This window comes from Cibotium barometz, chromosome 13 (genome assembly GCF_041138505.1).
Source record: "Cibotium barometz isolate CiBa-2024 chromosome 13, ASM4113850v1, whole genome shotgun sequence".
Classification (NCBI taxonomy): Eukaryota; Viridiplantae; Streptophyta; class Polypodiopsida; order Cyatheales; family Cibotiaceae; genus Cibotium; species Cibotium barometz.
Window position 1 is genome coordinate 55,253,076 of NC_141058.1, and position 72,089 is coordinate 55,325,164.

Consider the following 72,089-nt stretch of genomic DNA (forward strand, 5'->3'; position numbering starts at 1 on the left):
TTTCTTGAGAGATCGGAAGTCCACACAGATGTGGATCTTATTGGTCTTCTTCTTTGGTGAGATCACCATGGGAGAAAGCCATTTAGAGTGTTCCACTAAAGAGATGATTTGGGCGTCCTCCATCTTTTCCAACTCTACTTTGACAACCTCTACGTACTTTGGGTTGAGCTTGTAGGCCCGCCCATGCATGGGTCAAATGCCCTCCTAGAGAGGAATGGTGTGGACACCAATGGCAGTTGGAACACCTTTCAATTCTTTGTATGTCCATGCAAAGACATCCTTATAGGATTGGAAGAAGGCAGAAGCTTGATCGAGGAGGGTAGGATGGTCCCACAACCAAGAAGCTAAGAGGATGGGACAAGGCTCCTCAAAAGTGCCGAGATTGAATTCCTGGACAGGGTCCTAGCAAGATGGAAGGTTGACTGGCATATAGCACACCAGAGCCCCTCCTTGGCTTCGTGCTGGGTCTTCAAGTCTTCAATATCCCTTTTGAGCTAGAGCAAGGTACTTTCCTTGCTAGGAGGTTTTTGGCTCACTTTGAGTGCCTCAAGCTCTTGCTTCAGCTAAGCCACTGGGTCATCTGATTATGTCACTGTTGGATGTGCAAAGCTGACATCATGCTCAAACATGAGTCATGCATTTTCAAGTTGGGAGGCTAGCTCCTGGAATTCCAAGTATGTTGTTTGTGTGGGCCGACTCTCCCAAATCTTTTGTTGGGTGGACCTAGGTAAGGCTTGTGTCACCCACTGACACACCATGAAGTTGCTAGGATAAGTTGGTAAAAGCGGGCCACCAACACTGTGGTTCATGTCATGAGTTCCAACACTCTCTACCTTGGTAGTAGTTGGAGCTTCCTTAGCTCTTAGAGAGAATGTGGTACTCATAGAGTTACCAGGATAAAAGGTCTGGAGGAATGTGTCCTTCAGAGTGGTCCAGTCTATGAAGTGGTCAATTGGAAACTAACTAAACCACTTGTCTACAAAACCTTTGAGAGTGGATGGAAAGAGTACCAATAATACATCCTCCCTTTCAAGACCTTGGCTCTTACAAATGGACATGAACCATTGGATGTGGTCATCCACATCCTTAGTGGATGATCCTTTGAAGGTGGGAAGCATGACATTGACTCAGCTGAGCACCGTGGAAAGGGGTTCTATGTGCCGGGAGGATTGGCTAGACCAGGAGGGTTTGCTTGACCTCTTGCATTGCCAAGGGTGGGGTTACCAAGGTTAGCCACCATAGGAGGGGTGGAGGAGGTTCCTTGAGTGGCAAGTAACTGAACCTCTTCCAACTATAGCAACATATTGATAGAGGAACTTTGGATGGGCTCACCGAACTACCACACGAGAGTGTGTATTGGGCATGCAGAGAAGAGGAGGCAACATGGCAAGAGGACGCAATATGACATGGAAAGAGGACACAACAAAAAGAGGACACAATGCAAAGGAAAGGTTGAGCTATGAGGACTCCCAATTTTGAGAGTCCCACCGGGAGTGCCAAATTTTAGTGTACCTAGCAGGGCTGGCTACCTCGCACACTAGGTGGTGTCTCTTCTCTTGATAGTATGTCCAGAGTCCTTGACATTCATGGTGTAATGCACATGCAAACACCCTCTCCTCATACACACACACACACACACACACACACACACACACACACACACACACCCGCACATACACACATCCACACATGCACACTCTCTCTCCCCATACATCAAATGCACACATGTATATACAAACACCCTCTCTATCCACACACTTGCATATGCATGTTGGAGAGATACTACTGGCCAAGCACATAAATCCACACACACACACAAAGCAGTATAGTATAGTCATGAGAATACAAGGAGAGATACTACTGGCCAAGCACATAAATCCACACACAAAGTAGTTTAGTATAGTCATGAGAATACAAGGAGGGGCACACAAAGCAATGTTGTAGATTACGTGATAAGTGCCAAAAGTACAATATAAGATGAACCTTATAAATGAAATAAGGGTGGGTTCACACCTAGAGTGCATGGGAAAAAAACACCTTATGGAGGGTAAAAAGTGCCCCACTTGGTCCTACTGACCCATCACTGCCATGACATAGATGTCTACAAACCCCCTAGAGTGATGATGTAAACATGCATAGGGATATGGCAGATCAATCCCCAAAAGGCAGTAATCCCAAAGCTTTACGATGGCGGGAAAGCTTTAAAATTTTCCAAGGAAGTGCCTTCGTTGATGAACAAATATGCCAATTATCATGTGTACGCACAAGTTGATCTCCCTTACAAAGAGACTTCGTTGATGAACAAATATGCCGATTATCATGTGTAGGAACAAGTTGACCTCCCTAACAAAGAGTCTTTCCCTGACATAATGATAATGCACCTTAACGTGCTTAGTGTGAGCATGAAACACTGGGTTCCTCGTAAACAATTTCCAATGCACTCTCACTGTAAGTGAAAATGGTAGTGGAGGACGACTCCCAAATCAGCCATAAGGCATTTAAGCCAAACACACTCAACTATAGCTACAAAAACTACCCTAAAAGCTTTCTTGTACTCAACTTCACAGCTCAAAGTTTGGCCACTCTTGGCTACTTGCTGATGAGTGCTGAGCCATGCTATACATAATTTACCAAGACAAGAGAGGTAAAAGCCACTAGTGGATAGCCTAGTGTCATAGCATCCAGCCCAATCCAAATCTGTACATACATGTATCTGTGAATCACCCCCTTGGGAGATAGAATAATCTAAGGTAGCGAGTGCCCTCCTGTATGTAGCATGAAAAACCCACTTGATAGCATGGAGTCTACCAATGCCGGGAGCCTGGGCTATGCATAAACTTGCTCAGCTGAGAGACCCCAAACTAAATGTCTGTCTTCATGTTGCATAAATAAATCAAGCAACCAACAACCTATTGATATAATTTCTGGTCAAAAGGCTCCCTAGAATCTTGAATGCTAAGTCGGTCACCTATCTCAACTGGTGTAGACACATTCTTACAATTTTCAAGATCAAATCTTTTAAGTAGTCTTTGTATGTACTGTTGAAATTTGAGCATAATGATGAGCTATGGTGGATCATACACTAGAATCAACATGATTAACAAAGTGATTAAGAAATGATTAAGACGTAATTAGTGAATAATTAGCAAATAGATTAATGTAGGCATGGATACTCAAAAACCAGCAAATGCTCATTAGGGCTATGCCTCAATTTATAGAGTTTACATCAAGCATCTAATCCCATTGATTTCTCCATGATTTACTCCCAGAATATCTCCACCTTTTGCCTGATTCTCTCCACCTCTTCTCTTTTCCCTGATTATCTCCCAGAATATCTCCACACTCCTAAATTCTCTCATGCTACCCTTTATTCTCTCCCAGTAGATTCTTCTCACCTTTTCACAGGTTCTTTCACAATTACATCTCCTCTTTTACAGCCTCTATCCAACAGCTTGTTCCCACACACACCCTATTCACTTGTATTTTCAACACCTCCCCTCAAGTGAATACTCCTAGTACACCTAGACCCTATACCAAGTTTGCCTCCCCTTACTTGATAGTCCGCGACCAGTGTCTACTCCTCCCCTCAAGTTATCTCAGCACACCTGGACCCTGTATCAAGTTTCTTTCTTACTTGACAGTCCGCGACCAGTGCCTCAAGTCCCTAAACTCCATAGTCCTTGACACTCTCTCTCTCAATGTGTCCAAGGCTACTATAAGTGCCCGCGACTTTGACTAAAGTGCTCACACATACATCTACCACGTGGCCTACATCATCGGTGGCTCAGAGGTGGTTTTACTTTATTGGGGCAGGTTACATTGGGTTGTGGGGTCTCTCTCTCTCTCTCTCTCTCTCAGAGATTTTCACATGGCTCCTCACTCTTTGGAGCCTCACATCTTCTCTTGTCTTCAGTCTTCTTGTCGTGGCAGCTTCTCTCCACGCGTCCGTCTCTTCTTTCAGTCTTCTCGGGGCAGCTTCTCTTCTCGTGGCAGCTTCTCTTCTTGTGTCGATGTCTTCCTTCAGATCTTCTTCTCGGTGTGGATCCTCTTCTTGGAAAGAGATATTCTTCTTCTTTCATGGCTGGGGCCATGAGCTCGTCCGTCAGGTCATTTTGCTCCATGTGAGCAACATGTTTCAATGTTTTGCTGACAATTCCTTTGGGTTTTTGATGTTTATCTTTTGTCATTATGCAATGCAAACCCAAATTTATGCGGGAGGTCTTACCTCTTGCCTTATTCTGGACAAGGGCAGTGTTTGTTCCCATTTTTACACTGATGCAATGTGCCCAATACATAATTCGTATAGCATTCATTCTCATGCACATTCCAAATGCAACTCTGGCTGTGAATAATCTTGAATTTGAGTGAGATTTACAGGCATTAACCAAAGGTTAAATGCAAAATGATGATTTTCACAATTTTATCAGCACAATTTTACCAGAAATTACATTAAATCAAGGTTAACCAATTTGTACGGGATGGTTGGAGTATCAAACCAACTCCGATTTGAAATCTGAAGTTATAGGGATCTGTATCAGATACCTAATGGTTAATTTGAACCCTCAATTGCACCAAAGTACAGTGATTAGCATTGATTAATCATTGATTAGCAAATTAATGCTCTGGTTTGTGTGCAAAAAATAGAGTATGCGGGGAGCCCAGATCTGGTGCCTTCCACTTCAAATGAGCTCAAATGCTTTCAAAGGCATCAATAGCAATGAGTCTAGTAGAGGATTAAGCCAAGAAACATAAGATTTGACCAAATAATGAAAGCTTAATCTCTGTTTTACCAAAGTCACCTGCAGATTTGATGAAGAGCTTGGATCTCACTGTAGACTTGATGAAATTGATTTCTGTCTTCACCAGCTTGTAGAGCATGCTTGATTACCCCTTGGGCTAGGAGGAATTGAAGCAATTTGACTTGATGAAGTAGCAATGGCAAAATCTGCAGAGAAAAAAGGCGCCGGCAAAAATGACGATTTCTCCTGATTCCTTTGGCGGTTTGCTGCGCCGTTTCGATGAGCTGGTAGCCAGGGGTGTTGGCTAGCTTAAGCTAGAAGCTTGTGCCCTAATTTGATGTGTGCTAAGTGCTAGAGACCCTCCACTGGCTGGGGGTGAAGGGGAAGATGAAAAACTCACTAAAAATTGATTTTTTTGCTAATTACCTACTAATCCTAATTAATTCACTAATGGGCTCATAAATTTGATTGATTCTAGGCATGGCTCTGATACCATGTTGAAATTTGAGCATAATGATGAGCTATGGTGGATCATACACTAGAATCAACATGATTAACAAAGTGATTAAAAAATGATTAAGACGTAATTAGTGAATAATTAGCAAATAGATTAATGTAGGCATGGATACTCAAAAACCAGCAAATTCTCATTAGGGCTATGCCTCAATTTATAGAGTTTACATCAAGCATCTAATCCCATTGATTTCTCCATGATTTACTCCCAGAATATCTCCACCTTTTGCCTGATTCTCTCCACCTCTTCTCTTTTCCCTGATTATCTCCCAGAATATCTCCACACTCCTAAATTCTCTCATGCTACCCTTTATTCTCTCCCAGTAGATTCTTCTCACCTTTTCACAGGTTCTTTCACAATTACATCTCCTCTTTTACAGCCTCTATCCAACAGCTTGTTCCCACACACACCCTATTCACTTGTATTTTCAACATGTACATCTGTATGTACTTTGATTACATCATGACTATGCCATCATCACACTATAAAAACTAAATGCATCATGACTATGCTATCATCACGCTATAAAAACTGAATGCCCAAGAAAAAATGCAAGTAACCCAGATCCGACATCTCAAATGATGAGTGTAATTCAGTTTTGAAAGCTGAAATCTATTCCTCATCAGGGCTTGTGAGATGAGTAGCATGCCATCAACGTATAAGATGATGACCAACAAACTATCCTGAGTCCTCTTGACATAGAGGCTACTTTTAGAGTAGGAATATTGTAGAAACCATGTGTGCAACCAAGTATGCATGAATCTTTTCATACCAAGCCCTAGGAGCCTGCTTAAGGCCATGTAAGCCTTTCTTCAATTTGCATACTTTGCTTTCCTACCCCTTTTGTACAAAACCATGAGGCTAAGATACATATACCCCCTCATGCAAGTCACCATTCAAGAAAGCAGTTTTAATGTCCAACTGATGTGCATGCCATCCATGATGTGCTTACAATGCAATGATGAACTAAATGGTGGTCATACAAGACGTGAGTGCAAAAGTCTCATCATAATGAATGTCCTTTTGTGTGGCGGTCAATGCTACCATCTTCTTTTCACTTAAACTTGTAATTCCACTTCATACCAATGATCTTTTTGACATAAGGCAAATCTGCCAAATACCATGTGTCATTTTTTAGTATGGAGTCGTACTCATCCTACACACAACACGTCCAATGATCTTCCTATGTGCCAACAAGCTCCTCTTCATTGCACACTCTTCATTGCATTACAAAGTGCCCAGATGCATGATGAGAATTAGCATGCATTCTCCTTGGTAAGGGAGCCTCAACATGGCTATCCTATAAGGTTTGTAAAACAACCAACAAGGTACTACTTTAGCTTCATGCGTGGCTCTCCTTTCCTCTGCCACCCATTGCATCATCAACATCTGCCTGACCAATGAGCTCAACATCAAGCATGTTTGGTGATTTTTAGATGTTATGGGTTGATTTACAGCCATAGGCTGAGTGTCCAAATTCCCAACACATGATGGTAAATGTGTACCATACAAAGGAAGAAGAGTATCAAAGAGATCTTGTGAGCCTATATGTGGCTATTTTTTGCACTCAAGGATTATGATGAATTCTCCACAAAAAACACATCTCCGTTGCTAACCATAATCTTCTATGAGGCAGTATGGGAGATTGTACCCTTTGCTCTCTATACTATAGCCCGCCAAAATGCATTTCACTGTCTTATCATCAAGTCTTGTGTGATGTTGCTTAGGCATAAGAGCCTAAGCCAAGCTTCCAAAGACATGCATATGAACCACTAATGGCTTCCTATCGACATTGGATGTGGTCATTCAGGAGCCAAGGGATCATAGAAACAAGATACTTTTTAGGCAAAAATACGTGATATATTTAAGTGGTGCTACTAGTAATTAGCAGCATGGTTCCACATCCCTTTCCAACCACCTAGCTTTGTCAATCTCCACACTTTTACTCGCCATGTCTAGCAGCCTGCTTTCTGCCTGAACTGGGTTACATCCTCCTTCAAGCTCAAAGTGGATCCTAGGAACTCAACCCATTTTAAGGCAATCTAATTAATATCCCCAATCTCTTGACCTCTCTCATCCCTAATCTGTCCTATCACTTCCATAGTCCCTTTCTCCTTAGCTAACCCAAATAGGTACCTAGCTGGCTTCCTCTTGTTATTAAAAGATTTCCACCTATCCCCCTTCTCTCCTTCCTTAGCTAGCTTATCATCTTCTCTCTTCAAATGAACCCAGCACTTGATTTATTGACTAGCGTATGCCTCAAAAATACCTCCAACCTGTCTCTTCCCTTGTAAATGTTCCAACAGTTCACCCCAAACCTTCCTCTCATGTCTCTTCTCCTCAGCCCTTAGCTTACCAACTCTCCTGATAATACCTTGCAACTCATTATAGCAAATTTCCTCCAAGATCCCTCCCTATCCCCCTTATCTCTCAATCTACTAATGGCCTCTTCAGTAAGGGATGTGAATAGCTCATCTATAACATGTTATTCACCCTCAACTTCCTTGAAGAAAATTCTCTATGTTTATCTTCCCCCCAATCAGCCAAATGCCACCTAGCTTAGCAATCCAATCCCACATCTCCCCTCTAATCTTATGATTATGAGCTCCATATATATTGACTATCCACACTTCTCTTCATCTATTTGAATTGCCACAACTAAGATTTTGCTGTTAGGATGGTTAGCTATAATATAGGGTTTTAAGTCCTTCTTAACAATGGTCAAACCCCACTAAAGCTTGAGTTCACTAGCCCATACAAGACCATCCAATCCCTAAAACTCTCCTTTCTCCAACACTTCATACCAAATAAGTTATGTTCCTAAATTGCTTCATTACTGACATCCCCCAATCCTTCACTAACCCCTAAAAGGATGATGTTAAGGAAACCCTATGCTAACACATCATGTGAAATCGCCTATCCCTGCTGAGCTCGAGCTAGGCTCAAGAGCTCCACCATAGCCGCTCGTCAAATTACCGTCCTCCCGCACTCATTGTCACACTGAGGCGGTTGCTCTAATCCAACAGGTGATGCAAGCTCTCTCGTGAAGATTGTATGGGATCTCCACGAAAGAGGATCATGTTGGTTAGCCTAATCACTCAAGAGAGAGAGAGAGAGAGAGAGAGAGAGAGAGAGAGAGAGAGAGAGGAAGCAAGATGGAAGCAAGAGGGAGAACAAGTGATCACTCTCAAACCCTAACCCTAAGCACACCACACATGCTAGATTAGAGTTGCAAGAGAGAGGGAGAGAGAGAGAGAGAACACTCCACTTCTATTGCACAAATGGGAGAATGAGTTACAAACAAGAGAACTTGGCTTTTATAGTTCCAAGCCCTTTCCCACTAGGCTGCCCGAGAGTAAGTGACCCGAGACGCCCAAAACATAGTTACAAGGCTTTTCTCTATGGTTTGGCCAACTGACTAAGATTCTCTTATCTATCCTTTGAAGCTCAATATGTGGGAGCATCTTTAGGGCATTTCCCTCATCAAATGATGGGATTTATAATATATAGTGATGGCACCCATTACATAAGCGTGCTGACATAGTTATCATAGAACCAACATGTGGTTGACATACTCCCCTTCCTAAAGTCAATCACGTCCTCGTGATCGGTGAGGGGTTGTCAAGGCATGCGGGGAAGTGTTGCACTTGGTTGGTTCTCTGGTCTCTCCGAAAATGACAGGGTGTGGGGGAGTTAGTAATATGGAAAGAAGTTAGTGGAGTATTGGCGATTAAGTATCCAGCTAGTTTGATGGGCACTTATGAGTTTGCTTTTTTGTATGTGCCCTATAGTACTCTTTATTTTGTTTTTGGTGTTTTTCTTTCTTTCTTTTTTTGTCGCCTTTGTGGTGGACATTCTCATTAGAGGAGTTAGAGTACTTGAATGAGTAGACTAGCATGGAATACTTAATGACTAGTATCCAAATGGTAGGTAAAACAATGGGGTTAGTAAGCAAGTGGCAAGGGGGGATTCCGGAGGAACAAGGAGGCAACACACATGTAGACTGCTTAAGCTTTGAGATGTATCTTGATGGCGATGTACATGAAGCTCTAGAATCTTTGTCAAGACACCATGATGGATATCTTGGCTCTCGTGGAGATATCAGTTTGCAATGTTCTCTATGTTTCTTTCGTGCATTATCTTCTTTTGTCATTGGAGCTCTAGGATCCTGTGGTGATAGGAGTGGTAGTCGATGGCGAGGATCCAGACATGTGGAGCCAAAGAAAAAGTGGCATGAAGCATAGTTATTCGGGTGAAGCGGGGGTGATTGAGAAGATCCAGGTGATGGGTCGTACCATTGACCAGGCATGTGCCTACCATGGTCCCCCATCCAGAGATGTACCTGGATGGCTGTGTCGAGGATGAAGCTTTGTGCGGTGTGTGTACATAGGACAGAGCCCTATGAGAATTGCAGATGTGCATGGGCAAGGGAAACAGGTGTGCCAGTGGTCCTAATCACCTAGAGACTCTTTTTTTTTCTTTTTTTCTTTTTTTTTGGGTTATTAGTCAACACCCCTAAAGAGGTTTTTGTAGTAACTGAGTGGCCCATGTGGCTAGATTTGTGAGCTTACCTCTGAGTTTAGCTTTGAGTGGTCGGATAAGCATAGCCATTTGTAGCACTACTGCTTGGATTTGTAACAAAGTCGAGGGGTAGGGTGGATCTTCGTGAAGGAGGCTCCATGGGGGAAAAGGGGTAGGCAAATTGAGCTTTTGAGTGCCCATGGGTTGGGGTGTGGGCAAGTCCGTAGGATTTTGTCAAGGAGGGGACTTGCCGACCCGTTGGTCGCCAAATCATCTTTGTCGATTGGATAGGTACTGGCTTGGTTGGTGTGGGTTGGGCAAACTACGGAGGGTTTTGCCATGGGGGAGACAAATGGGGAGACAAATGATGGAGTTGCCATCTTGGAATCCTTGGGCTTCTAAGAGGCGCATGGGCACCCATCATTGCCGCGAGTGATGAAGGTCCGTGGTTGTTGAGGCTTTTGGCTTTTTTTGTCGACGAGGCTTTGAGTTATGATTTGGTTGTCGATGCGAAGGATATGCTTTTGATTGTGGCTTTAGGAGCCACATGTGTGTGTTGCCTTTGTGGAAGCCTTAAGCTTTGAGCATGCTGGTAGGCACCTAGCATTGTTGGCTGCGTTGTGCTTGGGGTTGCCTAACCTGTGGCTGTGGGACCTTTTATCATGGCTTCCTGGGGAGTTCCTATGGGAATGAGCACATGCAACATGCTTGGGTAGCCAGAGGCCAGTGTTGCCTTCATAGTAGTCTTGTGCTCGTTAATAACAGGGGATCGGGGATGAGCCAACATTGAAGCTGTGGTTTAGGGTTGGTTTTTGTTGGCTTAGTTGGTTTCTTGCACTTGGGTGGTGGAGATGCCATCCATAGTATCGTAGAAGCCTTAAGCTACAAGAAGGTTCTTGGGCACCCACCATTGATTGTCATGATAAAGATATGAGGTCGGAGTGCTTGCAGTTGGGTGGTCGAGGATGTAGAGTTGAGGAGAAATGTCGATGAGACACCCACCATTGATTCTCATGATAAAGATATGAGGTCGGAGTGCTTGCAGTTGGGTGGTCGAGGATGTAGAGTTGAGGAGAAATGTCGATGAGACAAGGCTTGATTTTCATTTCTGGATGGTGTCGACAGTGGCCAATTGACGAGCTTTGGTGAGGCATGGGGTGTGGTCACAAGGGAGACTGCTAGTGATGAGAATGGGGCTTGAGGGGAAAAGGAAGTTAGGGGTGAGAGTGTGTGTATGATTTCCTCTTGGGGACACAAGAGGACTGTGGCCTTTTTGCTATTGATTTCCATGGTGGCCGTTTCTTCGCGCCAATCCACTCTTTTCCAATGATAATCCGGCCTTGGAGTGCCCCCGCATCAATAACATGAAATTTGCACTCCAACTGGTTATTTCCTATAGAAATTTTAGGAATGAAATACCCAACACTCATTAAACGCATATTTCATGTGAAATTTGAATATAATTGTTTTCTTTTGTTAGTGTGGGTTCTCTAAGATATTTCCATGCCCAAGAATATGAGATTTGTGTGGACCATAGGATGTAAGTGGGCTTGCCACCATTGTAGGCAATTTTTGGGGTCGGGAGTCCAATCCATATTCTTGGTGGGTTGATTTTTTGTGGTAGTTCAGGGACAGTGGAAGACTTACCAGTTATTGTGGGGGTGTTAGAATACCCTTTGTGGAAGCAGTTGGTGGGGGCTGAGGATCATATTTGAGGCACTCCCCATACCAAAGGGTCATTATTACCTTGCCCTAGGGAAGCTTTAGGGTAGCTGTGTTATCAACGGAGTTGACTGTACTTTTAGCGTTTGGGACCCAGCTTCCTCCGAGGATGATTGTTTCCTTTATCTTACCTATGTGGGAACCACATATTACTTAAAAGCCAATGGGTTAGATACAGTATGTACGGTTTGTGTAAAGGACCCAAGGCTTTGTATACGGTTTTCCACTAGGCAACTAAATTTTGGCATGGGCAGTTTTACGAGATGGTTTGCCCAAAGAGACCCATGTTTCCCATAGAAAAAGATTATGGCTAGCTGTGTTACACAACAAGGCACACTTTCATTGCATGTTTTTGCCAAAGGAAAAATCTATCCAAACCCTAAGGGTGGTTGTTTCAGGTTGTGGAGCTACACTTACACTCAAGGTGATAAGTGAGACTTTTACCTTGAGGTGATGCACTATGCCGCCCTGGGGTTTTGTAGATTTACCGTCCACAAGGCTTAATCACCAATGTGGTGGGATCAATGGTTGGCCCCAGTTTTCCCAACACATTTGTGTGAGGATGCTTACGCCAATAGTACCTCCATCTAGGATGCCTTTGACCACATGTTCATTATATGAAATGGGAAAGGCTATGTTGGTGTCATCACCCTCAAAGTAGTGGACCATCGCATTTATGTCATTGTGGGTGTGCCTTTGGGTTCTAGGTTGTGGTGATGGAGTGAGTCTGGATGATGGGGCTCAGATTCATCTGAGGAATCTGAGGGAGCTTCCTCCTCCACAAAAGCCTGGAGTTTGTGTTCCATCCAATCACAAAGGCCATTCCATAAATTTGGACTACCTTTTAACAAGGTTCCAATGGGCATTTGGATTTGCGAGGAAAGGAAGACTGAGAGGCCGAGCAAGTCGCTTCGATGAGTAGGAGCTTCTTCAGGGGGCTGCTCCCCCACACCCCATGGACACCTTTAGGTCAAGGTTGCATGCTCCCAATGTCTTTGTTCCATTCGGTGGCACCTCGGCCTCAATTGCACATTAACATGTGGTCGCCATGCCACATATGTTTGGTTGATGTGAGGGCAAAATGATTTTTGAAGAGCCCTCATCTAGTGGGGCCCCTCCATACATGCACCCCGGCGTGGATAGATGTCCCATGCACTCACATACCTTCTTCTTTATCCACCACAGATCTATTCCCACCCCCCACCCTTGCACCCCGGCGTGGATAGATGTCCCATGCACTCACATACCTTCTTCTTTATCCACCACAGATCTATTCCCACCCCCCACCCTTGCACCACCTCCCCTTACCCTTGCACCACCTCCCCTTACGCCAACTTGACATTCCAAGCTTAGCACAAGCTCTAGGAAGGGGAGTATCACAACACTTGCACCAAAAAATATCACATACAAAACCTATGTGGGTGAAAATTTTCAAACTTTTGCCAAAATTCCACATCAAGGTCTTTAACCAAATCTGTTAGGCATTTGAGATTTTCGACTATGCAACCAAAGTCCATCTCCTTGGACTATCCTTGAAGTCAAGGCTATGCAATGGTTCCAATCCTTGGACCCTCGGCACAAGGGCGCTTTCAAAGCAATGAGAGAGGCTTTCATACTTGGATTTGCACCCTACGGGCCCAAATGGAGCCCCATCATCCAACTGTTCCACTTGGAACAAAAACCTAAGGAAACATTACGCGACTACATCACGCACATCAAGTAACTTGATTTGTGTTTACAAAGAGAGGGAAAAAAAAAGTGTCAAGCACTTAATAGATCAATTTCTCCTGGGGTTGCACAATCCAAGACTACACAACCACATGTTGGTCAAGGACCCCTCCACTGTTGTGAGGCTTGCAAATGGGCAATCTTTCTCGACGATGACAACATGCAAGAAAGCTATTCCATGCAATTGGCCACCACCGCGCGGCCAATGACAACCCAAAGCTCATTTGTAACATTACCTTCCTCTCCTCCTCGGCCCCAAGCCTTACTGGTGGCACCACCCCACATTAACTACTCACACAACGCAACCACGACCTTCTCTATTACCAATCTTTCCATTCCAACCGTTGCCTCTCTAGGCAAACCCTATTTCTCGTAGAAAGATCCCAACCAGGTCTATTGCTCAACCTGTGGAGCCCATGCACCCCTAACACATCATCTCCCTTTGCCGGTGCCTCACATGGACCCTAGACCACTTGTGTACACTATAGGCGCACTCAGTAGAGGGAAACCACATCTTCTGTGTTTCCTCTTCCAAGGACCCCATAGAGTGGCTGAATGCCCTCAGAAGAAACGTCGACCCGTGACAATATCATGGTTGTGGAATTGATCATTACTTCAAAGATTGCCCATTGCAATTAGTTTCTCACTCCACAGTTAAAGGCATGCCATCCCTCAACATGTTAAGCGTTCAATATGGGAAGATTTTGATTTGCCCATTGAATGTTGTCATAGGGTTGCAGTCCAAGCTAAAAAAGGCCACATCCCAAAAGAAACAACGCTCTAAGCACGTTGGCTATCGAGAAGATCAGGTTAGCATCCACACTGGCTTAACAAAGACCACATCATTCTCCTCTGGGAACGATGATCGTGCTAAACTGCCACTCCCCCATGTAGCCCACCAAAAGCTGACCAAATGAAAAAAACGGCTGGCCACTCCCCCATATATCCCAATGGCATCCTTGAGAAGCGACGTCTTTAGGATGCCCAAGCGCTAGTAGAGCAATACCAAGCTCAACTTGAACCGCCACCCATTTTTATATCCTTTGACCCAATGCTTGGGTGCGTGTCGCCCCCCATTGAACCTGAACTTCCACACCAGGTAAGGTAGGAGCGCTTACAACAACTGCTCTAGGCTAAGGAAGATCCGTTCGCCAACATGATTTTGACAAATGATGATTTTGCCCCTCATGCACCTCCTCATCCTCCAAGGCCTATTCCACAAACGGCCTTACCCAAATTCTTCAACAATGCACGTGGGGGCCCAAAATAGGAGTTTTAGGTCACTTTTACTTTACGCGTGAACACATCCTTAAGATTAAAAGTGATATTTTGAGGCATTTTATGTGTGTAAAAACGTCCCTAGTGGGTCGGGGAGGTAGACCAAAAGCACCTCTAAAGATTTAAAAATTTTAAAAAAATTTTAATTAAACTATTTTTTCGGGAATGGTACGTCCATACGCTTAGGTTGGTACGGCCATACACTTAGGATGGTATGCTCGTGGCTAAGGTTGGTACGGGCATACGCTTAGGATGATATGCTCGTGGGTAAATTTTTTTAATATAAAAAGGAAACCCTACCCTAACGCCTCGTGGAAAGTTGTCTATCCACCGAGCTTAAGCTAGGCTCAAGAGCTCCACCGTAGTCGCTCGATCGTCACCGCCGTCCTCTCGCACTCATTGTCCTACCGAGGCAGTTACTCTAATCCAATGGGTAATGCAAGCTCTCTCGCGAGATTGTGTGGGATCTCCTACGGAAGAGGATCGTGTTGGTTAGCCGAGAGAGAGAGAGAGAGAGAGAGAGAGAGAGAGAGAGAGAGAGAGAGAGAGAGGAAGCAAGAGGGAACAAGTGATTAGCACTAATCACTCCCAAACCCTAACCCTAACCCTAAGCACACCACACATGCTAGATTATTAGAGTTGCAAGAGAGAGAACACTCCACTTCTATTGCACAAATGGAAGAATGAGTTACAAACAAGAGAAATTGGCTTTTATATTTTCAAGCCTTTTCCCACTAGGCCGCTCCCCGAGAGTAAGTGACCTGGGGCACCCAAAACATAGTTACAAGGCTTTTCTCTATGGTTTGGCCAACTGACCAAGATCCTCTTGTCTATCCTTCAAAGCTCAATATGTGGGAGCATCTTTAGGGCGTTTCTCTCATCAAATGACGGGATTTACAATATATAGGATTACATGTGTGCGGACATAGTTGTCATAGAAATGTGTTAACCAACATGTGGTTAACAGATGAGTTATTTTTATTGTCCCTTAATCCCTTAACATTCCAAGTGCACCCCTTCACTTCACTTTTCCTATTCATTCCACAATAGTGAGGCAGCCGGAACCATCTGCACTTCAGCCTCCTCTTCCCTATCTGGTCCTTCCCTTTTCCCCCCGCTCCTTGTTGGATATCCTTCCATGCTTTTTTTTCAACTTGCCAATTGAATCTCTCCATGGAATATGTTTCACTATCATCTCCTCCTAGCGGACTAAATGGATTAGAATACAAAGAGGGACCTAGGGATTTGCCCCCCACCTCCCTTCCCCTCAGTTCTAATTTGATTTTTTCTAGCCTCCCCTTTAACTTGCCTAAGACTACATCCCCTTTTAGCTCTATGTCTTAACTTAGTCCATCCCTATTCCTTGGACCCCCCTCCCTCTGCATCCATCTTGCATGTCCCCTTTTCGTCTTTATCAATCGATTCATCACACTGGTCCCGACTTTGCTCCCCCCACGTGATCCCTATTCCTTCCTCCCCTCTGCGCTTGTCTTCACATTTTTATCCAAGACATAGGTTCTGGGAATATGGCCAAAGCCTCCACATCTAAAACATGCCCCTGAAAAAACCCCAAATTTTAGTTTCAACTCCATCTTCCCCAACTCTCCCAACTCCTCTTCCAATACTTTAGGTGTCTCCAACAAAGTGTTCCAAGAGATACACACTTTATTTGAGTGACACCCATTGTCGTCGTCCCTCGGAACAAATAGCACATGACCCATTGCACTAGCCAAGTCCCCCAAGGTAGGCCTCAGCTAGGGTGGAAGTCACAATATTTCAACCCACACTAGACACGCCTCACGGAGACTCTTATTTACATCAAATGCGAGGTCAAAAGGCATTGCATGTACAAGATTTGTCCCCATAAAGAGTGGAGCTCTTGCAAATAGATCAACTACAGTCTGCCTCTTCACAAATAGAACATTAAAGAACCCCAAATAAAACACTTGTGACACAACTTTCTCATGAAATACTTCACCCTACAACCACCTCCCCAACTCCACGTTGCTCAGTGGTTTCCCCAAGCACAATATAACCCTATCTAGCTCCTTAACAAGTTAGGGGAGATGTTAGCACATACCTTCCCACTTCAGAGGTTTACTTGCTACGCTTGAGCATTTAGTTGCAAGGAAATCCAGCTTTGTTTTACATCTTCTTCACCTCCATATCACCTTCTTGCTCCTCTCGTGACTCCTCTTCATCTCCTTGTCGAGCTCCCAATCCCCCCACCCCCCATCTCCTCCCGACTCATCCACATGCTACCATGTATCTGCCATCCTTTGATTCTTACTGCCACACATACTTGCATGCACGAGACGCACGTCTGCCACCCACCACCCTCGTACTGGCACATGCAAAACCACATGTGGATTAATTAACCAAGGACAGCTTGATAAAGATAGTTTATAAATTATCAAATTTGCCTGATTTGTGGTGCTTGCTTTGGTGGATACTTGCTTAGATACGTTTGATTGTAGGATCTCTCTTGCATGAGCTTCTCCTCTCTATCTAACTCTCATGTGATTATTGATCCATAGTATAGGCAACCTTATCCTCCTCACCTCCATATCAAGGTGCTGAAGTTCTACCTTCACCCCTTTAGCAAAGGAAGCAATTTTTGGTGATGTGATAGGAGTGAGGATACAATGGATGAGCTAGCACACACGCATGCGGAAGTTAAATTTGTGGCTCTAAGGCAAGACCAAATGACACTTGTTTTGGTAAAGGCTAAGTTAAACTCTTGACTTGAACATATTTAGAAGTAGAGTAAGGATGCAACAAGCTAGTACACCCACATTGGGAATTTATATTTGAAACTTTAAGGCAAGACCAAATGGCACTTGTTTTAAAAAAGGCAAAGGATAAGTAAGATCTTGAAATTCATGGGCCTTCTTTTCTTGTACGAGCCCAACCAACTCATATACCCAAAGATGAGGCCTCACCTCAAACATTTTTTAAAACCACATTACACCACATGAAGCCTCGACATGGTTTCCTAATTCAATCCCTATCTCAAAAAGGCTCCAAACCACATGGATTGGTCTCTTCACTAACTATATCCTTGACCATCCACATCTCTCTGGAGCCACCTCCATCTTCATCACTTGACCTTGGTAATGTGAGGATGTGGTCATCATTAGGAAGGGGGGTATTTTAGCTAGTTTGCACATTAACATGGTTTCACTTGCCTACCTAGAGTAGATGGCTTTGAACCTTATACTTTACTCATTCCTTAATCCATGCATTGGTTAATCAATTAATTTAACAATGTGATACCATGAGGGAAACATGTTTACAATCATCATCTAGATCTAAAAACACAATACAACCATCTTTGAGCAAACTAGGCTTGGTTTAATGATCACAAGCATTAGAGAAATAGAGCAGCATGCCACAACCATTTATGATGTTACGCACACACACACACACACACACATGCATAATGATTTACTAACATGTTATGCAATACCGATGTCTTTTCACATTAGATTTTAGATACAAATGTGATATTGGGGACTACATACTCATGTGTAGTCTTCACAATCCTCAAACTCCCTTCTTGCTTATGACCATATCAATAGAGATCATAAATTACACAATTTTATGGTTATAGATGGTTCTAACTTTAGGGGAATTACTATTATAGAAATAGAGTTACTCAAGCTGAATTATTATGTGAACCTAAGATATTAAGTTGATTCTAGCCTTAAGATAGAGGAGAAAATTAAGGGAAAAAATTTAATGGATTTATATCTCATAATAATGTATTGTTACTTTGCCTTGCATACAATTAAAAAAATAGGAGCTTGTGTGTGTGTGTGTGTGTGTGTGTGTGTGTGTGTGTGTGTGTGAGAGAGAGAGAGAGAGAGAGAGAGAGATTTTAAAATTGCATTAAAAGGACACATTAAGAAGAGATTTTTATATTCAAAGAAGCATGGGGAATATCCCTAAGATTTAAACATAGTAATATGACTTTAACAAACATATAACCATGGAGATTTAGAGATGAATATCCTTTGTACTAAGCCACACTAAGATGCATGATCACACACTTATTTTTTTCACCAAAGAGCAGGATGGTTTCATGTCAACTAGCCAATAATAAATATGTTATAAGAAACCCTAAATATGTTATAAGAAACCCTAAGGAAGATGGCCCGGTTCTTCACAACAAGAAGTTGCATGTGTCATAGCTTGTAGCCATCTCACCAAAGAACAATTCAGATCTCTACAATCAACCTCAGGATCCACCAACTAAGCCCAGTTGCTAAAACAGATTTGTGGTTGGATATTTTTGCTCATGCAGGAGCATAAGCTTGATGCCCACGAGTGCACTAGATCCAGCAAGCATCTAACGTAGATTGCATGCTCTACAAGGGGAACTTGAGAAACACCTTGATGCCTAGTGGATCTCAGATGCATTATGCACCGTTAGGGCTAAGTTCAAGGACCCTTTAGAGTAGCGTGCAAAGTTTCGTTATCATGAGGCATATGTAACAGACATTTCTTTGCTGCCCATGGCCTCTCCAATAACAGAGAATGCGTTAGACAGTTGCACGACTCACAAGGAGTGCTCCACTCAGAGCTTGACATGGTCACGAGGATTGCCTCAAATTTTTACTACCACTTGTTATCTGCAAAGACTCACTCTTGTCAAAGGGATAGGGCACAGCAAAAGTTTAGGAAGTCCCTGACTAGGCTGATTTCGGATGACATATGTACATAACTTGATGCCTCTTTTTTTGCAGATGAGCTTACACACGTGATTCAAGCTTTACCACATGGTAAATGTCCTTAAACGAGAAGATTTAACTATCTAAAAGAATTTGGGATTTTTGATCCAAACATAAACAAGTCTAGGGAGATATTGTATCGTAACAATTACTCCCTAGACTGACGTTACCTTTTCGTGACATCTATTTGATTCTAACTTATTTCCTCTGGAAAATAAATATAGATATACATGTGTATGTGTGGACTCCTAGGGATGATGGCCTCCCTCCCACGTTTTTCATGAGTTTTTGGGACAAAATTGGGGATGAGATCACTAAGGCATTACAAGATATGTGGGGACTCTATGCCTCCTTTTCTTACCGAGGGTCTTATCCACCTCATTCCTAAGGGTGGTGATAATACTAACATTGCCCAACACATTGCTTGGGACTGCATACATAACTTCCCAAGGCAATGAACATGAGATTGCAACCAATGTTACAGATAGTCAGTCCTCACAGAATGGATTCCTCCAAGGAAGAATCTTTGATAACATCTTTTCCTTTTAGGAGGCGGTACAGTGGATCAAGGCAAGTAATGAAAGGTGAAGGAGAGGGGGTTACACACAGGAGCAGGGGAGGCACACGAGTGATGGCGGATCAAGTGCAATCAAGCACAGGGGGGAGCTCCGGCTTCCGTTTTGCAGCAGATGCTCACCCTTCAATTGGATTGCACCCAATCTCCTTCTTTGAAGGTACCATCCCGATGATGTTTGTGAGGCTTGTGGACTTGCTTTGTTTGCTTCTAAGATAGGCTGCCCTTCAGGTGTTGGGATTTTGGAAGCTAGAGGAGGAAGAGGGTGTTGCCTTCTATTCCATTCAGTCTGGATGGTGGATGGAGAGATGCGATGTACAGGTGATCACACCCGACTTTGTGTTCCGTTCAATGAGAGTAGTGGGTCGCTCTGGGAAGCATTGGTATACTGACCCTTCCCCAGTGATGGTTACTCATGCTATGGCTATATGGTGGATGCCCTATCAAGTATCTACATTGGGACCCTAGTGAGTGAGAATGGACTGATGTGACTGACCCCATGACGAGCGTACCTTTCAGCTACACTCTACGTAATGCCAAGTTGCTCATGCTTGGGCAGAGAGTTCCCACTCTTAGGCCTCACTGGGACAGGCGTATGACCTTACACACCCATTCAGAGGAGATCCTCGCAAAGACTTTGGCACTTGTACAGGAAGAGCCAAATTTCCTACTTCTTCTGGCTATTTCTACAATGTGGGTTGTCCACCAACTAGTGGAGATCTATTTTTGGCGTGGATCCCTCTTGTTCGAGCTGCATCCGAGACAGTGTATCATTCCTTGTGGGAGTGCAAGAGAGCACAAAGATTTGGGTATCTATAGCCCAGCTCTTGGGCAGATTGAGGAATGATCTTATCTATATTACTTGGGGTGCTATTACATGGTTGACTTAGTCTAGCCCATAGCTTTCTTTTAAGGGGTGTCCGTAGGAGCATAGCTCAGAGATGTTTGCTTCAGGAATTACAATACACACCACCTCTGACGAGTATTGACACCACCTCGAAGATTATTGCTAGTATCACGGCATGGCATATCTGGAAGTCCAGATGCTTAAGAGGCCTCGAGGGTACTTATGTTTATGACACCCAATGTATCTACAATATATGGGGTGACATCGTTCATACTCTTTTGGCCACCTGGGCCTGTATACAGGGATCTAGAGCCGTGCAAGCAAAACACAATAGATTTATGAGAGAGTGGAACCATGGTATTTTCTTCACCCCACTCCTACAGGGCTTTTATGGCAACATAGTGTCCCTTATTGGTTGAGATATCCCTACCGTTTGGCTTGAGACCTCTTTTTGGAGCTATAATACACACCAAAAATGGTAAAGCATCCAAAAAAGGTGAGATTTAATTTCCAAGCACATTTTGAAAAATGGGTTTCTTATGTTAGGAAGACCAACCTACTAGTTCATAAAATTTCTTAAGCGATACATAAGCATGGAAAAACATCTCTTCTTAGCTATAGTACATACCTAATAATGAAGCATAGGTAAGGAGGTACCCAAAAAGTCATGAAATTAGTTAAAATTTGGGTCATTTGTTGTATCTAGGCTTAGATCAATACTCGGGAAAAGTTGTTGGGGGATACATCTAGGAGGCAAGGCCTCTGATTTGAGCTATAACACAGCATAAGGTGAAGCACACAAGGAGATACAAGCAAAAGGTGACACATGCATCCAAACTTAGGTAGAGCAGATGTGCAATTTCTTATCAAAAGTATTGCTTTCAAACCAAACACATGGGTACAAGCAACATAAACAGATCAAGCTCAACATATTGAATTGGGCTTTGTGTGAAGTGCTCATATGGACAACTCAACAAATTCACCTTCATACACATCCACCTTAGGACAGTAGAGTGCATGTCTAGTCATCTGTACTGCTACTAGTTCATGATGGCCATTTGCGGGTGTTTATGTGCATTAGCTCATGATATTTGATAATGCTGTTTCCTGTCACCCTTGTTGCCTGGCCATTCATCATCGTAATCCAACAGATGGATTTTGTCAAGAGTTTCCCATACTTTGATCAGTATGTAAACCCTGTAAACCTCATCTCCAAACATATAGTTCTGTCCAGACTTCTTGAAACCTAGTGTATAGACCTGTATGAATGCATACCACCAGTGGGAAGTACAAGCTCCTTCCCCAAACTTAACAAGGGCGGGCTACCCATAAATCTTTAGACCATCAACATGAGAGTCCATCACAGTCCTGCAATGTTTCTTACACTATGAAGTCTCCCTGGCAGGCATAAATGCCAATGCCAATACCAAACCTGGGACTACCCCGAACACACGATCGCCATTTACTTACAGTCAGTTTTTACCTGCAGGATCAAACACGGCAGTTAAGTCTATTGAAAAATGAGCTAGGGAACACAAGTGTTGATATCATGTGTGAGCTAGAAAACACCTTATACGCATTCCAATTCGATGACTCCTCTGAGAGTAGCATTTGGTGCTACATTTATTGAAGCTTGCGAAGCCATGATGGACCTTGATGTGTTTTCCCACTGCAAAGATTCTTCATATACATAGTTCACAAGAGTAGAGCTCCCTAAATATATGGGATTGTGGAGATAGTATTACAATCAGGATGAAAATCCTCTTCAAAATTTCACCATCTTCTGGTGACATAAAGCTGCCAGAACATTTGCTTGGGAAATGGAGGCCTTTGATGGAAAGGGACCCAATCCCCCTCCTAAAAGTCTTGCCCAAGAGCAAGTAAAAAATACCGACACTATTTTGACATGTAGTAACCTCGTGTATGTTACAAAGCTGAGTAGCACTCTTTTGCCCTTGTTGGAGAGAGCAAGCAGTTTAGATTCATCGATACCCTTGACAGGACATAAGAGTTTTGCTTCACTTTTCCATCACTCTTTGAATCACCTCAATGAGCTGTTTCATTTGGAATGGTTTGCATGCATATGCATCCATTCCAGCCTCAAGGCATTTATCCTTGTAGCCCTGAATTGCATGCGCTGTGAGACCAATAATTGGTTTTTTCATGAACCCAAATTTTCTTTCATCTTCTCTTATCATCTTTGTTGCTTGCAAACCATCCAAGACCGGCATCTGTTCACACACAAGCTAGGTAGTTAAACAAATGACCCGGAAGACTCCTAAACAATTGAGTTGAAGAAAAAGCATGCAGTGCCTAAAACCATGCAAGCTCTAAGAAAATACATCTTAGTTTAAATACCTTACAGGTATTAAACTTTAAAGCAAAGTTTATTTTAGTTTTGGCAATCTAGGGGTTCTACCACTGCATCCCATAGACATTGCAGCAATGTGGAAGAAAAAGAACCCAGAGTAGACATGCTCCTGACAGGACAGGCTTGCCAAGAACACAGGCAGGAGTGTAAGCACCAACATTACCATGGCCTGACACCAGATGTTTCTTTTCCAAGACAAGTGACTTCTTTTAAGTAAAATAGAACATACAGAAATTAAAGGTCAGCCACAGAGGAACCTCCCTGTACAATCATTAACCATGCAGGAAGATATTATCTGTTTTTAAGCTCATGATCTAAGATTTTTGACCGATATTATTCTATTTTCAGCTGTGACACACTTATATGACCATATTCAGCTTGTGCACTGATTACTTACATGCTCTTCCTGAGCTTTCTGTTTATGTAATCCTGCCTCTTTGTTGGTGCCAACAAGCTTAGAACCCCCCAACTACAGTGGACTCATATACAATAAGTATCATTTGTAGAATGTGTCGCAGTGCTCCTATAATGCATCTGACCTTGAGCGTCAAATGGCCCGCTGACATTGTAAGGATTCTGTGATTATGGTGACTGATGCCATGAGCCAGAATGACTTCATGGAGCTATAGTCCGGTGTCTACCACTCCCTTCAAGACCTAAGTGTTAACCACTTGTCTTTCAGCCAAACTTGGCAAAATTTCCAGGTAAGGGAAGCCTCAGATAAATAAAACTATTCATTTTCAAGAAGGAAAGGATAAGTTGTCTTTTTGGATGGTTTCCATTTCAATAGGAAGATGTTTGTGTGCTTGATGTCCTAGGCAAAAAGAGGAATATTCTCTTGAATTGCACAACTGCCTTTTGTGCTGGACATCTAAGTAACCAAAGGATACTGGATTTAATCAAGAAAAAAAAATGTGGACTATATATTCAAAACTGTCAACTATGTCAAATCCATAAGGCAGAGCGCCCAACATACGGTGGCTTAATGCACCGGTTAGAGATAACCGCATTGCAACAGGAGATTTTTTCTATGGATTTGCCTCACTAAAGTGGCTAGCATTATCTTATTAAAGGGTACATAAACTGCACCACACATTGGCTTAGTTGCTTGTTGAACAAGTTGTTTAATCTTTTTAGCCTGATGACAAACGTTTTAAGTGGTCAAAACCGTAAGTTTCACGTCATTTTTAGCAGCTCATGTTTCTAGAAGGCAATTTGATTTGGAGGACGTGAGCCTAGAGCTTCCTGGGGAATTGGTTTACAGAACATCAAGGTGCAAACAACTTCCAACTCTGTACTAGAATACCTTGGGTGTTCAAGGTTGGTCAATTGTTTAAGCTTAGATATCCAAAGGATTTCTCTGGTGATAAAAACCCAAAGAGATTATCATCTTTGAACTTCCTAAAAATTGTAGTGGGCCTTATAAGTAGTGCAAGTACTCAACGAGGTTGCCTGTACACCTAAAATCTGAGCGAACTCTTGACAAGCTAATGTGACTCAAATTGGGCCTGTGTACCATGCTTAACATGTTGTCTGTTCAACTAGGCTGCAGCTCACCGCAGGTTCATCCTTGTGCAATTGTGGTCTAGGGATACCCCTAGAGGGAAACTCCTACTACCCTGCCAGTTTTGCATAAACTGGGTGTACCTTGGGCACATGGTTCTCTCGATTACTTACCCTGCTCGTGGGATCCTGCGTGAACAGAAGTAGTGTTCACTACCAAAACTCTCCACGCTCTTCCTGCAGGGAGCCAAGCCTCCACGAAGTGGATAGGTGTCCCTCGGCGGAGTGTGGGAACTGGGAATCGAATTCAAGACCCCCACTCAAGAGTCAGACTGGTTTACCAGTTCACCTACACAACTGAGGACTGTTTCAACGCCACCATACAGAACCGTACATGTTACCTTTGACTCATGCAAAATTTTGAGAGTTCAAAGTGATTATCATCTCCAACTGACACGGAAGGAGACTTCTATCACTGTGTGTGACCTCATCACTTCACAAAGACTTGATGTAGGTCTGTTGTATGTAAGCAGAAACTCGTGTTGAAACCATTACCAAGGTCCTCCCGATAATTTGGAATGGCATTTAGAGCAGCTTGGCATCACGTGCCTCTGGCAATCTTTGGCTTACAGGACGACCCCCCCCCCCCCCCCCTTTTTTCCCTTTGTTGTGGGGGATCATGGACGACTTCTTCCAGGAGCAGAGCTCACAAAGGAGGATTACCCCTCACTCCCCCAGCGGATGAGGATAGTGGGCTTCCACGATGATCTGACCTAACAACTTTGGCTAACCCTTGATCCGCCTCCCCCAGTGGGACCCGAGAGTGGTATTGGTGGGACCTGACACCCCCTTCTTCCAGTACTGGGTTTGCCTGGGCCGACACATTCTCTTATAGCCACCACATGGCACCCCGGCGCACGAGCGGCGGGCCTAAGGCATACTCCATGCTTTCCTACTCGCACAGGCTCTGGGACAGCTTTCGCCCTCATAAGGTTACTGTCTTCCTCTGGCTTTTGGCACACCGCAGCCTTGTTCCATGAAGCACCCTCAAGGAGGCTCAGTTGGGATTGCCCAAAGGCTCAGTAGGTTTGGTGGAGGATTCTCAGGCTCCTCACATGCGAGTCGAGCACCCTCCGATTCATCACATGGGGGGTTGTCGCTTGGACTACAGGGGCCCTTTCCTCACTAGAGAGGGCAATGGACCACCTTTGCATTACAGGCCCCCCCTCACCCGATGTCTGAGAGCAGCCAGCCAGAGACAGAGCCCCCTCTTGTTTTTCTCTAGAAAAGCGAACTACAAAACTAGCAGCCCCATGGGGAGGCCTGCTATGTACATGCCTTTTCTTCACTCTTATACAATCAGGCCTAGGTGCCCATCAAAAGGCACCCTTATTGATCAGAAGAAACCTATGTCCCAGACGCCAAAGTCCAATTTGGACTGGATGGACATCAAGCTACAGATAACTCAACTTTGCAAGTCTGGGCACAATAACAATGTGAATTGATAGGAACCTAGAGTGGACCCTCCCTCAGAGTGGGCCCAGCAGCAGGTTCCTCACAAGGAGCAAACGGAAGTTTCGGCAGGGGAACAGCCTCTGTTGGTTCGCTATCGTTTTATTCTGTTGCAGTCTAGTAGAGAGGCTCTGCCCTCGAGATGACACTTTCCTCATCCCCCCCCCCCCCCCCTCTCTCTCCTTCTTTGGAGGTTGGGAGGTAGGTTGTGTTATCCTTTTGTCTATGTAGCCTTCCTCCGAGAGTAGCCAGCCATGGAGAAAGCTCCCCTGATGTGTTTCTTTTACTGCTGTTGCGTTGTTTTGTATTATGTCTTCAAGGCAGGCTTCATTCAACTAATAGAAGGATCCAGCTCTTGTGTGGTGGAAAGATCCAGCTCTCTGCACGTGCATGTGCACACGCGCACATGGTATTGTGTTGTGTACACCAAACTCTTCTTTTTTTACAATAGGTATGACAGTCCAGGCTAAGATAGTGAGATAGCCTAAATGAATGTGCAAACTGTATTAAAGAAATGAGGGTATCAACCGCTCCATGATATGGTGCAAGTATAAGCATAACCGCTAAATCTTGCCTAGAAATTGCAAGGGAATTGAAAGAGGTTGTGCAGGAAAACTTCCTTGTGCTGTCTAGGTTTTGGGTCAATGAGAATATGCGTAATTTAAACGAATTCTGGAAAAACGTCTTCTCAGTTGAAAGAAAGTTACCTGTACATCCATTAGAATCAGATCATATTTGTCCCGATTCATGGTGAGAGCTTTCAGGCACTGTTGGCCATCACACACAACATCTACTTGAGTTCCGAACTTCTTCAGCTGCTTGCAAGCCACCTTCTGATTGACTAAGTTATCCTCTGCAAGAAGTACTGTCAGGCCTTTGAAAAGGCCTTCACTGTTGGCCTCCACTATATCAAGAGGCATCGGCTGCTCCGTTTTTGAGACAGATGTTCTGTTAGCCTGGTGTTCATCCGGATTCATGGTCACGATTTCGGGCCTCCTCTCTTTGTGACCGTCAAAGCTACTTTTTCTTCCAAGGTCTAAGCATAAACCACTGGTTTCTCTCCACTTCCCTTCGCCGTTTGAAAATCCATTTTTTGGCACATAAGCAGAGACTTCAGAACCCACAACCAACTTTCCCGAATTTATTCTTCTGATGCTGTGAGAGGAAGTTCGCGGGCTAGCATACTTTTGTAAGTAGACTTCCCCCATGTTTTCTGTTGCAAGGTTCTCATTCTCATGCTTGCAACTGTGTGGATCTCCCTTGTCAAAGCGGGCAATGAAATAGAAGGTGCTTCCTTTCCCTAACTGGCTTTTCAGCCAAATGCGTCCACCCATCATTCCAACTAACCTGAAATCCACAGCACAGAAAAGTCATACCAAAAAGAAAATAGCAAAAAGGCTACTACCAATTTCCTCACGCTGATTCTACCAAGCTTCACATCGTGTCACGTGCTGGCCATATATATATATATTGACAAAAAAAACATAGCTTTCAAGATAGGATGGTGACAAGTCATCAAAATGGTACAACAACATGATTTTTTTTTCCAGAAAAAAGACTTCTATTAAGTAAAATAAAATCAACAAAATATTTCGAGCGTCAATAAGGCACCAAAACGTTTCTTCAGAGGCTATTAATTAATAAAAGCTTTTATGGATTAATCTTTTATAAGGTTTTAGCACCTCAATGGCAATATTCTAATGCTTTTCAATCTTCCCAAAAATAGATACTGGAAATTTTTTTATGGCTTCCTATGGCACGTGTTTGTTTGCAATCTATCTAACTGCATGGAGAGATAACTAGCGCTCCAACTTTCTCTCTCTGTATGCACAGATAGCTAGTGCTCTCTCTTTATGGTACGCAGAGAGCAACGTAGGTTCTCTCTCTCGCTCTCTCTGTGGCATGCACTGTATAGGGACGCAAGATTGGAGGCAGCGGGGACCTTGGGGACCTTGGAGTGGAGGATACGATGGGTGACCAGGGGGCTGCGTGGAGGGAATAGAGCGCAACCGCAACCGCATCCGCCAACAGCTGCACCTATGCCTACCTGCTGGACCTGCTACAAGGGCAACGAGGGGCTGATGAGGGGAGCGAATCGATGAATAGAAGGCGAGCTCCTCAGGAATGACTGAGGAAAGAAAGCTTCGAGGAGAAGGCCGAGGAAGCACTGGAAAAAACCTTAGAATCGTAAAATTTCCTATTAGTCGGCCTTGTTAATAGACACGAATAAAAAAGTTGTGAATATCACACACGAATAAAAAAGTTGTGAATATAGTGACACGCGAGAAGGTACATCCTCAATATATTCCAATCTCCTGACAGGGTTCGATGACTAGCCGAAAGTGGATGATTTTAAATTAAGTGCTTCTTACGAATCAATGTGAAAGATGTTGCACGCATAGGATGAGTTACGGTGCCCCATTGGAAAGGATAAGCTTATTCTCTCGGTGAGACTAGATACTTCTGAGCCAGAGCTTAGAACATGCGCTCTCCACTTGTGCCCAAAAGGGTTGAGCAAGCTCCCCATCATGTTAAAACATGATAAAACTAGATGTAGTTTATGCAGGTTAGCATTAAGGAAATCAGTATGCATATCAATCATAGATCAACTATGAAGTAGAAGCCCCAAATCAAGCGAAAAGAAATTTGATTAAAAGACTAATGAGAAGCATGCATATTGTAGCCACCAAGGGTGCCCACACTGGACGGACCACCATAATAGTGTCACACCACCACACTTGTAACAGTGTCACACCGCCACAATGCGTCACGCCGTCAACCTAGAGTATCACTCCTGAGCATTTGGGGACCATCAAAAGCGGAGGCGCACCACAGGCGGTGCACGCACCGGCATTGAAGGCACCGACTGACACTCCAACGGGCATCCCCCAGAGACAAGAGATTGTACCAAGGCTGCCACCTCAGGTCCCTCGACTCATCCTGAAGGATATCCTTCATGCTTCATACCACTTTGTAGCATGTGTTTGCAATCACTTGTCATTAACTTGAGCAGTGTGTCATCCTCCTCTTCAGTGTAACCTCTGCTGAGTGTGCACGGTACAGTGAAGGACAAGTAACAGTGTTCTTGGAGTAGTGCAAGTGCTCTTGCTCCCCTGGCAGTCTTGTGTTGTTCCTCTTGCAGTCTTGTCGCTTGTGTCGTGTTCCACTCCATAGTGACCACTGTGTCATGCTGTGAGCTTCGAGGACTCCGGACATACTGTCCAGAGAAGAGCCACCACTTAGTGTGCCGGGCAACCAACCCTGCTACAGGTATACTAAAATTTGGCACGCCTGGTGGGACTCTTGAAACCGGGAGTCCTGTTAGCTCACCCTTCTCTCTGCGTTGCGTCCTCTTTGCATGCCCAATACATGCTCCCGTGGTAGTCTGGTCAGCCCATCCAAAAGTCCTCTCTCAATACGTTGCTATAGTCTGAAGAGGTTCAATTACGTACCATCTAGGGACCCTCTTCCACCTCTTCCTATGGGTAGCCAACCTTGGTAATCCCACCCTCCGTAACAATGCACGAGGCCAAGCCAACCTTCTTGGTCCAGCCAATGGCGTAGAACCCCTTTCCATGGTGCTGGGCTGAGTCAATGTCAAGCTTCCAAACTTCAAAGGATTATCCACTGAGGATGTGGATGACCACATCCAATGGTTCATCTCCATCTACAAGAACTGGAGCCTTGAGCGGGAGGATGTCTTCTTATTGCTCTTTCCGTCCACTCTCCAAGGCTCTGCAGACAAGTGGTTCAGTCAATTTCCAACCGACCACTTTATAGACTGGACCACTCTGAAGAAGACGTTCCTCCGCACCTTCCGTCTTTGTAACTATGAGGACCGCATTCTCTAGGAGCTCGGGAGGCTACAACTACTACCCATAGTAGCCAGGAGTTTCATAAAAAAGGTTTTTGAAACGTGTTTCGAAACGTTTCATTGCTAGGCGGCTAGGCCCAAAAGTATAAAAAAGATTTCATTAACAGGGGGGGGAGGAGGGGGAGGTATAGTACCCAAAAACAGGGACCTTCAACAAGTTTTACACAACTTTATAAGACTTTCAACAAACAGCATGTCAACTCAAACTTACAGACTTACAAAATTGTAAATAAAAGCAAGACATTGCAATTTGCATATGTCAAACTGAAGTCTGAGACATGTTAAAAATTTTAAGGAAAATCTTTTTAAAAAAACAGCAAATAAAAAACTCGTTTCCAAAAAACCGAAATGTTTCATACTTTCAATGAAGTCTAAAACGCATGTCATTGCTACTATGTTGCTACCAAGGGACACGCCTAGCACTACTTCTGGCAACACTTAGAAACCCCATGAGGAACATTTTCAGTTATTATTCTCATTGTATATACCATCTTTTTATGATGTCATCTTATCTGCACCATGTAGCAAGGTTGGTTGCCCAGCACACTAAGTGGTGGCTCTTCTCTGTACATTATGTCCAGAGTCATTGAAGTTCAGAGCGTGACACAATGGACATTATGCCAGGGTAACAAGAGCACTTAAACTACTCCAAGAACACTGTTACATGTCCTTCACTGTACCGTGCACACTCACCAGAGGTCACAGTGAAGAGGACGACACACAGCTCAAGTTGATGACAAGTGACTGCAAACACAGGCTACAAAGTGGTATGAAGGATGAAGCATGAAGGATATCCTTCAGGATGAGTCGAGGGACCATATAAGCAGTCCGGTGAGACGGGTTGGTGGCATCTCCTATCTTTGGTGGATGCCCTGAGGTGGCAGCCTTGGTACAATCTCCTATCTCTTGGGGATGCCGTTGGAGTGTCAGCCGGTGCCTTCAATCCTGATGCCTGCACCGTCTGTCCATTGTGGTGCACCTCCGCTTCTGATGGTCCCAGTGATACTCCAGGTTGACCCACTGTGGCAGTGTGACAATGTTACACTATTACGGTGTGGTGGTGTGACACTGTTACGGTGTGGCAGTGTGACACTGTTACGGTGGTCCGTCCAGTGTGGCACAGTGTGGGCACCCTTCCTGGCTACACACACGAAGCACTAGAAAAGGCAATAAAGGCTACATAGACACTCCGAGCCCACATGACTGAACAAACTGAGCAGAAGCTGGCTGTCTATCCACATGGCTGTACAAACTGAGCAGAAGCTGGCTGTCTATCCACAAAAGAAAGTGACCTACATCCTGATCCTAGCTGTAGATGTATGGAAGCTCTCCATCTCATCGATACTGTAGTACAGGATTAGATCTATCCATACTTTTGTAGAAGCAAACATCAGGGCCTGTACGATAGGCTGCTGGTTGTCTGCACGTTGTACTGTCAGAAGAGTGGCTGAAGGATCTGTGCAGATCTATGAGGACTCGGACAGTGGTCCCTTTGGCATTAATTGTATAGTTGTAGCATCTCTTGAAACTATTTCATAATACGCGTGCAATACAAGAACATAAAGTATTGGTTGAGAAAGGACTCTTACAACGATAGAGAAGACATTACATATGGAGTTAGGAATGGGTGATGTAAAGATTGGTATGCTAAGTGAGCTCTTTGCAAACATGGAATTTGGTTAGTGAGATGAAATGATTGCGATGATTGAGCGTGTAGATTTGCTTGATGAAGGACAACTAGCAAGGGCATGGAAGCAAGACAGTGCTCCAAGCTCTCTAGGCCCAAGATCCTCCCGTAGTTACCATTTTTCACCGCCCGTAGGCGTTTTTTTTATCCGCCCACAGGCAATGCCACCGAGGAAGCACCTAGCAGGGTTTTGAACCTAGGACATTGCCTCCCAGGAAGCACGTAGCAAGGTTTTGAACCTAGGACCTTGTCCTAGACAAACACCTTCAGCACTTCAGCTATCAATGGCTACCATCACCAAGTTTTATTCCAGAACCAAACAAAGAACTGAAGATGGGAAAGATGTGGATGATCCGTGCAGTAGTTAGTCATGTGATTACCAATTAGGGCTGGTGTTAGGCCAAGATTAGTAGCGAATAAGCATGGTGTAGAAATGGACAGGTTTGAGGCAGCTTTGGACCAGTTTTGGGCAGCCTAAGCATGTGCAGATTGGGCACATTTTTAGCCCAGGATGAATGCGTTAAATGAATTTTATGGTGCTTTTTGAGGGCTTGCAGAATGCTGGCCAGCTTATGTTAGTTGGACATGGATTTTTACTATAAATAGTTACCCCTCACTCTTTATTCTCAACATCTTCCGCAAGCCTTTCTAGAGAAGCCGAGAGAGAGAGAGAGAGAAATGAAATGAAATGAAATATTAACGTCTTCAAAAGGCCAAAGTGACCTATGAGACCAAAGTTACAACCATGTTACATCTGATACACTGTCTGGAAAAGAAAAGAAAGAACTAAAGGTAAGTATCTAGCCCTACAATACATCAGCAGGGAGCATCCAGAAGCAGCAAACTAGGGAGAGTGGGAAGCTAATGCTACTCACTAAAATCCCCCAAATGGGGCTTTACTCTGTCGAGTCCACCATGCGGTCCGATGGAGCAGGTGAGGAGGGCAGAGTTCGCATCAGTGCCATGGACAGCCAAGGGTATGTCATGTCTGATGAACACACCCAACCACTGCAGGGGGGAAGGGGGCAAGCCACTCCGGGAAGATGGAAGAGTTGATGTCGAGGCTAAGTTTGTCCCTGCCCCGTATACCAGTGAGGTTCCTCTCATGAGCCTCCGAGGGAAGCTATCTGAAAAGAAGCCAATTGCCGAGGGACCGTGCTAGGCCCATACTCAAGGCTCCCTTGAAACGTGTGGACGGGCCACCAACATATGACCACTGGGTAAATGGACCAAGGGGTTCCATATTAAGGGCCGACGAAGGCACTCCTTTGATGAAACTAGAGTGGACCGTTGAAGGGCTGGCCCCAAGCTCGCAGGAGGCTGGCTGCAAATCTATCCTCGAATGCTAGGCTAAAGCCACGAGCACGCATCTTCGTGAAAATCCATCTTGTACTCGAAGGCCAGGGACCTCCCAAATGGGGGTGTGCACGGAGATCCAAAAGATAGAGTCGTCGATGATGCCCATCCCACCCCTGTGTGGAGGCAGGATGATCACTCTCCCAGCCACCTTGGTACACACAGGCCTCCCATCACCACCAGCCCAAAGAAAATTGTGGATCAACCGCCGCTAAACCTGACCAATGCAAGCTCGTGAAAAGGCCCAGCAAGAAGTGAAGTACCACATCGTGGTGGCAAACAAAACCTAGTTCGCCACCATGACCCAGCCAGCTAGGAAAAGCCTAGCAGAACTCTAGTATAGCAACTTCTTCCAAGTACTCAAAAGAAGGAGGGCTACAAGAGTGCTGCTTGGGATCCACTAAAAACCCTCAATTGGCCTCCAAGTTGGGGTGGGTGATGAGCCAACCCAGAACCCACACGACTTGTGCCAGTCGATCTACGCACCAGATGTACAGCAAAAGATCTCAATCGCATTAGCAAATCGCTGTAGATTTCCATCATCCCAAAATAAGTATGGCATTGTGTCATCTGCAAACTTTGAGTCAAGTAGCTCCTCCTACGAGCGGATGGGGAGACGTTGACCCTGTAGCCTTGTCTCCTTAGGGGAGAGAAAATTGCTCATGGCCCCGGCCACAAACAAGAAGAAAAAAGGTGCCAATGGACAGCCCTGCCAGACCGAGTGAGAAAGCGGGAATTTGTCACCTCTGGCCCCATGAATGAGAACCTAGCTATGCAAAGCCGAATAGAGTCCGGAAACACCTCAAACCCACTCCTCTAGAAATCCCATCTGGCACATCGTCCCCTCCATATAGCCCCAATCCACCCTGTCATAGGCTTTCTCAAAACCAAGGAGAACTATCAAATCTTGCTGCCTCAACCTAGAAGATATGGTCGCCTCCCAAAAAGTGAAGATGTTGTCCAAAATGCTCCGATCCTAAACAAAACTTGTCTGTGTGCCATAAATCAAACCGGGGAGAAAAGGCTCCAATCTCTGGTTAATGGATTTGGCTAAGATTTTGTATGTGGTCCCCAGGAGGGTGATGGGTCTCCACTACCGAATCTCTAATCTATCACCACCCTCCTTAGGAATCAAATGAATCAATTCCTCCGACCACCTCTCCGGCATGGAGACCGTGGCCATAATCTCATTGAAGGCAGCTTTAAAGCCACCTTTCATGATATCCCAATGACAAAGAAATAAGGAAACAGGAAGCCCATCCTCTCTAGAGTATTTGCCCCTAGGTAGAGCCTGTAGAGCCTCCGCGAGCTCGTGAAGTAAATTGGGTCCACAGGAAAGTCTGAAGAGCAAGGGGGGGGGCACCTCTCTTGAACGCCACCAAACCCGCTCACGTGCATCCATCACCTAAGAGAATAAGGGGGTATTTGTGAGTAGGGAACAGACAAAATCTGTGGCAATGGCTCACACCTCGCGGGGGGGGGGGGGGGGGGGGGGGGGGTCGGGGATGGTTCAGCAACTATGGATCCATCTTGGCCTCGCAATCTGCGGATAGCATCCCTCCGCCTATGTGGGCCTGAAATCTCGAAGAATTCTCCGGTGATCTTGTCTCCTCTAGCATGGTACTTGTACTTCACCCTCTGCTCCTCAATGGGGCTAAGCTCTACACGGGCTGCAACCAACTGGGCCTAAATCCACGAGCTAGCCGAGTTACTCTCTTGAAGCCGCTGCAAGGAGGCAAGGCTCTGAAGGATGCTCCTCCCTGCTCTCCAAAGCCTACCAGTCTGCTTTATGGGGCCTCTGGCTAACAAACTGTTGATCTCTCTAAGGCCTATGTCCAAAGCCCCTCCCACTGAACCAACGAGGAAATCCAAACTCTCCCAAATCTCCTCAATCCTACTGCAAATCTCGGAGTCCTGTATGCGGCTATCTCGGATCCAGGAGCTCAAGTGTGTCCTATCTCCATGGGTCCTCCAGAGATAATGACGAGTGCATGATCAGAGAAAGTAGTGCCTGCCGGAATACCAGCCATGCCACCTCATCCACATGCCCACTCATCCACACAAAACTGGTCTAGTCTGGAAAGGTTGGGGCTTGTACGCCTCCTATCGGGGATCTTGAGAAGCATAGACTCCTAGGTTGAGTACTCCGCACCTGAAACTGTAGCCGTGCCACCTCCGATATGTCCTCCGCTGTCACTATCATGTTGAAATCACCACCCATGCACCAAAAGCCGGCTTGCGAGAGGGATTGATGAACCGTGCTCCAGAAAGTGGCTCTGCCTGCTGTGGAGTTCAGTGCATAGAGGTTCAGGAAGCCCACTTTGTCCTCTCCAATCCTAATGATCACCCATTGAGCTCTCCCAATGACAATAGTGCCTGAATCAATCACTACGGGTAAGATCTGCTCGCTGACAAAAATGCATACCCTGCCCTGGATCCTAGAGGGGCCAAGATCGTGGGACCAAAAGGTGTCACTCCTGCCCTAAAGAATGTTCCTACAACGACGGGTACGACCCTCGAATAGATGATGCCCCTAGAGGAAGAGAATGACAATAGGTCCGCCAACTATGGCTCTGTAAAGCTTCTCTCTAAGAATCCTACGCCTTTGAAAGCACTACAATCCTCCCAAACCCTAAATGTTCCATGAGACAATCTGCATAACAAATAGCGATGGGAGGCGGAACGATCGAAACTCCAAGATTCTTGGGCATGGACTTGGAAGGAGAGTAATCACAACCTGTTCTGGGGTGAAGCCTCGCCAAGTGGGCATGAATCCTACCCTCGATGTGGAGCCACTCTGTCCGGGCCCTTCTAGAATATGCATGCTCTAGGCTCCACTTGTCACTGTGAAGGCATTTGTAGGAGGGAGGAAGAGGATCTTCCACCAATACAGGAAGAAATACGAAGACAAGTGTGAAAGGATTTCATCCTTCGCCATCATGCTTTATCCCTTGTTTTGGGTGACTTGTTATGGATCCTGTAGAGCTTGCATATTTACTTCACGGTCTCAAAGCAAGCATGGAGGCCTGTCTCACCATCTTGCATAGTTGTCAAGTACGATACCGTACAATTCGTACGATACGATACCGTACGGGAAAATACGGTATGATATATATAAAAATCTTATCATACGGTCTTTTAAAAAAATACTTACAAACTTTAGTATTTTCAATTTCAAAGAGAAGACAAGTTGTCACATGACTCAAACCAAAATTCCATTAAAACCAAGTTGAAAACATACATAGATGTTAGGCTACGCAAGGCGCTCTAGGCGCATGTAGCCTAGTAGTAAGTACAAAAAGTAGTGCACAAAAAAGGGAGGCAAGAGGGTTGGGGCTAGAATCTAGATGGAGACGTGATCACTATCAAAATAAGAGCTCTCGCTAGGATCATGATTCATCTCCATCAGAAGAGTGCCCATCGGAGCGCTTGTAGAAGTCACCCTTGCTAAGGATGTTAGCCTCGTCATCAAACTCAGGCTCTCTAAGCTCCTGTGACAAGGCAATCGGAGCGTCCTCATTTGCAAGAACGGAGGAAGAACTACTAGAACCTCATCGTGTGTTCTAAAAAATTACTTATAAACTTAGGTATTTCCAATTTCGAGATATGGAGTATTTTAAAAAGGAGGGAAGCATCATAGGAGAGAGGAAAGCTCAAACAAGCATAGACAAATAAAAACAAGACCATTACTCCAAAAAAAAAAATTGGGGGAAAAAATTTCTCGAAAAAATCCGTACGAGTCTGTACAGTATCGTACCGTACGGTATTCTGTACGATATGCTGTCGTATGGAGACAACTATGCCATCTTGATCGGCTAGAGTTGGCAACCTGAGTGCCTGGTATTCCGGATTAGACATCTACCGAGGCTTGAGCTTCTCAACAAGGGCTTGACAATTCCGAGGACGATGTGGCGAAACTTCTTGGAGGAGGGTTTTTTACTCCTTTGGATGCAGGTAGGGATGTACTGGATGTGCTTCGCTCCCGGTTCGGGAGTCATCATTCTACACCTACGCATAATCATCATTCTCCCGGTGTCCGGTAGTCATTATTCTATACCTACGCATAGTAGGTATGTTAGATGTCGCATCACTGGCCGTCTCCTTCACAAATTCCCTCTCCACTGGATTCATCGGATAGTTCATGTTCACATTCGTCAGCTTGACGTCCAGGTACTACTGGGTTGTCAAGTTCTTCCTCCATGCCTTTGAGGAACAAACTCAGTTATTGAACCTTCTAGCCTGCCAAGTTCAACGGGAAGATGGAGGGAGAATTGTCACCACGACCGTGAGATGGTCGCCACGTTGGCGGGCAGCAGGTGCGTACCGCTTTGTGACACCACTCCGTGACTTGTTGGGATGGCTGCCACAAGGCAGTCTTGAAACAGTCTATTCTTGTGCACTATTATCATGAGCTAAAGCGGCAATGGGAATGCTTTGCCCAAAAGCACAATGCACAGGTAACCAACTACCTGACATGTTCCTGGAAGCTTCGACTCATGCTCCCAAGGACCGTCCACCAACGGTCAGAGCAAGTTGAGCGCTTTGTGGATGGTCTGATACCGTCCTCGCATGCAAATGTTCGAGAACATTGGCCCCGTGATCTTTCGGATGCAATTCGTCTTGCTACGACCCTGGAGACGCGGAAGGGTTCCAAGTTTGGAACTCTACAAAAAGTCCGGCAGCAAAAGGGCAAGGAGATTCCTAAAGATGGAATTGTTCACGCCATAGAGGTAGCGACAGATCTAGTGGGGAGAGTCGCAGACACAACTTCCTGAGGAGGAGCTTCGAACCAAGAGACTCACCGGTCAATGATTCAAGTGTGACTCCATCGAGCCCATCATGGAGGAGTCCTTGGAGGAGCACTCTAAGGAGGAGGCTTCTTCACAACCAGAGAATGAGTATGAAGGAGATTCATGTGTGCATCTCTTAACTTTTTTCATTTCTTGGGTTGAGCACACACCAAGGGTGCGGGTGCTTCATTGCATTAGGCCTCAGGCACACGAACAAAGGAAAATTTCAGCCAGGTCTCTAAGGGAGAGTCTTCACACTTGCTGTATGTGCTAGGTGGAGAATCTTTGGCCTCGATGGCGGTTGCTTCACTCTCAAGGCTAGTAAGCAAGACTCTTCTCTCACCTGCCGTTTGCATTGAGTGGAGTATCCTTAGTGTCAGATGTCATGGAGGCACCATGGGAGGACAGATCATCGGATTTGTCTTCACCCTGAGAGGATGTGCCAATGGGTGTGTCATCACATTGCACAAATTTTTTGGAGACTATAGCAACAACAGTGGCCAGAGTTTTTTCTTCAGTGCATCATCGAATGTGGGCGCCAGGTGGGCTGCTGTGCGCGTGGGCTATGTATGGCTGTGGGCGCCAGTTGGGCTGCTGTGCGCATGGGCTACAGGCAGCTGCAGCACACATGGCTACTAGGCGGGTGACCAGGGCTCTGTTGCGCACATGGGCCACAGCTGAACGTCTACAGGCGGCGGGTGCTGCAGCGCTTGGGCTACAGGCAACTGGCCCTGCTGCGCATGCACTACAGGCTGTTGCCCATAGACTACACGGTGCTGCTGCTGCACATGGGCCAGGCGGCAGCTGCACACAGAGAGGCCAGGCAGCTGTTGCACACAGGGTGCTGCGCACATGACTACAGGGTGCTGCTGTGCGTATGGGCTACAGGCAGGCGGGCTACAGTCAGCTAACGGGCGCCAGGTGGTGGGTATCAAGTGGAGGCTCTCTACGCCAGTAGTTGCACGTATGGGCTTCAGCAAGCAACGGGCACAAGGCGGGAGACTCTCTACAACCAGTCGGGTAGCTAGAAGGACTGTAGGTGGCCACAGAGGCGCAGGGGCTGAACAGCACGCTTGACTCTATCTCTTTCTTGGAAGAAGGAGGTGAGCTGAAGGAGGCACCGAGGGGCTAACAGCCAAGGGGTGTCTCTCTCTCTCTTCGCAACAAGCAGGTTTTGTTTACAAGATTAGGATGCAAAGGATTAAGCTACATATGCACAGGATGAGGTTCTTGGAAGAGATGTGTTGTTGCTCTTCATCTTGGACTTATGTGTATTCAGGGTTTGCTTGACACGTCCTCTATCTTTCTCACTCTAGGTTTTGGCAACCTTGATTGGATGGTTTATCTGTCATGGAAACAGGACATTGGTTTTCGGGAAGAAACAAGATTCTGGTAATGAGGAAACAGGCCTATGGTTCATGGATACAGGTCTTTGGTTTCATGTAGAAAACATGTCTCTGGATTCATGTGAACAAGTTCTAGTTTTCTCGAGGTTACATGCAAGCTGTGACTACAGGGAAGGACATGTGGTTTGGTACAGCCCTACTGTTTTTTGGGAAAGGGTTTATGGGATCCATGATAGCAATGGAGAAGACCTTTTCAAGCAGGGAGATATTGTACAGGTGTGCCTTCCCTATGGAATGCTTTGCTATAGTAACGAGAGTTCTTATTTGGAAGTCCTGGGTGAAAAGCTATAAGGGATCCTATTGGTAGAGGATTCTACAAGTTGTACTTTGGACTCATATTTGATCAAGTAAAGAAATACCGCAAGGGACGCCACTGCGTTTTTGGGCCAATCGGTGTCCTTGTACTATTTGCAGGAGCACTCTAGCTCCCCCTGTTTGTTTCCTTTTCCAAGTCCCCATGGGTGATGAAGTGTTTTGTGTGCAAGTGTTTGTTTCACCGCCCGTCAGATTTCTGAAGGCCGGTTTCATGGTTCCATCGTCGGGATATCGTCTACTTTCTCAAGGAGGCGAGCTCGTGGTTGTCACATCAAAAGCTTTAACAAGTGGAAAGTGAAAAGGAAGTACAAGAGATAGTACAGGATTATGAGTCTTTGCCTATATGAGGTGAAGAGTAAAAGCTGAGGATGAAGCTCAAGAGAAAAGACACCAAGGACAAGAAGTAGTTGGCCAGGAACAAGAAAGCAGATGAAGTGTTATGGTGCAAAAGATAGGTTGAAGGCTATGGCTTTTGACACTTTGTCACCGGTAGTATCTTCATGGAGGCTTCATGGGTTCGGAAGGCAGCTTCTTTCTATATTTAGCAGTGGTGATCTACTATGCTTCATGAGGAACTTGTGCTTACCACTTGGGTGGAGTGCAAACAAGTTTTGGGTGCCTGTGGATGTATCAGATGAGGCTCAGTTGGAAGCAGAGGAACTTGATGAGGTTCTTATTCTCGAGTAGTTATTGGCACATAAGGAAAGAAAGGTACGAGGTAAAGTTTCTCGTCGCTATCTTGTGAAGTTTAAAGAACTATTCACCAATGGATGCAAAGTGGATAGAGGAGGGTGACTTAGCATATGCTTTATCTTGACGCCTTTGAGTTGGAGCTAACTCTTGCGACGGCTTATTCAGGTTCAGCAAAGCATGGGTCTGGAGCATTGCCTGATGCTCAAGAGGGGGGTAGCACCTCCGCTCCCTTGTTATAGACAAGCTCAGTTTTTCATCTAGGAGTCGCTTGGTGACATCTTTGTATTCACCCGAGGTACTGAGGCTGACAGCACATCTGCTTATGGGACTTCTATGATATTGTGTGCTAGTCACATGAGATGATGTTATCTGTGGAGTTGGTCTCCTTTGGAATGGCATGGTTTGGTTTAGCTTAAAGTCTGCAGCAACCTGAGCTAATACTTCGAGACTCTATGAAGGGCATAAGTCTTGCGAGCAGTCCTAGAGTTGGTTTGGTTCATATATGGATTGAACTCTATTTGTGCATGTATTTATACACTTTTTGAAGTATTATGGTATTCTGGTGCCATTGGATCCTGGTACCCTTGGGAATACATGGGTAATACTCTGGATGTGTCAGGATGAGATGCATGTATGTTGGTACGATACATCAAGTACTTTATTATGATCATGGATGCATCACTAAGTGTGACTCCTGCAAGATAGCCATGAGACATATGTGGGAAGTACTTAGTGGATGTATAGTTTAGATGCATTGAGTGCTTTCATATGCTCATGTTGTACCATCAGTCATGGGTCTTGTGGGATGCCCATGGGTGTAAGGCTTGTGAGCAATCCTGAGACTGTTATTTTGGAGTGGGTAGAGCGTCTTCAAGAGCATATTGTTTGTGAATGCATATGTTTGTCATATGTAGAATGATGCATGGTTTTGTTTTTGGCTAACACAGGTTACGTGTTTCCACTTGGTTTTATACTTTTGCTACAGGGTCTGAAGGAACAAGCAAGAGTTGTTTGTCACTTCGACGTGACAGTGTGGCCTTATTGTCCAGGATGATTGTTTCATCACCCAGATGCACTGGAGGGACATTGCTTTGGTCTTATGGGGAATCTTTTGGATGCTTACTGTGTTATTGAGTGCAATCGAGGACGCTTGCTATTTTTCAAGAGGGGGGTATGTTACGACCTTGTGTTTTTCTCTCTGGACAACAAGCAGGTGGGCACGGGAACAGGCACGGGATGGACAGTGTGGACAGGCATCAGTTGGATATTGAAAAGGAAATTCATAAGTGTGGCCAGCCCAAGTGTGAAAGGGGACAAAAAGAGACTTTAAAATTTATAAGGTTTTTAAACCTTTGATGATTTAAGAGTATTATTTTTTTTAAGCATGCGTTTTGCTGATTGCTTTTGGCATTTTTGAAAAGCGATCGCCTCTTTATAAAGGTGGAGGATGGCGCATGGCTTCAGGGCACATCCCTTGGGCAGATCGCCGGGTGGTGGTCATCATGGAGTAGGTTGCCAGGTGGAGGCTGCACATGTGGAGTCGGCGGCTGTTGCGCACAAGGGCTACAGTGCCAGGCAGGGCTGCATCGGGCTGTGTATGGCTGTGGGCGCCAGGTGGGCTGCTGTGCCCATGGGCTGTATGGTTGTGGGCGCCAGTTGGGCTATTGTGCGCATGGGCTACAGGCAACTGCAGCGCACATGGCTACTAGGCGGGTGCTAGGGCTCTGTTGCGCACATGGGCCACAACTGAGCACTGCTGCTGCATGGTCTACAGGCGGCGGGTGCTGTAGCGCTTGGGCTACAGGCGGCTGGCCCTGCTGCGCATGGACTACAAGCTGCTGCCCATGGACTACAGGGTGCTGCTGCTGCACATGGGCCAGGCAGCTGCTGCACACAGGGAGGCCAGGCAGCTGTTGCACACAGGGTGCTGCGCACATGACTACAAGGTGCTACTGCGCGTATGGGCTACAGGCAAGCGGCGTACGGGCTACATGCAGCTAACAGGCACCAGGTGGGCTGCAACCAGTCAGGGCAGCCAGGCGGGTATCAGGTGGAGGCTCTCTATGCCAGGTAGTTGCACGTATGGGCTTCAGCCAGCAATGGGCGCAAGGCGGGAGACTCTCTACAGCCAGTCGGGCAGCTAGAAGGACTGCAGGTGACCACAAAGGCACAAGGGCTGAACAGCACACTTGACTCTATCTCTCTCTTGGAAGGAGGTGAGCTGAAGGAGGCACCGAGGGGCTAACAGCCAAGGGATCTCTCTCTCTCTCTTCATAAGCAGGTTTTGTTTACAAGATTAGGATGCAGAGGATCAAGCTACATATGCACAGGATGAGGTTCTTGGAAGAGATGTGTTGTTGCTCTTCATCTTGGACTTATGTGTATTCAGGGTTTGCTTGACACGTCCTCTATCTTTCTCTCTCTAGGTTTTGGCAACCTTGATTGGATGGTTTATCTGTCATGGAAACAGGACATTGGTTTTCGGGAAGAAAACAGGATTCTGGTAACGAGGAAACAGGCCTATGGTTTATGGATATAGGTCTTTGGTTTCATGTGGAAAACATGTCTCTGGATTCATGTGAACAGGTTCTAGTTTTCTCGAGATTACATGCAAGCTGTGACTACAGGGAAGGACATGTGGTTTGGTACATCCCTACTGTTGTTTGGGAAAGGATTTGTGGGATCCATGATAGCAATGGAGAAGACCTTTTCAAGCAGGGAGATATTTGTACAGGTGTGCCTTCCCTATGGAATGCTTTGCTGTAGTAACGAGAGTTCTTATTTGGAAGTCCTGGGTGAAAAGCTATAAGGGATCCTATTGGTAGAGGATTCTACAAGTTGTACTTTGTACTCATATTTGATCAAGTAAAGAAATACCGCTAGGGGCGTCACTGCGTTTTGGGGCCAATCGATGTACTTGTACTATTTGCACGAGCACTCTAGCTCCCCCTGTTTGTTTCCTTTTCCAGGTCCCCATGGGTGATGAAGTGTTTTGTGTGCGAGTGTTTGTTTCACCGCCCGTCAGATTTCTGAAGGCCGGTTTCACCATGGGCATTGCCATGTGCTAGGTGATGACATGGCAGGTCATGGACCTGGCCAATAGCAGTAAAACAAGCCCACCAATAGCATTGGTGCATATATATAGATGGGTAGCCAAATCGTCATAATCATCTGCTTTCTTCAACATTGGACTTCACAAAGCGTTTCTCTGTAGGCGAAGTGCTAGTAGCCAGGAGTGTACGATAGCCATATCCATTGTACTAGAGATTCAATTGTATTACTACTATATCTTGTACATAATACAGACAGTAGTTTAGGACTCGTGTGTGTTGTGGGATTCCGCCACTCTCTCCTTTCTACCTATGAAAACCCCAGCACATAGGCACAAGTGTACTACAAAATAGCAAATTCAGCCCAAAACAGCAGCATTAACATGAATCAATCACAGGATTTGCTAGCATTGTAAATATTTATGTTTCTTCATTCTCATAATATAAAGTAGATTGGGTTAATGTAGTAAGTCTCTTTTTCTATCAGACCCCTTGATACACCTACATAGCTCATGGAGTGAGTTTGTGGCAGCTAAATGGATATTAATAGCAGTTCTCTAGCTGAATTGTTTTGTTCCACTCTTTGAGGCAGCAGACCCTAGTGGAACTCGTGTATGCATTGAGAGCTGAGTTCCCTTGTTAGAGTAAGAACGATAAAACATCAACTCTTGACAATTCAGACACAAGGGCCTTTGGAGCTAGCCACTTCTTCTTGACAAGACGGTAACTCAAGCAAGGCTGCACGTAGATATAAGAAACGGGAGAGGAGAATTTTGTTGAAAGCCATACCAGCTCACTATGCTAGGAGCTCATAGAGTGAGTGAGAGGAGGAACCATCAAGTTAGCTAAGTTTCTGAATTAGTATGGTTAATTAGAGTTAGGGTTTTGATTCTCTTTTAAGTAGAGAAATTTCTCAGTCAACAGTTAGGCTAGGATGTTATATACAACTTAAATGGAGATCGTATAAACTGCTGAGCAAATCTCCACCTCCTTGTTAAAGAATCCTAAAATGGGATTGATCATGGTGATAGACATAGATTAAGCAACATAATTAAGGTGGATTAAATCACACTAAGAACTCCATAAGAGAGAGAGAGAGATTGCACACTCAACACTCAATTCTATTGCATATCACAAATGAACCATACAATGATATAGGCTTTCTAGTCTTATCCCACTTTACACATCATCATCTATGTGGCAACTCCTTTTCCACTCTTTTGGTCAACACTCGCACACCATTCAATATTATATGTGGCATTCTTATCTTGCCACAATATCTTGCACCTCTAGGGTGCTTTCCCACATACACACATCACCGCAATTACATCTCTCAACACCCCCTCTTAATCGAGGTGTTCCACAACTCACCCATCACCCATCAATGTAGCATTACACAACCGCAATCGCTACCTCTCAACACTCCCCCTCAATGATACATTGGAGTATTCATCAACCAAACATGTGTACTCGTGTCTACCATCTTAGACACCAAGTCCATTTTGAGCAAACTCGCTCACAGCGGAATCATTGAGTCCAATTTGAACATAGAAGTTCGGGTGGGAACCAACCCATGCGCATGCACTTCACATGTATATCGCTCATGCACACATCACAACAACCATTTCGAGCTTCTCGGTGAGCTCGGGTAGGGCAACCCTCATACCAATGGGTTTTTAAAAAATCTCGTTTTGAGCACACAAGCTCGGGTACGGTTACCCTCATAATCATGGGTGAAATTTTACAAAGCCATTTTGACCACAATCGGGTAGGGGACCCATGTGTGTGTAAATTTTAAAAATTCAGTTGTGTGTGAGTGAACCCTTGACAACACTAAGGGTTTTTTTTTTTTCCATTACTTCACAAATTTATTTCAATTCACTTTCATTAATACGTACCAAATTTTCTACTACGCACCAAATCTTACAACGGTTGTCTATAAGCTGGATTGCCAGGGGTGTCAATCTTTATGCTACTCTACAGACAGGTGGTTGAAGAGCATCTCTATCAGAGTCTACTATGGCTCGCTCCTCACCTGGCGTGGTCGTTTCACGCTCACAGCACCAAGTGTTAGCTATTGTTCGTTGGTTACCGCCTCAATTTTTTTCTACAGACGCCACTCTCACATGGAGAGCCCCTACATCGACTATTCCATATGCTCCCACATCAGCCGTTACATCAACAACAGCCAAGCTGTTGCGTCACCAGCTGCAACATCAGCTCTTTCTGCATTGACTGCATCTTTATTGCTATCTTCTGAGTAGCCCCATAGCTAAAATCTTGCACTACCACCTTCCTTCGTAGCCATGCTTTCTGTCAACCTGTGGGGCATTCATGCTCGCTTAATAAGATGTACAATCATCACCTCCATAGAATAGTAGTTACCGAATCTCTTATAGGGGTTGTGCCAAATACACAAACCAGTGCCGATTCAGCACTCTGCGTTCGTCAAAGCTCACTGGTATGAGCTTGCTTCTTTGAGCTTACAACTGCTCACGAACACTTTTGATGTGCTCGTTCTCCACCTGGATACTTCTCTTTCCATCTGCTATGAGCTCTTCATTTATTGTCTTTGCTCGCTTAGTCTCCTTCTCAATCTCTCATTTTACCATTGGCTTTCTTCCTGGGCTTCAGCACAGCTCAGTCATGCAGTCAACCCTTCTGTGTGCTTTGTTTTTTGCTCACTACTCCTTGATTGATCTGCCACAGCTGTCTATTGTAGCCTAGCCACCTTATCTTTTTCTCAGAGCCTTTGTAGCTCTCATGGCACCCTTCAAATACCGTGCTCTACACATTCTGCTTGCTGGTCTCTCTTCTTTTCCCAACGTGTCTCTTCTTGCATCACCAACTAACATCTTTGTGAGCTTCCATTTTAGCTCCAAATGAGCTGTGTGTGCAACTCCTCTTGTTGCACTTTGCTGTCTCCGAATATCTCTATCTTGAGATTTCAAGTAACCATCAACATGACTACACTAAGCTCTCCATTGAGCTCCTCATAAACATGCATCCATTGTTGCATGCCCCAAAGGGTGTTTCTCTAAACACGGTCTCTCAAATGAAACCACAGGTACCAACTATGTGAAAGCTTTGAATGCTTCCACCAATGTTGCCCATTATTTGTGAGCAACTTCGTGAGCCATGCCCATATGACATATCCAATATGAGCTACAATCAGCCCATTATGACACATCCAATATGAGCTACAATCAGCCCATTATTGTTCGACTCTTCTTAGACAAGCATTGCACCTCTTACACTCTTTGCCCAAATGCAAAGAACCATGGGATCCTCTCATCCCATAAATCAGCAACCCTTCTCTAAATTGAGCATTCTTCCATGCTCAAACCAAAAATTAATGAGGCAAAATCCAAAATACCTTCACAAATCTTTTCTTGGTAGCTTCCTTGATGACACCGAAGACTCCATAGTCTTCATACTTGTTGAAATCTCCATTTTCAGCTTCCATGGACAGCACCATAATCTCCAAATCTCCATGATCATAATCTCTCTCCAAATGCAATACTAATGACGATGAGTGTGCTAATTTTTTTCATAATAAGCTGAAAATAAGACTTAATCAAATGAACAAATAACCAAGAAATACTATACATAGATATTCACCATGACCAAGAGTCCAACCAAGCTCTAATACCATGTTAATCAATCCTAAAATGGGATTGATCATGGTGATAGACATAGATTAAGCAACATAATTAAGGTGGATTAAACCACACTAAGAACTCTATAAGAGAGAGAGAGAGAGACAGATTGCAAACTCAACACTCAATTCTATTGCATATCACAAATGAACCATACAATGATATAGGCTTTCTAGCCTTACCCCACTTTACACATCATCATCCATGTGACAACTCCTTTCCCACTCTTTTGGTCAACACTCACACACCATTCAATATTACATGTGGCATTCTTACCTTGCCACAATATCTTGTACCTCTAGGGTGCTTTCCCACATACACACATCACCACAATTACATCTCTCAACACCCCTTTATACCAACCAAACTCAAAAACAAAACCTGTATTCCCCATGCATAAAGTCTTCATATTCTCCACAATGTTGCATAGAAGATTAGTTGCTTTCAAAGATTGGAATTTTTAAATACAAAGCATGAAAGTAGTGTTTTCTTTAAGGACAACTAACAAAGGGCTTTCCAATGCAATGACAAATACCTCTCCACGATGCTCAGGCCCAGACCAGTTCCACCATACAATCGTGTAGTAGAAGAATCTGCTTGTGAGAACGCCTTGAAAACTTCCTTCTGTTTTTCTTCACTGATGCCAATGCCAGTATCGCTAACGGAAAATAGTAGTGTCAGTTTTTTACTGTCTTCAATACTGTCATGAAATCGGGCACTTTCTGACAGGCCTGCTTCTTTGAAAGTCAATAATCTGAAGGCCGAAGACCCTCTTCCTGCTTCAGAAAAGGAAGCTCTACCGCTCCTGCCTTGGTCATCTATGCATCTCTCTAGTAGAATTTCAGGAGCAATATTTTCCTCTACTAGAAAGGGCTCTTGAGTGACTTCACCTTGAATAGAGCTTTTCATACAACTTCTCAAGTCCTTTCCGAACACTGGAAACCTCTTCTCGTGCTTCTCATTACAGAAAGTCATACTCATGCTTCCTCTTGCACTTAGCTCTTCTGAAATCTCTCCTTCATATAGCTGTGCAGAGAGAAAGACGGATCCTTCTTGGGTGAATTTGATTGCATTACCAACTGCAATAAAGTGTAGAGTTATTGATTCAAACCAAAGCATATACATATGGAAGGAAAATCCCAACTAGTAATTAATTAATGGACACACTACTACAAGAGGCAAAATTTATCAGCACAAGTCCGGTGCAGACTTGGAAGGCAATGGAAGTCAGTTAACTAATGCAAGTTACTTAACTAAAATGCAAGTGGGTTTAGTAAACGTTAGTCCATCTATTTTGAGCAAGAACTTGGTCGAGTTACACAAAGAGATCCAATAGAGATGCTTCCTTTTTCTTTGACCCCACTAAAGTTCTCTTCCTCAACAATAAATTCACTCGGTACTAGCATGGAACACAATGAAACCTACAAGTCAAGGAAAATATGGCAAGTCTGCATAGGACTCATTCAACCAAATGATATGGTTACCATTTAAATTACTACTTTTGATGTATAAACCTTTTGTTTTGATTTTTGAGAGAGAGAGAGAGAGCAGAAAACACATCATACCAAGATTAAGTATGCATTGTTGCAACCGTCCAGCATCACCAACCAAATGAACAGGCACTTCTTGAGAGACATTCCATGATAAGTTTAGACGCTTTTGTTTGGCTCGAACCTGCACATCAGCAATTTATCCTCTCTCTCTCTCTCTCTCTCTCTCTCTCTCTCTCTCACACACACACACACACACACAGACACACGTTCACACACATATTATGGACAGAAAACTATATGTTGATGAATTCTGACAAATGGTGGGGTTCCACCAAAATACCTGAGTAATTGATAAACAGAAAGGGAAGGTAAATCAACAGGCCAGCTCTCCTACATATATAAAACTAATATACTCTTTGTTCCATTACAGTCTTCAGTCCAAATAAAGACATACAAACAAAGCTTACCTGTAGCATTTTCATGGTTGAGCCTATTGTTTCTACAAGATTAAAAGGAACGTGTTCAAGCTCCAACCGCCCAGCTTCGATCTTTGCCAAGTCAAGAATCGCATTTACAATGTGCAAGAGGCAATCTGCAGACTGGGAAACTGTCTCAAGATGTTCTCGTTGTTCTTCGGTAAGTTCTGTATCCAAGGCCAATGATGCCATACCAATGATTCCATGTATCGGAGTTCTGTACACAATGTGCAAGGTACAACATGAGCCTCACAAAAACGATAACATGAAGTCCCATCAAATTGACTTCATGAGTTAGTTGCCATCACATATGATGAATGCCTTTCAACCTGTCTACAGCATAACAAAACTTGCCACTGTGTAAAAGTATGTTATCACCTTATTTCATGGCTCATGTTTGCAAGAAACTCTGACTTTGCCTTGCTTGCCTCCTCAGCTGCTGCTTGCGACACCTGTAACTCAAGGTTAGCTTTCTCAAGCTCCTTTGTTCGATCTCGGACCTGCATTAAGAGAATCGAGAGTAAGTTCATGTATGCACCCTTGTACAAGACTTTAATAAGATAGTATTACTTTTATGATGGACGGACAGGAGATAATAAAGCATAAGATGTCTCTCTAAAACCTATACAAAATCCTGCCATTGATAGCCTTTTTGTCCTTTCAAATGGCTGTAGAAACCCTAACATAAGAAGAAGAAAACAATTTGCATTGAGAGTTAAAGGTAAGACATTGACATAAGCTTAATTTGTGAGTAGGCTCCCATACCTGAGACTCGAGAGTAGAGTTCATTCGATTAAGCCTCCCCTCCATTAGCTTTCTATCATGTACAATTGCTGCCAAAGTGATTGCCACAGTTGCCAAAACACAAACAAACATCTCCACCTGCAGAAGTACTAAAGCCATGTCAGACTTAGTTCTTTTGCTTGTGAAAGCACTACTGAGATAACAAAAGTTTCTGTTCGCATGAAGTGTGCTGGATAAGGGGGCTAAGTGTGAGTATTACAGCATGCCAGCATGGTGCTGCTTGATCAGACGACTGGGCCCTCTTTACTTTAAAAAAGAGGTTTCGCTTAGCTGGAGCAACTTGACCAGCAGTATGGGCTCAGGGCCCTCTTTACTTTAAAAAAGAGGTTTCGCTTAGCTGGAGCAACTTGACCAGCAGTATGGGCTGGCTGTGAGTAGTGGTGATCCCTTTTCTTGTGCCAGCAACCCCATCGTACAGCTGAGTTTTCCAGTAATCAAATGACTATTGAAGCCCCCACCCCAAAACATGCTTTAGGTTAGCTGTCTGGCCGCCCGCATCACCCAGCCCATAGTTGGTTAGCGGAAGTGGGTGCGCAATGTCAAATAAGTTGCATGCAACAGAAACGGATGATGTCTCCGCAACGGAAACGGCATGTCTTTAACACTATATAGTTGATGTAAATAAAAATAATGAAGAAACTTGGGAAAGCTCATAATCTAATAGAGAAACAAGGAAGATTGGGGAAAATCAAAACTTCTCAGAGGAAAACCGTGGGAAAATTCTCAGGTGAGATTAGGAAAGGGGAACGAAAAGGCTCCTCCCGAGAAACGGAGTTTCCACATTTTTTGGCTAGGAAACGGCCGCTTCCTCATGATAGTTCAGAAGTGAAGCACAAGGTTGTGGACCAGTCAAGGCTGTTTTTGACTAAGTAAAGTTGTTTATTTCTGTTTTGGGCTGGTTTTGACAAGGTTTGAGCAGATTTCACCTGACATTGACCAGCAGAGACCACTCCACTCCACTCAGAGTTGACCGGCATTTGTCTCAAGGCTCGCATTGGCCATTGTTGATCAACCTTTTGATCTACCAACTTTGGACAAGAGTTCTCACAGTGATATTTGACCATCAGGGTCTGGCTTTTTACTATTTTCAGGCTGTGAAAGAAAAACAGATTTCTTAAGGCATGCAAGAAGGGTTATAAATATGCTGCTTTGGCATCTAAATTATGTAAGAACCACATGTACGGTGTTCTAATACTGGCAACAGAACCATGAAGGAGATAAAACGTATCCGCTCAGATGCATGTGTGCTTTCCAGGTGAAGTGGAAGTGCAAGGTTCTCCTGCATTGGAGTTGAGAATGTAAATGTTATGACTAACTCTGTTTGTAACTTGGGACTAGTGTGCCAAGTGAGCTCTTCTGGCTAGGCGGTTGATGCAAGCAAAAGAATCAAATGTATTCATCAAGGGGGGGCAGGCAACCAGCGGTAAATGTGGTGTTCAATTCTATCACACATATTAGAGACATGCACATTATGAATGTAAGCATAGCATGTTCTATTGGCTTGTTTCATGTTTGGATTCATTCTCTTGTTTTAATTGCTGAAATTTCACTCAGATTTGTTAATGCAACCAAAAATGTAAACACAAGGTACTATGTGTAAGCATGTTAGGAATTTCCAAACGCAGATTTATATTTGCACAATGCTAAACTAAGCTTGTTTTTTATGGCGAGTCTTGTTATTAAACACTCACCTGTAACAAGGAGTGCTCGTCCTCCGCATGAGTGGATCCAATCCCAGCACTCGCAATCATAGCAACAATAACAACTGCAAGGGGTAATCCAACCCGATTGAATCGGAATGATGCCCAGATCACCACTGGAAAGACCAGATAAGAGTCTCGTTGCATACTCTTATTTTTGTTCAGCTTGGTGGAAAATATGAAGAGTGATAACACAATGAGAACAACAAACAGGATCACACATTCAGTGGCCCTGATGAGGGACGTGCGAACAGAAAACTGAGGAGTCTGCACAGCAGCTACCGAATGAAGGTCTTCATTTGCTGTTGAGAAACTACAATGTGCCCCTGCAAACTTTTCCATTCGGGCTTGAGTATCATTTTCATTCCTATACACCTGACTGTTGCAGCAAGGACCAAGGCTTTTCCTGGATGGTGGATTGTTAGACCTCTTACCAGGTCGCCCAAGTGTGAAACGGTTCTTGCCGAACACGTCAACCCACCTTTCTGTCAGTGAAGTCATGGGACTATGCTGCTGATTTACATTGCTGTGGGATAAGTGTTGCTCAGCCAAGGCATTTTCAATATCAAAGAGATTTGCAGACTTGTGCAAGCCCATAATGCCCTCGTCTGAATCCTGACACCTACATGGAGACAATCTGTTATCAAAGCTCATAGTAGCTCCTCTCATGTGAAGTGAACCCTCAACGGTTTTCATTTCTGACTCATACGAGATAGCCACATCACCATCAGATCTTTTCTGAGACTGTCCACACGGCTCTAGCTTTTGCGGCTGATAATCTTGGTCCCGGCAGAAGGACTTTACCTCTGGATGAAAGTAATTCCATACATGAAGGATGCAGGGCACGTAACAAAGGATTGCTGATAGATCACCAAGCACCCACGTTGGCCAAACAAACAAAAAGTGCTGCCAACTGGATAGGTCAAATGCAGACAATGCAATGGCATTTCCTGTTCCTGCGATGAATGTAGAAAATGGTGCAATGAGGAACAGCCACAGTGCATCATGCAACGTTTCAACTGTGAGTATGCCTTCCCTTGATTCCTGAAACAAGCAAGCTTTAGCAAATGAAGATCACAGAACCTCTCTATCCGGGACAAGAACATGAAATCAAGGTAAAGGGAGAAGAAAAGTTGGATAGCTAACCTGCCAGCAAAAACGCCCGTTTTTGAACTGCAATGGATGCCTGAGCAGCCACCCACAGGATAGTGACTCAATCAATGAGAAACCACCGAAGGCAAGTGATGCAGGTAAGTAACTCGCAGGTGCTTTGTCATGGAAATACCAGAGATTTATCCCAATAGTCCCAAGAAGGATACCCACAAAAATTCTGCACCCAAATATGAGGACTGCAGCCACCATGAGTCCTGATGGTGCCCATATGGGAGATTCTTGGAATCTCACAACTGAAACTGTATCTGACAACCTTCCTGTTCCCACACATATGCAAGCAATGATGAGATTGGTGGCAAACCACCTTGGCGATCCCCATCGCAGCTCTGTCATGTTTCAGAAAACCATGAGACAAGCAAAATTGAGGACGGTCTGGGGAGTGAAACTGGCTACCACCATGAAGAAGGTGTTCTTTCAGATTACAGCACTCTAGGAGTCTTCTTGTTTTTCACCCAAGTAGGAGATTGTAAAAAGCCATCACAGTGACACAGCCTTTTAAAGCTCTGATTTTGTCCATTATAGTGATGACTATTGATCAAGCGTAGGATGCTGGTTTACCAAACCACAGAACGCATGACTGTCGGAAAGATTTCACAAATACGAAGTACCATTGGAACAGACTACATCGTAAGGCATGTTTAAGAACTAACATCTATGGCCATGAACAGAAAATCCATGTGTGGCATCTCAAAGAAGCAGCATGTGTTTGACGAGGCAGATATCCAGGCACTTCAGGCTGCACGGAATTTTTTGTTTCCAGCAATATCTTCAAATAGGTGAAAGGGCGGTTTGACAATCTAACAAGCCTCCAAAATATATACCCCTTTCATGTTTTAGCTCAGCCACAAGCCTGGCCAGATGCTTCAAGAGAATTATGCCTGACTTTTAAAAAGCGGTAGCCTTGTGGAAAGAGTGAACTTGCCTGCCATTATACTGTGAGTATCACTAATAGTAATGACACACCCACTTCACACAACTGCCGTACAGTTGGGATTCGCCTGTGTCAAACTGTGCCTTGAGGATAAACACGAATTGGGTTTTGCAGTTCGGAGCCTTTCTCCACACTTTAGACGCTGAATAACGCTGGCTCTGAAAATCTGCTGGAGAGAAAATGCAAGCGAAATGGTGCAGGAGAGTGTAGGGAGAATCACTGTAAGCAACTCCTTGCTTGCTATTATCACTCCAAGTAGCCAGCTAGTTCAACTTGTCGTCTCAGTAGTGCGTGATCACCTCTGTTGCCGTTGGTCGGCTGCCTTGATCGTCTACCTCATCTTGAGCTAGAGAGAACACATGTAAAAATGAGTATCAAGTGCGAGGCAATCGGAAAACAGATTACAACGCTAACACGTACAGTGATTAAAAGGTTCCGAGCATTGAACTTAGCCTGCGGTAAAGAACAGTGGTTTGTCAACACACACAAAACAGCAAGTGGTGATGGGTCAGATTACCAGAGAAAGAAGCCAGAAGAAGAAACCACTGAGCTTTACAGAAACAGAGGGGGGCATAGCTATACAAGGAGATGGAAAGCTTTTTTGCATTGGCTTAAGAGAGAGCGTGTGCACAGAGATGAAGCAAAGGGACGTAAAGTTACTTGCTTTGTTTTGAGAGCACTCCGAAATGGCAGACAGAAAATGGGGTGAATTCCCAGAAGGTGCTGAGGTCAGGGTGCTCAGACAAAAAGAGCGAATGGGGAGGGGGGGTGCGGGGGAGCTCAGAAAAGAAAACTGCACACAAAGGCTAGAGAGAGAGAGAGAGAGAGAGAGAGATCACCCACAAAGTTAAACAAGCTCAGAAAGGAGAACCTGGGGGGGAGAGAGAGACTGCTCACAAAGCAAGATGGGAGCTTCAGTACAAAAAGCATGTTGATCAGAGTAAAATTCAAAACGTCACAAGGGAAATTGCTCACCGACAGAAGCAATTTAAAGACATCAGATGCATAATTTTTTCACAAAGCAAACTGGGAGACCATCATTAGAAGGAAATTTCCCACATTAAAGAGGGGAAGTCAGCACTCAAAAAATAGCCCTTAAAGCAGAATAGCCCTTAAAGCAGAAGTGTGCGTGCGTGCGTGTGTATGGTGTGGGTGTGTGTGCACAAAGCACGTTAAAAATAAAAGGAGGGAAGAGAGAGAAAGAGCACTAGGAAGTGAGAAAATTGCCCACAAAACACAAATGGAAAAAGGAGAGAGAAAGCAGAGAGAGAGAGAGAGAGAGACTTTATCAGGAGGAGAGAACGGTGAACCTATAGGTAGGCTATATATATTATAAGCAAGAATCAAAGCAAAAAAGCACAGACAGAGAAAGACAGAAATGCTTTAAAATACAGAACAGCAGCAGAGCCTAAGCACGGGGAGGGGAGGGCTCTGAAAACCAGCAAAGAAAATCCAACACGAGCCCCGGATTAAAAAACCTTTTTTTTAGGATAAAAAATTTGGTGGGTTCAACATATATACCTTTGACAAAGCTCCCACCACCAGCACCTCCACCATCGTCACCATCTCACACTTTTCCGAATCCCCGTGTCAGAGAGAGCAATCTCTACTGCTCTTCTTCTTCTTGCCTCTTCTGCTTGCTTGCTTTTTCTTTACTTGAGATTTTTTTTACAAAGGAGGGGAAAAAAGCACACTGCATTTCGACAGAATTTAATGAATATAGTAAAAAGCACACCTTTGAAAAATGGAGTACACACAGCTTTTTTGAGCTTCTTTTTGTGCTTTGTGGCAAACAAGTACACCCGTCAAGGTTGCAGCCTCACCTCGCCTTGTGCTTTTGGCAAAACCCTGCAGGCGGTGCAGCGACATGTGAAGAATTGATTGCTAAATTTTGCAACAATACAAACATAATCGTCATTTCTTAACACAGATTGATCATAAAGAAGTTTGAGATTATGAACCCAAAATCACATGCAGGTCACAAGCGTAGAGAATCTATGGCACCTGTGACCTGCTCTTTCTGCGCGCACCCAATTCCTGCCCACCTTCCCCCCCCCCCCCCCCCCCCCCGCGAGTAGAATAATGCTTGGGATTTTGCCCCCGATATCTTTGCATGCTTTTGCTTTTGCTTTTATAATCTTTGCATGATCATGAGCACGGAGCAAAACCGAAAAAAAAATATATGGTCTGTGTCGCCATTTGAGGAGGAAGAAAAGAGGAGAGGAAAAACTGTTAGTTTTTGTGGATTTTTCCGTGTGTGTTTTTGATGTTCCCAATGCCACCATCCATGCATTGCAGCAGCAGCCCAAAGGCAGAGAGAATTGAAAAAGACACGCTGCTCCTCTCTCTTTCTATGTATCTTTTCTCCACCAGGACCCTTCGGAGTCACCGCGCTCCGTCTCTGTCAACGCCCCATTGCTCTGGCTTCCAGGCTGTATCTCAACATACAACCCCCCGCCCCTCTCTTCAAGCTCTCAGTCACAAGCTGCATTACACTGCTTGGACCACAGAACTTCAGTATAATGGGCTACATTATGGGGCTACAGTGCGTAATGAATACCTATAACTAATACCATCGTGGTACAGAATACTGTTTACAATGCACATTATAGTATAATATCACAGCGTTGTAGTGGATGCAACATGATATAGATTGTACTAGGATCAGGCCATAGCCGCTGCCGTTCTCCGGGTCCTTCGCTGCTTCCTTTGAGCTTTTTCCCCCTTTTATTAACCACCTTTGAGACCCAAAATATGCCTCTGCTTCTGCCTCTGCCTCGGCCTCGAGCTTAGCAGCTATTAATTATTCTTTTAGCAAATCAGTAAAATTCAACCCACCTACGCTTCAAAGGATAACGTTAGCGCTCTCGGAATGTGGGTCTGTGTTTAGCGCCATGGTTGTTCTTTCGAAACAAAACCTGCCCACCACGCACCCAGGGGCCAGTGGCCACCTGCCCACCAAGCCAAACAAGTGCAAATAGCACTGCCCACAAGCAAAGCAAGCGCATATAACACTTCCCAAAAACCCAGTTAAAACCAGGGGTGACTGAAGAAGACTAATTTTCACTTGAAATTAGCGAATCAAAGGATTCCCAACAATAATTATCAGTTGATAAACGCAAACTGAGGACTGCCCTCACTGCAAAAAAAAAAAAAAAAAAACAAGGTCACTTTCCCAGAGCAGATGGGGGCTGCCCAAGCACTGCACCAACGTGAGCAATGGAAAACAGAGTGAGGAAGCAGAAACCCACCAGCCACATTGACAGAAATAGATCGGCTAAGAGCCAGCTTCAAACGTGAGATCAAAAACTAAAGCGCCCAAAAAGCTAGGCTGATTTGGCCCAAAAGCAAGCTGGAGGAGGGACTGATTCTTGCCCACCTAGAAAGCTCCGCCGACGACTCTCAAGGCCAAAAGGCGACGGAGATCTTGGGCGGGCAGGAAGAAGAGACTACCTACCTAGGAAAATCTTGGTCCGCATTGTATATATTCGTGTGCTTGTCTCGCACACCACAGTCAAACTACTGTGTCAAAGTGTCTTAGCTTGGATTCCGAGCCTGCAGGCAATTACCAAGCTTGGGTTCCGAGCCCGCAGCCCCGGCAATTGCCAGCAGAAAAGACACCTGAAGGCGGATGTTGATACACTTGAACGTTGATACTTCCCAGCCTCCAGGCTCGGCACCAAACCGCTCTTGGCTTGAAGACGAAGACTCTCTCTGCCTAGCCATTGACAGCCTTGAGTCTTGAGTCTTATACTTTCCCCTCCATACCGAGCCGGCTAGGCTCGGCGTCTCCCACGACAGTCAAGGAGAAAGTTCAAATGAGGCTCCGAACTTGCTGTCCTCTCGACTCTTCTTTTCCTGTTGATTATTCCCTCGCTTTCATTTTGTTTCATAGACATCGTTTTGATTACACTCTAATTTCTGTGTAGTCCTTTAGTCTTTTTTCTTTTTTCTTTTTTGAGGGTTGTGCTGCCATCGCCTCTAGGCATCGAACCGGGTCCACCTGAGCTACACGACCGTAGCTGTAGTCTTTTAATCCTAACATATGTTCTCATATACACACTATTTGAGCTTTAATGTAAGGGCCATCCCTCTTATATACAATGTTCTCATATACACACTATTTGAGCTTTAGTGTAAGTCTTAGCACTAATGTCCTTTTTTTTTTTAATACTCACGAATGTGAGTGGTATTGTTAAATTGATTTCTCAAAGAGTATACATTGGGCTTTAAGCACCACTTGTGCCTTAAGGGCCATCCCTCTTAGCACTAATGTCCTAATGCATGCATTCCCTTTCACAAGGGCAAAGGCCAGCACTTTGTACCTCAAATCCAGGAAGAACCAATAGCTAAGCACTTTTGCTAACCTATTGAACACCCATTAACTAGCATTATCCTATGTTTATAATGATAGATGTTGCTCTTATACACATCCATGCTTGCCCTTGAATTCGTACTTAGGAATTTTAATCATTCCTTCGAATAATTTTACTCAGCTTTTTCCGTAGAATCTTGGGCACATAACGTGAAATTATTGTGCAACTTTTATCTTGATTTTTGTAAGGTGTCCATAAACAACGCTACAACGCTTCCTCTTTCAAGTAGCTCCATTGAACGAAGAAGGGAAGGTGTAAATGCCAAAACAAGGAGCATATTGTTAACAAAGGGGATGATTTCATTCATTCTCCACATTTTACGCACTAATCATGGTGGCTATGTAGCAAAAGGTAAACTTTACCACCTCGGTCTCATTTTGTAATGCAAGCACTTCCCTTGCCACCTAGAAAGGCAAAGAGGTAGGAGTTTTAACCCACTTCTAAAATTTCTTCACATCCCATTTTATACCTCCTCTTTCATCAACACAAATTGGAATTGATGAGATGATTATAATTTTTTCTTCTCGGTTTGTAAGGTTTTGTGTGTTATGAAACTCATCTTGTCCATTAAAATGCAGATATATTGGCAATCCCATATGTCCAAGCCTCACCCATCAGATGCATAAAGGAAAATTTATAAGGCCTCGAAGAATCATGGTAGTGTTTGTCATTTGCGATGTGTTTCAATAAGCACAAGTGGTTTCTACATAGAGATACATAGATCCCTTATGTAAGCTTTTTAGAGTCCAATAGAAAGGGCGCGAGAAAAATGGTGATTTCCCACATGCACTGCAAAGTGGGTCCATTATATGCAAGGTGTCCAAATGTAACCATTATGTGGAATCAAGCTCAAGCTTCCTCATTCAGACCACCATTAAGGTAAATGCCTTTGAACCAAAGGGAGAGACTTAGTCTTTCCCTTTACCCCTTAACTACTTTTCTTGCTCAAACCTTGTTCAAACTATCTCATAATCAATCTTGCATATGCCTTTTTTGCCTTAATGTCATAAACTTCCATATTGCTCCCCTCATGATCGAATCTCTCCCTTGTAATTTCTACTACCATCTTGACTAGCCCTCTTGTCATGGGTCATCTTTACAAACATCATACCTAAAACTACAATTGTTATATACCAATTCATTCTAGTAGCATAGTGCCCTTCCAACATATGTTAGCACCCAATTAGATGGTCCACATTGGTCAACATGCACATTTCATAAATCATATAATGGGATCTCTCTCTCTCTTTTGTAGACCACACATGTCCATGCTTTTATAATGCCTCTCAACCCTTTCCTTTACTTGTGCTCGTGCCCTTTTCTAAAGAGTACGCGATCTACAAGCCCCAAGGTGAGATGTCACCTTTTTGCCCAAGTGCATTCCCTAGTCTATCACAATAAATATGAAAGATATGTCCCCACACACGATCTCCAAAGAATCTTCTACAATTACGACAAGTATAGGGTGTGAGGAAAGTGTAAAGGCCTTACATCAATTTAAGAAAACAAAGTGAAGGACATGTGTCAGTGTGTTCTTCAAGATGTTTTCAACAACAAACTTTGGAAAGAAGTAATGGAAAAAATGATCCATTGAGAAGACTTGTTCAAATTAGTTTTAAAATTAATTTTCTTCTCGGCTTCTTATTGGTCAAACTGTTGTGAGATCTTGATAAAGCGGTGATGGTGGTTGCCTTTAATTAAGATAAATATGAGACTATTCACTTCTCGCCCCTCTCTCCCTTCCTCCTCCACACCCCAAAAAAAAAACTACTCTACTCTTATCTTAATTTGATCACTATTAGGATATTTAAATGGATTTAAAATTCAAACTTCTTGGTTCTAAGAAGCCTATGAGGACTTGATAATGAAATCAGTGCCTTTAAATCGTGATAGATTTGATTCTACCACCCAATCCCCACCCCTCGTCCTTTCCCCAAGAAAAATCATTCTTCTCCTATTCTAGTAGTTTAATCAACTTTGAGACATATGAATCTATTTGCAAACCCACTCTTACAAGCCTAGTAACATTTTTAATATCAAAATAGAATGATGTATTTGAGATAGGAATGAAATTCTTTTCTTTGATTGTAACAACAAACATAATGTGGTAACTATCACACATTTTTAATAGCAAGAATGAAGTAATGTCAATGCCAACAAGAACAAATGCTTTCAAGCTAGTAAGCACACACCTAGTTGAGTTACTCATTACTATGAATGGAGAAATCATATCATTTTCAAGATTTATTTGACACTTATATACTTATTTGCATGTTTTGTTATACTTCGTAGTGCTTAAATTATCTCATATAAGTAGATACACCCATCTAAATAAAACAATGCATGTGTTATGAGGAATGCATCCCCACTCAAATGTAGTGTTTACTCATGTTTAGTTATAAAATGTAGTGTTTACTTATGAAATGCATTCCTCATCTATTATGAGGAATGTGCCCCATGAAAATATATTGTTTACCTATTATGAAATGAAGAAAAATAATCAAAACATCTTTAACATCATATTATTACATAATGACATAATCTGTCTTTCTCTACACTCGAGGTGCTAGAACACATAGATGGGATGATGATGTAAAGGTCCTCTAAATTGTCCATGATCTCATCTATGAGGGAGTGCACAACTCTAAGTCCATGCAATCTAGTGTGAGAATTGAGCAAAAGAGTGAATGGTGAACACAATATCATAATTATCTAGGTCTTCATTAGCTAATCAATAAACGAGGTGTCAAATTTTACATTATAATCCTAAAGTCATGTCTTCAAGTTTATTTTAATTTGCTAAGAAGATGAGAATATGAGTATTTGATATTTTGACTTTGTTGAGCCTTATTAGATTTGATCCATTGATTTGTAATAAAAATTTCTCTAACTCTAAAATTGTAATATTATGTGTTTTATGGGTTCTCTCTCTCTCTCTCTCTCTCTCTCTCTCTCTCTCTCTCTCTCTCTCTCTCTCTCTCTCTCTCTCTCTCTCTCTCTCTCTCTCTCTCTGTGTCACACACACACACACACACACACACATTAGAAAACACAAGCCTCCCAATCTTCACAAAAGTGTCAAGCTACAAAGGTGTAGTATTTTGTTAATGATTTGATACTTACAAATCAACTTCTTGAATAAGCATGATAGTATTATCTTGTATAATTGTTGTGCTAGGTGAGTAAACTTTTTAAAGAAAGTAAAATTAGAAGTTTTAATTAGTAGAAGACTTATGTAGCCTTTGGCCTTTGTACATTGGAAAAAAGCTATAAAGGATTTACATTAAGGGGAAAAATACTTAGCATGATGTATACTTAAATACAAAAATGGAATTCATGTGATAAATGGAAGTGAGGATTGGTAGCATGCTTCATCTTTTCTATTAAATCAAATATAAATGTATATTAATTAGTTTAATATGTGTTTATTCTGACATGTTACTCTTCTTGATTTTTTGGCGAAACAAGAAAGTTATAATCGTACGACCTCTTTTATATTATTTAAAAAACAAGTTTCTTAGTATTTCATTATGTATATTTCACCTAGACATGTAAGACCATGAACATGATATGCTTATCACGAGAAGAAAAATATGGCATATCATATTAGGTAAAAGCACATTTTATGAACTCATAAACACTTATAATGTGCTTGAATGTCTCGTTTTCACATTTTCAATTCACATGATAGCTTATAACTCATAATAAATGGGATTTCAATGTTTTCAATGATCAACTATATAGCCCTTAGTATCCAATTTTTTTATTTAGCATTCTATTCTAGCGGTTATAACAAAACTTTGATTGCACTCTTAGGTCAATAATGCATGAAATTCTTCTACATTTATGAAAAGATTACCACAAAATAGCATGATTTCCATGTGCTTGTTCATGGACAATAGCTTATTGAACATTTATTCTAAATGATTCACTTTGGCAACCCAATCTTTGATATCTTTTTTTTAATTACAAACTCAACAAGCAAAATAGCTAATGTCTTAGTTTAAGATATTGTGAGGATAAGTGTCCTAGATTACGTAGAACTACATAAATGACACGTGTTTTTTCACTTTCTTGTTTATTAGTATAAGTTGTCACTTTGTTTAATCATTAAACTATCATTTATTCTCATATGAAGTAAGATTTATGAATATAGGTCAAAACTGCAACACATATTTTAGCTCTTCCTTGAGCTTCTATGTAGCACCACAAAGATTTGGCTAAAATCTCTCTCTCTCTCTCTCTCTCTCCCCCCCACATCCTACATAGGAGGAGTTAAATATCATGGGCCCTCTACCACATGTTTGAAGGAGGAAAAATCTAAGGTCTAGACATGATCAAAGTACATAATAAATTATAAACAAATCTACTGAAGGAGAGCAAGGACACAACATAATGTAATTACAAATGAACAATGAGAAGTAGACTTAATAATGGAAAACTTGAAATAGATCTCTAAATACATTAACATATACGGCTCTAAGAGACACCTTACCTCAAAGATTCTCCATAAAAAGCACACTTATCCACCCAAGACCTCAAGAACAAGGAGGCCCATGCCTACATCTTGCATAATGTTGCTTGCCTTACAGAGTCTATCGCCCTTTGGTCCACTTTGAAAGATTGTGGAGGGATTTTACTCCAATTTCATTGGGCAATGGCACAACCACACATAAGTTTTGGCCGGTGATGGAAAAATTAAATGATGATTAAGTTGGTAATGTGGTGTTAATGCTACTGGGGTATTGCTCTTGATGACCCAAATGAGGTAGGATGGTGACCAAACTTTGCAGGGTGTGGGAGGTATGTGTCCCAATACTCTTGCAAATTTTGGGTGCCATTAAAGGCTTGTTTTGGGTTGTCAACCATACTTCAGGCCTCAACCATACTTGAGGCCTAATTTGAAGAGGGCTTGCATGGCCCTCACATGGTTAATAAGTAAGCATGTAGCCCTTGCTCATCATCACCCCCGATGGTGGGGCCATACTTTGCATGGGTGTGGAAGGTATGTTTCAAGAACACTTTTGCAAAGTTTGGTTACTATCAAGCCTCGTTAAAGAGGTGAGCGAGGGCTACATGCCTAATTTTTTACCCTATTGGGGCCAGGCACTAGCCCTATCCAAATTAGGCATTGGGTATTGCTTGACCAAAACGAGATCTGATGGTACCAAACTTTGCACGAGTGTGGAATGTATGTGTCACAACACCAATGAAAAGTTTGGTCACCATCAAGACTCGTTCTAATCATCAAGAAATACCCAAAGCCTAATTTGGAGATGGTTTTCATGGCCCTGACATGGTTTAAAAGAAGGCATGTATGTAGCCCCTGCTCTCACCACTCGAGGTCTGGTGGTGACAAAACTTCGCACGGGTGTGGGAGGTATGTGTCCCATTAGCCTTGAAAATTTTAGTCACCATTGAGACTTGTTCGTGTCGTAAAAGAAATAATCAAGGCCTAATTTGGAAGGGACTTATCTCACTCCAATGTAGTTAAAAAGTAGGCACGTAGTCCCTGCTAATCATCTAAGAATGAGGCTCGATGGTGAACAAACTTTGCATGCATATTGAAGGTATATGTCCAAACACTCTTACAAAGTTTTGTGTTGTTAAGAAATACTTAAGACTTTGAAGGGGTTTCCTAATCCCAATGTAATAAAAAGTAGGCATGCAGTCCCCTGATGAAAGAGGCTCAATGGTGACCAAACTTTGCATAGGTGTGGGAGGTATATGTCTAACACTTTGCAAGAGGTATGTGTCTAACAAACTTGAAAATTTTGGTCACCATCAAGATGTGTTTAGGTTTGCTAAGAAATATCTCAAGCCTAATTTGTTGGGGCTCGCCTAGCCCCAACGTGGTTAGAAAGCATGTTTAAAAGTTAGGTATATAGGGGAACTCATTGTTGATGTATTGAGCTTAACTAGTGTGGATATGGATAGCACACCATGATGACACCTCCTCACTTATGCCACTGGCATGTTGGTGAGGTTATGGTTAATATACTGCCAATGGTTTACAAGTTGTGTGACAAACCACTTTGGTTTACTAGAGTTATGGCATGGTTATAGTGCCAATTCATAAAGTCGAGTTCACACTATGGACCTTGTGTGTTTTAGTAGTAGATTACTTTCTCTCATAGTATATACTCTTATCTTTATGTTTTGTTTGTCGGAGAAGTAAATAAGAAAATTCAGCCATCCATTTCTCTCTTGTATGTCCTTATCTAGTCGTGTGTGTGTGAAGAAGTTTACTTGCAAGAAGCTCAAGCTCACCTTGTCACCCACATTCTTCTCATGGTATCAAAGCACCAATTCGCATAATGAGATCAAGAAGCAAGAAAAGGAAGCAGTACACCCAAGTAAGATAACTCCATAATGAGCTCAAGAGGCAAGCAAAGGAAGTGGTACTACACAGGTGAGGTAACTCCATGTCTTTCCCTTTGATTTAGAAGTAAACCTCTATTAGAACAACATCAGCACAGTAGGAGGGGGCACTATCATATCTTGGGAAGCCCTCTTCAATGAAGAAAAAGTGCACTTTATCATTATTTTATCTATTTAGAGTAATTTTGGATCCCGTTTTAGCCCTGCAAGGTTTTTGTAAACAATCTATAGAAGTGTCGACGGTAACAGTTTTTAGCTAGGTAGTGTTTATGTGCATGTTTTGCACAAAGTATTGTGCACAATGGTTGATTTAAAGTGCCTAAAAATATTTTAGGATCTGCACATGTATGGTAGATGTATGTTGATGTGACTGGTTCACATAAAGTGAAGGTATAACACATTTAAATTAACGTTGGTAATTATGTATGTATCAAATAGATTATTGGAGGTTACAAGATTGATATGAGTGCATAGTCTATTGTAGGTTCTATTTGGCCTATAATAGGTAATAATGTCTCCGATAGTCTATCTCAAATTGTGAGCAAGAAGCTAAACAAGAACAACTTCCAAGCATGAAGTTTAGGATGAAAAATGGAACATGGGAAAAGGATATTAGGAGTTTATTTATAGGTAATGAGAAGGAGGCCGAGATTCTAGAAGAAAATTACACTCCACAACAACAGGAATATGCCTTTAAGGTATGGCACGAGATGGATCTCTATTAGTCTGTCTGATTCTATGATTGGTCATATACATTATACAGTGACACCTAAAGATGTGTGGGATAAAGTTGGTTAAAAGCTGTATAGCACACATAAGTACCGAGGCTAGGATGATGTAGTTAAAGCAAGAGCTACATAATGTGCAATGGAATAAGCTATGTATCAATGATTACTCATTAAAGATTAAAGGTCTTGTAAATGTCCTCACCTCGACTGGAGCACTAATTGATGATGAGAAGACTTGGTGTTGGTCACTTTGAATGGGCTTGGAAAAGACTATGATCAATTTTGGAAATCTATTCAAACTCGAGAAAATTTTCCAAACATTTGAGGACCTTATAGTCCTGATCATTGAGGAGATGAATGTCAGGAATAAATCATCACTCTAGTAATAAGTAGGAGCATGGCTTCTACATAGACACAAGTAGAGATAGAGGTACATCTTCATCTAGAGGTTAAGTTCCTGACCCATATGGAAACATAAATCATGGACAACAACATCAGGATTCCAATTTGCAAACATGTGGAAGAAGCCACACTAGAGGCACGGGGAGCCAGAGAGGTCAAGGTGGATGATAAAGAAATTAGAGTGAAAATAGCATAGAGTGTTATGGAAACATAAATCATGGACACAACAACATCAGGATTCCAATTCACAAATATGTGGAAGAGGGCACTCCAGCGGCACGGGGAGCCAAAGAGGTCGAGGTGGATGGAAAGAAAAGAGTGAAAATAGCACATAGTGCTATTACTATGCTAAACCAGGGTATATAGCAAAGGACGACTACTGTAAAAAGAAGAATGTCATCAAAAGTGGGAAGTTACAACAAGGGTAATATGTATCACCAAAAGTAAGCATGCGAAGTGGGCAACTTTTTGTGATGCAACATATACTTAGTTCCACGATTGCAGATGCAACATATAATTAGTTTCACGAGACTATAGATGCACCAAATTTTTTTTTTGGGTATGTATGTTATGTTTATTATCGGGTGTCTCTAACCACATGACCATCCATGGTGAGTGGTTTAGAGAATTAAAGGATTTGGAAATACCAGGTTATGTAAGAAATGATTGTACCCTATTGTGCAGGTTGGGAAAGTCCAATTGTCTGTGTAAAATGTCAAAATGAAGTGTATTACTAATGTGCTTCATGTGTTGAACATAACAAAGAATCTAGTTTTTGCTATGTAAATGAACGAGGTCTGCAAGTGAGGTTTAACCCTCATTGATGTTGTGTAGAAGAATTCAATAACCAATGCTTCTTGGTTGCAATGGGACACCGAATTGATAGAATGTTTACATTGGATTTAAGCATGCCCGAAGAAGGCAAAGACATGCATATAAAATGCCTAAGGTTAGATGGTGGGGGATAATATTTCTCCAATGAATTCATTGACTATTTGAAAGAGCGCAGGATAAAGACAGAGTTTATATGCACGTATACAGCCCGCAACAAAATGGGGCGACATAAGAGAAAAACAAGCATATTGCAGAAGTTGCCCGTGCATTGATGAATGAGAAAGAGATGCCTCGTTGTTCTTGGGATGAAGCAATTAGCAAATGCAACCTATATCATAAATAAGATGCCCATTACATCAATTCATGGCATGATGTTTAAACAAAAGTTTGCTGTCAAAAAACCAAATTTGGCACAGTTAAAAGTGTTTAGGTTCATTTCTTATGTACATATACCAGATGTGGTCAGAAGTAGTTAGATCCCAAGGTAGAAAAATGTGTAGTAATTGGTTATTCCCCTGTGCAAAAAGTTATATATGCTATAATCCTTATATGTGTGAGGTGCGAGTGAGTAAGGATGTTGTCTTTGATGAGATGAGTAGTTGCTACATGCCATTGAAGGATTCTATAGAGACTAAGGCAAAGAATCAGTAGTATATGAGTGCCTTAAATGTTGAACAACAAGTCACAAGCACTTGGAGGACAAAGAGAGTCCTCTAACAATGTGTCTACTGTGAGATCTTAGTCAGACAGGTTGAGATAGAATGTTAAGCATTCTGATGTGTCATATGGTGGTACTATATGTGCCAAAAATTTAGTAAGTTCATATGTAGAAAAGAAAAGTAGGTCACTTGTTTGTTAATGGAGATAGTGGCTTAGAGTAGAGCCGATGAGGAGTTTGGGATCCAAGCTATTGTTACACCTATTGTACAAAGAGTCAAACAGTGTTGAGAACACCTAGAAGTGATCTAGCTATATGTAGGCCTACTAGAATCAGATAGATAGGTTGAGATATGATGGGTATATAGCCCATCATTATGCATATATGGTCAAAGCTATACAAGAGGTAGAGACCACATGTTTTGAGGAGGCACTTGGACATAACCATTAGGCACTTGGGACATAAGCATTGGGAAGATGCCATGAATGAAGAGGTGATTGCGTTAGATGCTAATGAGCCATGGAATTTAGTACCGTTACCTAAGGAAAAGAAGGCAATTAAATGGAAGTGGGTCTATAAAGTGAATCATAATTTAAATGGTTATGTTAGAAGATACAAGGAAATATTAGTTTGCCAAGGGATATGCAAATACATATAGCATTGACTATGAAGAGACATTCAACTCAATTTTGCTAGGTGGCAACAACCGAGAGCAATCATTGCTATGGCTACATCTATGGGATAGCCTTTAGATATCCAATGCTGATTTCTCACTTCATGTGAGAAAGACTAAGGGGACTACTCTAGTGGGTCATCTATGTTAATGACTTGATTGTTGTAGGTGATAGTGATGATGACATTTATGAGGTGAAGATGCTTCTTAAGAAGAAGTTTAAAATGAAGGCTTTGGGTAAGAGTTGAGATACTTCACGGGTATAGGGATAATTAGATCACACGATGAGATTTGGCTTTTGCAGAGGTAGTATGATTTGGACATGCTGTCCACATAGGGGGTGACAAGGTGTAAGCCAATCTTAATGCCATTTAAAGAAGAACATAAGGTTGTCTGTGCAGATCTAGTTGGTCTCTACTATTGGTCTCTACTATGTACATGCACATAGTAGGTAGTTTGATTTACATGACTATCACTAAACTAGATCTGATCTATTGTAATTGAATTGTAGGCCTCGAGGATCTGACTATCACTAAACTAGATCTGATCTATTGTAATTGAATTGTAGGCCTCGAGGATCTGACTATCACTAAACTAGATCTGATCTATTGTAATTGAATTGTAGGCCTCGAGGAAGCACATACTCAAGTACATAAACAGTAGATTATGAACTTCTCTATGAGATTGGGATAAATGTATAGGTAATGGGGACATAGATGTAAATTGAGTTGGTAGTGTCTCTCAAGTAGGAGATGTACTAGCAGCTTTATGTTTCTCTTCTTGCTAGTTTTAAAGCTAGAGAGTAGTTAGAAGTATTCGAGTTACTTTTTTCCTAGTACATAGGCTAAGCACATGGGAGTTTCTCCTATAGTGACATGTGAGGTAGCTTAGTTGTAAAAGCTACTTGTAGATATGGGTGATCACATGGCTAGTAGCAAATTAAGGTGCATTATCATTTTGTGAGGGAGATGTTTCTAGTAGCAGGTGATGTAGATTTGATTAATGTCAACATGTAGGATCAAGTGTGGCTACCATCTTAACGAAGACAGTGGGTACAAAGAAGCTTCATAGGTTTAGAATCTTACTTGGATATCATAGTTCTTGAGGTGGAGTGTCGAGATATCAAGCTTAACAGGTGATGTAGATTTGATTAATGTCAACATGTAGGATCAAGTGTGGCTACCATCTTAACGAAGGCAGTGGGTATAAAGAAGCTTCATAGGTTTAGAATCTTACTTGGATATCATAGTTCTTGAGGTGGAATGTCGAGATATCAAGCTTAACTAGTGTGGATATGGATGTTATGCCAAGGTGGACACCTCTGTACTTATGCCACTAGCATGGTTGCTGAGATTATGGTCGATATGGATGTTATGCCATGATGAACATGCTAAGATGACACCACTGCACTTATTCCCCTGGTATGATTAGCGAGATTATGGTTGATATGAATATCAACTAGTGTAGATATGGATGACACACCAAGAAGGACACGCTAGGAGGACACCTTTGCACTTATACCACTGGCATGGTTGGTGGGATTATGGTTGATATGCCACAAGTGATTAACAAGCTTTGTAACAACCACTTTGGTTACTAGTGTTATGGTATAGTTACAACACGAACTCATATAATCACGTTCACACTATATGGAGCTTGTTAGTTTTAGCAATAGAGTACTTTCCCTTATAGTACATACTCTTATCTTTATGTTATGGTTGTAGAGAAGTAAGAAGAAAGAAGAAAATTGAGACATCCTTCTCTCTCTCTCTCTCTCTCTCTCTCTCTCCCTTATAGTACATACTTTTATCTTTATGTTATGGTTGTAGAGAAGTAAGAAGAAAGAAGAAAATTAAGACATCCTTCTCTCTCTCTCTCTCTCTCTCTCTCTCTCTCTCTCTCTCTCTCTCTCTCTCATGTGTGTGTGAAGAATCTTGCTTGCTAGAAGCTCAAGCTCACCCTCTCTTCCACATTCTTCTCACTCACCACACCCGAAGGAGGCTCAATGATCATCACTAAACTTTATATGAGTGTAGGAGGTATGTTTCTCAACACTTTTCCAAAGTTTGATTTCCATTGGGACTCATTCATGTTGTTAAGAAATACTCGAGGCCTAGATTTATAGGAACTCGTCTAGTCCCTCACTCATTTTATGAGGCCCGATGGTGACAAAGTTTACATGGATGTGGGAGGTATATGTCCTAAAACTCTAGCAAAGTTTGATTGTGATTAAGAAATACCTGAGGCCTCGTTCACATCATTAAGGCCTAATTCAGAGGAGGCTCACCTGGTCCCAATGTGGTAAAAAAGGAGGCATGTATCCCCCGAGATGACCAAACTTTACACATGTGGGAGATGTGTGTCTTAACACTCTTGCAAAGTTTAGTTACCTTGCTCTGGGCGTCAAGAAATCCTTGAGGCCTCCTGGCCAGGTAAAAAAGGAGGCATGTATCCCCCGAGATGACCAAACTTTACACATGTGGGAGATGTGTGTCTGAATACTCTTGCAAAGTTTAGTTACCTTGCTCTGGGGGTCAAGAAACAGCCTCTTGGCCAGGTAAAAAAAGTAGGCATGTAGCCTTTACTCCACCACCCGAACAAGGTCGATGGTGACCGAACTTTGCATGGGTGTGGGAGGTATGAGTTGTTGAAAATAGAAAGTGATGTTGGGTAAATGCTAGGAGCAAGGGGGGGTGACCCTCAAATGAATTAAGAGTTACACTAGTCATAGGACTAAGGTGCAAAGGCTTTAAGAAATCCCAAATGTGAAGGAGTGTGGAATATCTGGCCCAAAGGTTGGCCAAAAGAAGGCACCTAGAAGAAGGTGAGAAAAGGCCCAAGTGGTTGCTCACTTTTTTATATATAGTGAAGATGTATTCTGGGATGGTCCTCTTCTGGGGTGGAGAGATGATGAATAGCTATCTGTCATGTATGGTCTCTCAAGATTTGATAAGAATCATTTGCATAATTATTGGTAAGCTCAAGACGCTAACTATCAATACTTCTCAGCTCACGGAAAGGTGGATCAAAGATTGGGGGTGGATAGATGGACTTCCCCTTGGTCGGGAATCAACTGCCAAGTTTATTAGATGTTAATGCAACAGAAGAAAGATTTTAAACATTTCAATACAATATGGAAAGTAGCTTGGCCGGACAAATGCTTGGGATTCCAGATGTAGAAGAATTTGGGGATCCAAACTACCAACACATGCTCATACTTTTTTGTGGAGAATCATGGTCGGGGCTCTTTCGTTAGGCTATAAGCTGATGATCGAAATATGGCCTCAGGGATATGCCCAAGATGCAAAGTAGCCATCGAGGATTTCAAGCATGCCTTTTGGGATTGCCCGGCATTAAGATCCTTTTGGACACAGCTCTCTAAATGGGGGGGGGGACATTTTTGGGTTGCAATGTACATGGTCCCATTTGACATTGAGTCATTCCATTGCCAAAACTTCCCATCTCTCACTCTATGTAAGGGACTAGACACACTGACATTGGGTCATTCCATTGCCAAAACTTCCCATCCTCTCATAAAGACATCATGACAACTCCACTCATAGTTTAAAAAATTAATGGTGATGGTTTGTCATTATTTCATAGTTTTGTCATTAGCCCTAATGTTTTTCTTGCATTCTTATTATGTCAAAATATTGATGCTACTCCATTTCTACACACCCTAATCCTCTCTAGGCATGAAATTCAACTTGTATCCACACTCTTACAAAGTTTCATTGGGACTCGTCTAGGTCGTGCAATACCCAAGACCTAATGTAGAGGGGGCTTGCCTGGCCGCCCCAACATGGTAAAAAGTAGGCATGCCACCCCTTGCCAAATTAGGCCTGGCTACATATAATTATAGAGAACCAAACTACAACAATCAAATAATCTAACTACACAATGAAAAGTGAGACACTAATAATACAATAATAATGAGCAATGATATCAAATTACTAATCATTGTCACCCTTTCTAGCTCTCAAAGCATCTAATTTGCTCTCATGGTCATCTACATAAAGCAACCAGCATGATTGAGGATTGCATTTTTGGATTTGAACTCGATCAAGCCAAAGATTGATTGGAATCACAAGATGAGAGTAGATGTAGGCCATGCGATCAACCTAGTACTACTGGAACTTTAGAATGTGGGCCTAATGATCAACCTAGTACTATTAGAACTTTAGAATGTAGCCTCACAATCAACCTAGTACTACTGGAGCTGAGAATGTGCCTCTTGTACTTGTGAATCTACTAAGAAGTAGCCTACAACCACGACCACACACTGTGTACTCTTTGGCATAAAGAACCTCAACAAATAGTAGTCAACCTACTTAAATAGATAATCCATGGCCAATAGATCTATAAGTTGGTCATAGTCATTAATAAACTTACCATCATCAAGCGGCACACGTACATAAACATGAATTAGATGCTCTCTCACTCTGGGGATCTACCCATGCAAACATGACACATTCCCCTAGTCCCCAATCCATGCATGCTCCATGGAAGCATACAAACATGACATACTCCCCTAGTCCCTAATCCATGAATGCTCCCCTAGTCCCTAATCCATGAATGCTCCATGGAA

General features: G+C 43.2%; 1 protein-coding gene across 9 annotated transcripts; it reads right to left on the minus strand.

The window, feature by feature from the left end:
- Positions 1 to 21,310: 21,310 nt before the first annotated feature.
- Positions 21,311 to 56,924, minus strand: LOC147632866 (osmosensing histidine protein kinase SLN1-like). Of its 9 annotated transcripts, none has more exons than XM_086807752.1 (13): positions 56,701 to 56,909; positions 55,273 to 55,297; positions 54,971 to 55,142; positions 52,492 to 53,795; positions 51,337 to 52,389; positions 49,607 to 49,723; positions 49,220 to 49,341; positions 48,833 to 49,058; positions 48,438 to 48,546; positions 47,408 to 47,951; positions 26,750 to 27,389; positions 22,226 to 22,887; positions 21,311 to 22,139 (listed from the first exon to the last, which is right to left on the minus strand). In XM_086807752.1, exons 4-12 carry the CDS (start codon positions 52,849 to 52,851, stop codon positions 22,675 to 22,677), a joined length of 3,384 nt encoding a protein of 1,127 aa, XP_086663878.1. In that variant the 5' UTR covers positions 52,852 to 53,795; positions 54,971 to 55,142; positions 55,273 to 55,297; positions 56,701 to 56,909; the 3' UTR covers positions 21,311 to 22,139; positions 22,226 to 22,674. The 9 variants fall into 9 exon arrangements, with proteins under 9 accessions (XP_086663878.1, XP_086663876.1, XP_086663881.1 ...); XM_086807750.1 differs by adding an exon at positions 56,288 to 56,588 and having other exon boundaries at positions 54,971 to 55,297; positions 56,701 to 56,908; XM_086807755.1 differs by lacking the exon at positions 56,701 to 56,909 and adding an exon at positions 55,454 to 55,509.
- Between the last annotated feature and the right edge of the window lie 15,165 nt (positions 56,925 to 72,089).

What these genes read in the sequence shown, in the direction of transcription:
- LOC147632866 (XM_086807748.1), bottom strand. Translation starts at nt 52,851, where the DNA reads ATGACAGAGCTGCGATGGGGATCGCCAAGGTGGTTTGCCACCAATCTC. An exon ending in ACTCTACTCTCGAGTCTCAG is followed by an intron (nt 49,342 to 49,606) that starts GTATGGGAGCCT and finishes CTCTTAATGCAG; the next exon opens with GTCCGAGATCGAACAAAGGA. An exon ending in AACATGAGCCATGAAATAAG is followed by an intron (nt 49,059 to 49,219) that starts GTGATAACATAC and finishes CATTGTGTACAG; the next exon opens with AACTCCGATACATGGAATCA.